We start from the raw sequence: 72,089 nt of genomic DNA on the forward strand, positions 1-72,089 counted from the left end.
TTATCCTGGAAAAAGATACGGTCTGGAATCAGTCAGTGTCACAATCTCCCATTCACCCTTCACACGAAGCAATATTTAGAGCAAGTTTTATGTTATTATGTGCCCGAATGTGATGTGTGAATATGTGACAAAAACTGTCTCCATGGTGTCTGGGTAAGTTGTAGTTCCAGGAAGTCTCCCCGCTTAGCTGTATGTTATTTCTCAACTTGGTTAACCCTGTCCTCAGCAGCCCTATACGCTCTCTGTGGAGCATCATAGTTTCACGTTGGGCTAACACACAGAGGCAGGGTTTACATACACTGGGCTCCAACCATTTCCCTCTGTTAACATCAGCCAGTAAGAAACTGGCAAATCAATGAGAAATGATATGAGATGTTATTTGAAACTCTTTACTTATTTTCGAATTGCTTTCTGTATAATTTCTCTATTCTATCCTTATTCCATTCTATCGTATTCTATTACTGTACGTTCGGCAACACTTTACATTAAGCTTCTAAGTTAACCACCATGTAACTACATAGCAATAGAAAAATAGAATAGAAAATATTTGAGACAGAAAAAACGTTCTAGGTACATAGGAATTGCTATGTAATTAAATGGTCATAAGTGGATATTGGAGATTGCTTTACCAAAAGAAGATCCAAGTTAACATTCCCCTAACCCTGGAAAGCCCAACCATCTCCATGCCAAGTTTCACTTACGTAATAACTTGTGCTGTTACACTGCAGTTCCAAAGTAACTGCTAATTGTTATTTTAAGTATTGTTACATAATGACATGGTAGTTAATGTAACCTTGATGCAAAATGTTGCCATATACTCTATTTTACTGTATAGCGATTTTTGTTAAGTGATAAATGAATAACTAACAAAATGACATTTTTTTATGAGAGCACAAACACTCATACAGCTCTTAAAATTGACATTCACATTGAGACACATTTTCTTTGAGACTTTATTAGTCCTGCATGCACACAATCAATCTTCAAGCGGCAACTGTGAAAGTTGCTATGGTGATATTAATTATGATCATATTTGCTGTTCTGAGAGTATTTGCAATTTGCATGCAATCATGCAAGGAATAGTAACAGCAGTAGTCCTGCCCCTAAAAATGTATCTAATATAATTTACTGTGGGTGTCAAGCCTAAACAGCATGAATACCGTACTAACATCATCAAAATATTACATTCTCTTCTCTGTGTCTAATGTGTCTCTTTCTATACGGCTACAACTGTCACTCTCAGATGATAGTTATGCAATAAATAGAAAAGATCTGGTTAAGAAAAAGCTTCCTCTTTGTAAGTCAAGACCAAAAGAAACATTTCCCTTTGCCTCCTTGAGTCTGTCGCTAGTATACTGTGGACTAAACACAGATAGTTGACTTAGTGCGTTGGTTCAACAGATAGTTCCAATGAGCAGATGGCCATGTCTAAACACAGGCAGTTCTGTGCACTGTCAGATATCGTTGCTTTTACAGAGACACCACCCTACATTTCCCAGGATCCACTGTAGACAGGATTTGTAGATAACGTTATTTCTAATGTTTTACCTTGGAGCTATAGCACTTGACAATGACAACTAACAGGAGTGGTTCATACCTCCTCTGAACAGATATATAGAACCCTTCTTTACGATTTAAGATGGTCAGTTGTCCTGTTCAGCCTTGGCAACATGCCTGCTGCTCAGAGGATGTTAGGGGGTATAGGTGGGAGGAGGAGAGAGTCGGTGGAGGGGTGGTGTGTGAGTGAGGAAGCGTGGTCATAAACAAAGCAGTTTCTTCAGTGAGGTTTAGTTATTAGCTACTGCATCTATTTGAGTGTTCTCCTCAGTGACTTTTCAACGCCTTCTTCTCCTGTTCTACTTTTGCTCTCCCCTGCCTCCCTCTGTCGAAGGTTGGGCTGAACAGCAGGTGATGAAGGGAGGGAAGTGTCAACTGGATATGGGGATTACAATCTGTGGTACTCTGCTGACTTCTACACTAACACTCTACTCTGGCTGGACAACGAACACAAAAAAGACAAGTAAGTGCTTTTCTATCAGAGTAGCTGTATTATATAGTAGCTGTTCACATGATTCAAAAAGGTATCAACAAAGAAACAGTCCCTTATAATAGGACAACAGGAGGAACACCTTGATTCAATGAAACATGACATGAAAATACAATGACTAATAGGTGGAATGGCTCAAACAAATTAATATTAGTAATACTCTATAATAGAGTTCTTTGTGCATTTAATACAAAATTGCTTTGGGTGACCTGTGATTGTATAGACTCTAAATCTTTTGTGGAAGATGACCAAATGAACACGAATGGGTGATTTGTGTTTTACCTTTACCTAATAACTAAATGTAAATGATTTATAATTGATCTAGTCTTCATCTTGCCTGGCTACATGTCTAGACTGGTTGAGAGACCCATCTCCCCAGAGAGCTTCTATCTCTGCCAAATGTCTTACTGGGGCATTATTTATTAAGCTCAAGTCGGTCAAAACAAAAAAACAGCTTGAGTCAAAACAAAAGAACCACACTAAGTCAACCAAGTTTATTAGGGTGAACTTTCATTAAATTGACTTTACATGGCTATTCCCTTTGTGGGGGCTAAACCTGCCCTTTCATCCCCTTCTGATGTCCTGTGCATACATTCTGCATAGGTTATTACCGTGTCTCACTCACATGTAGGTATTAGCTCTGAAAAGATCTTCCTTTCATGTCTGGGACACTTGCTGAAAGGTTTGATAAACCTGATTTTGATTGCAATCATCTGTGAAAAAATTCTGTGAATTGTTTTTTGAATCTGAATTGTTTTATTATATTTTATAATATTGAGCCTATTCATGGGACTATATGTGGTTAATACTGCCATACTGTTGTTTATACGTTATATTATTCACCGTTGTTTAAATATAAAAATAAAGTCAAAGACATTATAATGTGTACTAGGTTTAGAAGTTGTGCTGATTCTTCAATCTCAATCTAAAACCCTCTTCATCTACCATGTTCACCTATTAATATCAATACTGACTGGATAAGGCTGAGCTAAGATTAGCTGAGGCTTTCAAAGCAGCTCTTTAATGCATGTGTTTAAGTGTAGCCTGCATTTTAATGTTCTTGGTTATAGTCTACTCTATCCGACATACAACTATAGAAGTCCAATAATGTTTAGATCAGCTATCATCAAAATTGGAAACAAACTGTACGGTTCACACTTTTCGATATGTTTTCAAAAACCTGTAAGTCTACCCACAAGGTATTCCGGGCCAAAAGTTGGACCGTAAAACTAATCCCTTTTTTCCTGTAATGACTTCTTTCTGTCCTCCTCAGCTCAGGTGTCACATTAATAGCATCACAGGCTGAGGTTTGCTGAATAAAGATGCTCATGGACTGGAGGAGACAAGCCAGCACTGGAATCAGAACGTGTGAAAAACAAACTGCTCAAAAAAAGAAAAAGAAGCACACGCCGTGAAGCACTGACCATATGGTTTGACTCTACACTATGGATTATATATGCACTCGCAGCCTCGCCAGATAAGGCTACATCAAAACATGGAGGGGCCTGTCTTTGTTGTCTGCGTCCTCAGGCATATTCTGACAGGTAAACCTTGATATCAACATGGGTGCAAATATCCCATAGACTTTATTTAAAGAACTGACTGCTGTCAGCAAGCAAACGCAGCATAGATGAGACACCTTTTTGAGACAGAGCACTGGATACTGTCACAATGCCATTACGGAGCAGATATAGGACATATGACCTATAATTCAGGACATCCAAAACTGAGACACAATCAGTATGGAAGTGCAGAGCACCTCTTTGGTTCAGTTAAATGTAAATGGTATGGAACAACTGAACACCTCGTATGACTACAACATAAGCGATGTTAGTGAGAACCCAGAGACCTATCAATACTACGTCATTGGCCTCTTCCTCTCCTGCCTCTACACCATACTCCTGTTTCCGATTGGATTCATCGGGAATATACTTATTCTGGTGGTGAATCTCAACCACAGGGAGAAGATGACCATCCCTGACCTTTATTTTGTCAACCTGGCTGTGGCGGACCTCATTTTGGTAGCCGATTCTCTCATCGAGGTGTTCAATCTGAACGAAAAATACTATGACTATGCTGTCCTCTGCACCTTCATGTCCCTGTTCCTGCAGGTCAACATGTACAGCAGCATCTTCTTTCTGACGTGGATGAGCTTCGACCGCTACGTAGCCCTGGCCAGTTCAATGAGCAGCAGCCCTCTGAGGACCATGCAGCATGCCAAGCTCAGCTGCACCTTCATCTGGATGGCCTCCATCCTAGCCACCCTGCTACCCTTCACCATCGTGCAGACCCAACACAGGGGAGAGGTGCACTTCTGCTTTGCTAACGTCTTTGAGATCCAGTGGCTGGAGGTGACAATCGGCTTCCTGGTGCCCTTCTCCATCATTGGCCTGTGCTACTCTCTGATCGTACGTAAACTCATGAGGGCCCAGAAACACCGGGGCCTGTGGCCACGGAGGCAGAAGGCCCTGCGGATGATTGTTGTCGTGGTTCTGGTGTTCTTCATCTGCTGGCTGCCGGAAAACGTCTTTATTAGCATCCAGTTGCTCCAGGGGACGGCGGACCCTGCCCAGCGCAGTGCCACCACCCTGTGGCATGATTATCCTCTCACAGGCCACATTGTCAACCTGGCAGCTTTTTCCAACAGCTGCCTGAACCCCATCATCTACAGCTTCCTGGGTGAAACCTTTAGGGACAAGCTGCGGCTATTTGTCAAGCAAAAGGCCAGCTGGTCCGTGATCTACCGCTTCTGTCACCACACTCTGGATTTACACATCCCTGTTAGAAGTGAGGTGTCAGAGGTGTGACACCTGGGTCCTGATCATTGGACAGGATTCAGCCCTCATTTCAGTATAGTCACAATATATGTTATGCCTTTAGGAAAACACTGGGCAAACATTCCAGGAAATTTGACGATGATGACTCACAATCTTTTCTTTTATGTATCACCATATCTTGGCAAAAACAAACTCATTCATGTCATGTATCACACAGCTCCTTTTTGTAACATTATTCTCAAAGGAACAAATTAAAGAGTCACATCAAAGGACCAGCAGCTCCGTAAACTGAATGTGGTTATTATACTGCTGCTGTTACGCTCTGCACTGTTCAGGTAAACCAGGGACTGCTTAACAAACCTGTCTGTTGCCTTGTTTTCATGTGTGACAATGACACTGTATTTTACTAGATACATAGTAAATCTTTAGTCTTTGTCCTAACTCCACTTTTATATAATGAAATAAAGCAAAATACTTTTTTTCTAATCAAATAATCTTAATGTAATGACGACAAAGTCTGCTTTATTTGAAACATGATGCCCACTAAGATAAATCCAACCAAAATGTTAAAGAAGGACGCTATCCACATTATTATGAGCCTAGTTGTCAGCTCCGGTTAGGCCAAGGCTGGAGCAAGGAGGCAGGTGTTGCTCCAAAGAGATTAGGCTGTGTAAACACATTATTCAGAACGAAGATGGAGCTGTTGCTCCCATCTCTTATGTTTACTCAGTCCCAGTCATTCACGCTTCTCACACTACTGGACCGCAGTGGCCTAAGTCAGGGTAAAGGGACTTAGAGCAATGGGTTTATTTAGTAAACAGCATTTTTTTGGTAAACTCTTGTGTAAACAACCACATTGTGGAATTCAGTTTTAGTTACAGGTGATATAGCGACTTACAATTAGAGAGAAACATATTATGTAACGACTGTATGAATGATAGCTTATACTAAATCAAAACAAATCAAATTGTATTTGTATAGCCCTTTTTCCAAGTAATGTCACAAAGAGACATATGCCCATAGAACTTCACCTAAGCCAACAAAAATCTGACAGTCATCTGGAGGATATTTCTGAATAATAAAGCTTAAGTACATTAAGTATCAGGTACTGTATTAACCTTTATATCAAACATTACATTTTAGTTTTAGAAGACTAAACTCATTCATGTTTCATTTTTTAAAGATAAACTTACAGCTTATTTTTGTGAATGTGTTCATCTCTAAAAAACAAAGCATCTATTTACTATGCATGTTCTGTAAAAGAAACAACAGGGAAAATAAATGCACTCCAATGCACTGCATTGCAGTATACATGTCGGTGCACTTTTAGAAAATTTGCCAATTGTTTGTTTATGAATCCATTCTGTTAAAATATTTAATCATATCTCCATACTATATAGATGTGCATTCAACCTATATGCTCTTGAATCATCCATCAGGCCACTCATTAAAACACAATGAAGTATTTGTGCCAGCATTTTATGAGCCAATCCTGGTCAATAGCAATGAAAAGATCAAATAGGTTTTTGGCCCTGTGGATCTACTTGTGGAATAAATAAAGGGCAATCTGTCTCTTTGGGACATACAATATCAATATATGACTAATTCACTTTGATAAACAGCAGCAATCTACATATGGATTTTGAAAAAATAGGTGTTACAAACATGCATCTCAGGTTACCAAGCAATACATTTAAACAACACAGGTGGGATACAAACATGTTTCTATAGTGCTAAATGTTGGTTAACAAAAGCACCTGTCGTAAATTCAGTTTACAGCCTCTTTAAGATATTTCTGTTACGCAGTGAATAGACTAAAATTGCCCAGATGCAATTCAGTGAAAACGTTTGCTTTTCAGTGGTACAGTACATCCTCCAATATTTCACAATACAAATCTGATTATACTAAAACAAAAAACACTATTAAGATAGATAAAAGGAAAAAATACAGTGGTACTTTTATCGTATGTTTTGATTGACTGTTATCGTTACAGTACTGTTACTGTAGTAGTAGGCAAGCTATTGCTAAATCCACATCACTATCGGTCTGGTCATGCCAGTGAAAGAAGTTTTATGTATCTAAGTTATATGTGATTTGGGAAATGGGCTGTGTATGGACGGCTCCAGGAGCAGCCGGTGGTGGGGCGCTGGTGTTTCTACGCAGGCCAGCAGCAGGAGATACAGACCTGGCGCAGTCTGGGAAAACAGCAGCCCAAACCGCAAACTGTTTTTCCAGCTGTTACCATCCCAGCAGCCTGGGAAATCAACAGAGCATTGTTTAAATAATTGTTTGTAGGGGGTCTAAGAAAAAGAAGTGCCTCACTGCATATGGTAAATTACCATCAGCATGTTAACTGATTCTATGGGAATGTGTACAAAATACCAACAAGGAACCGCTTCTAAGACTTTCCTAAAGTACAGAACTTGGTTGAGCATATCTTAAGGGTATGTCTTTATAATATTTGGAGAACATCTTGAAATAAAGTGTTGTGAGAACAGCCCGAGGATGTGACTCGAGGAATCAACAGAGGGCACAAGACAGGAAGATGGGCAAGTGATAATGCAATGAAAACTGACAAGTTCATTAATAAACAGAAGCGGCGCCCAGACGGAAGGAACCAAAAGCCCCCCAGTTGAGTCTCTGGGGAAAGCAGAGCAGGGCCCATCCGTCCACATAAAAACACACAGTGTGAGAAGAGGTTGACAGGGCACAGTACTATGTGCAGCTGGGACAAGGGTAAAGGGTTTGATGTGACTGACGTCATTGAAGATTTTTTTATTTTATTTGAATTGCATTCCTTGAAAAACACGAAGACGTTAAACTATTTACGGCAGACTAGGTTGTGAGAATATAGCAACCTATAGGCCTAACTTGCAATGTGTAAAGCAAATGGCATATTACTCCTAAATAAGTGAAAGGTTAGTCCATTTAAGATCATAGCCTAGTCATTTTCATGCTTGACAATACTTTTTAATATGACCAGTTAACCCCTGACAATCTGTGTCAAATGGTATGAAGAAAGTGAAAAGCCGCAAAGAATCAGATAGGTTGCTGCCATGCCAAAGTAATTAAGCCTAGATAGAGCTGGGCTAATGCATAATTGTAAGAGCATACTGTGGGCCTACAAAAGCTGAATAATGGAGGCAACTCATGATTGCATTTGTAAATTAACATTGTTCAAAGGGGCGGGAAAAAGGGGTAAAGAACATAGACGGTTTACCCTTGGTAGCCCCCCAAAAAAGGCAGTGTTCGTACCAGGGGCGATTCTAGGATCAGACCTTTAGGTGGGCTCAGCCCCCAATGAGAATGTGACATGGACTTTTGCCTTGCAAAAGTGTTAAACCCCCTTGCTAATAAATCAATAATTTCACTGGATAACAATTAATACATTCATTTATTATTATGCAAAATATTGAAAGAATGAAAAAACTGAGAAAGTCCCTTTCTTCATGAACTACCAGCATCAAATGAAACGATAATGATGTGCCAACAATAAATAAACATTGTTTTAACACATTAGAGCACTAAAACGTATTCGAGATCATAATAATAAACCATTTTTGAATTGTTTATTATTAATTTTTTAGGGGTGCTGAGATTAAATTTAGATGTGCTTGGTCACCCCTAAAAAGAGTCTAAAATCGCCTCTGGTTCGTACAATTAGTCTAATGAGTGTCTAGTGAGGTGTCATATTTTTTGACGTGTATCTTTGACAGTAGGCAAAGAAAATAACTGACAAAAGAAATGTTTTTCATCAACAAGCTACATTGTTTGAATATACGCAAATCATCATGTCCAAACGCAAACATGCTTTCCCGCGCTTCAATTGGAGAATGCTTTCCTGCCCTCTAGTGGCATTTTTACTACATTACTGAAAGTAAAGTATCAACTTGCAAGCTTATTTGGATTACATAATGTCATGGACTCACATTCAGCACATACATTATCCAAATGTAGCTACTTAATAACTGAAAGCAAGCCTGCTCTGCTGTTTTGAGGCACTTTGAATACAATCAGTCTACAATCTTAACAGAGAAAAGTAATGATGCGCTTTGGACTAAGATAATGAGCCCCTAATACTTAGATGGAGGTTAAATTCAAATAATTATTACATTTACATTTAGCATTTATTAATTACACATAAGGCTATAGTTTAACACAGCTAATAACCAAACAGCATCACAGCAGTTCGAAGACCTGCAGTGCAATTACAGATGGATGTGTAAAATTTCAACTTGTTAATTGCCCTTCTAAAGTAGAGCAATAGAGATGGCTCTGTTATAACCTAATCACTGTTTTCTTGCTAAATAATCACGTTGAGACTCAATGGGAAGTCAGCGGTCGGCCTAAATTGTCTGCACTAATAGTCAGAGAAACAATGTCGCAGCTCGTGGAGTTGCAAGATTGAGCAACGTCAAACGTTTTCAGAGAGGACTGAGGTTTATATATAATTGCCGCTTTATTCGACATGTAGGCTACTGTCATGCGTTTGACATTAAAATGGTGGTGTTTTATTTCAAATAGGGCCTACGTACTGGAATGTATGTTGCCCGCTATCTTCTGATTACCTGGCGAATACTTGGTTTCAAGCAAGTTTTCGCGCATGCGCAATTCATTGTTTTGACTGAAAATGCCGTCGGTTTCGAAAACGGCGGCTAATGCTTCTCCTCAAACCGAGAAACCAACCCACTATACGTAAGTAAAGCAAATATTAAAACGTATAAAACACACATTTTACTAGATACTGGGTCTCATTGACATATAATGTATAGTTTACTGCAGACGTAATAGATTTCCTTCACTCGTGTTTGTGTGTTGGACACGGTGGTTTTCCTTTTGTAAATTCCGAATGCACGCTAGCTGGCGATGTAGCTCGGGCTTCGTATATTTGCTGAAGTAAAACTATTCAATTCAAATGTGTTATACTACATGCAGATAGTTAACAGGTTGGTCTCCTGAGGACCGTGCATATCCAACGCGCGTGTCTCATGTTATTTAAACAAATGGATGCTAACAGTTTACGATAGGCAATTATTTTCTTGTTTTGGACCATTTGGGAACACGCAGTCACAAGACAGTTGTTTGTACCCATCGCGGAACTTGGATCATCATCATCAATGATTGGACCAGCGAATAGTCTGAACCGCAATCTAGTTAGCACTAGCTACTTGCAATTTGTCAGCTACGAATCGATAGCTAGTGCTACATGGCCAGTTTGGAAGTTAATAATTAGAGCTAGCTACCTAATAATTTATCCTAAATATATAGTTGTGTATTTCTACAGCTTTAAGTAGCTAGTGTGGTTTTAGAACATATAGAGCTAGTAATCGAAATAAACTTACGCCAACCAACAACTAGCTAGCAAGTGGCTACATAGTTGTCAGTCAACTTGTGCTCAGTCTGTCTGTTTGTAAACAAATAGTCCCATGTTTGGAGTGGGGAATTGGCTTGACTGTTCTGTACTTAAATAATGCTAATAAACTACACTATCATAACTATTACGACAAAGAACATTCTAATGGTGACAAACTATATGCAACAGTTATCTTCTATAAATCATGCTTTTACGTAATAGACTAGGCTATGAACTGGCTTAACACATGGTTCATATTACGAATGCATGTAGCTAGCTAGTTTTTGTTATGATATTAATCTTGTAAGATAGCTAGAGCTAGCTATATAAAGACTCAGGTAATATATGCAATTAAATAGGTAACGTTAGTTAGTTTAGCTACACTATCGAAAAAACTTTCGTATTTGCTTGCTTGTAGAGCAAGCGAATTATTGGCACTCACTCGGTTAGTCTAGCTCTAAATCACCGAACAATGGCTTATGTCTGTCAGTAATGTTTTCTTATTAGCTAAATAGCTAACTACGTTATACATGTTCACAGTACAGTCGTTATATAGTGCTATTTAAAGATAGTTTCTATCGCAGATCTAGCATCATGTTAATAATAACTTCTCTCTGTATTGCAGGTATTTGAAGGAATTCAGGACCGAACAGTGCCCGCTATTTTTGCAGCACAAGTGCACGCAGCATAGACCATTCACCTGTTTCCATTGGCATTTTCTGAACCAGAGGCGTAGACGACCAATACGGAGAAGAGATGGGACTTTTAACTACAGTCCTGATGTTTATTGCACAAAGTACGACGAGACAACAGGCATTTGCCCAGACGGAGATGAGTAAGTGCATAGTCACTCCAGTGAGTGGATGAATGGTCCTACAATAGCTAACTAGGCTGTACTCTCTGTCATGTGCGACATCCGATTATAAAGCAAAATGTATACATTTGAATAACTTTTTTGAATGATTATTGCTTGTTCACTTGGTCATTGTTGCACAATTTTTCGATGAATTAAGCGTTCTTCGTCAGTGTAGCCAGTTAGCTAAATTAGTTTTTGCCTTTCAACTGTGTGTTGCATCTGGTTACATCTTTGGGTTTGATCTATTGATCTTTAACTCATGCTTGAAGGAAATAAATCGCACACCCCCTGCACGTAGTCATCTCTGGCCAAGGACGCTTGTTTAAAATTCCTTTAGTGTTGGCACATTTGTTAAATCGGTTGAAATCCAACTTATTATGAGTGCTTATTATTGATAATATTTGTTCCTTAACATATGTTCAATACATATTTATAACCCAATGCAATGCATGATTGAGTCCTGATATTATTTTGAGCTATTATATGGGTATAGTTTCACAGAGATCCAGAAAAGGTCTGCAGAATTGGTTTCCCAGACTTATACTTACTGGTATTGCAAGCAGGAGAAACTCATGCTACATAGCCACTGGTTATACTTAATGTCTGTGTTTTATCCAGCACAAAGCATGTATCCTGGCATGTTGTTTTTCATCTATTCACCCTACTTAAGCTTGTTGTGTTCTTGGATTAATCAAATCTGTTTTATATTCGCCCCTTTGTCGTATTATCTGAAGGAAGAGAGATCTTAAACAGCATTTGTCCTCCAAGGGATATTTTTAAACTTGTCTTGCACCTGAATCAAATATATATTCACTCCTTGGAGTGCTATGTACACACAATGTGCACAACTTATTTTAATGAGTCAGGTGGCTGAGCGGTTAGGGTATCGGGCTAGTAATCTGAATGTTGCCAGTTCAATTCCCGGCCGTGTCAAAATTACCTTGTGTCCTTGGGCAAGGCACTTCACCCTACTTGCCTCGGGGGGGAATGTGCCTGTACTTACTGTAAGTCGCTCTGGATAAGAACATCTGCTAAATTACTAAATATATAATATAATATATAAATATAGTGAAAGAGGAACAGATTTTGAGGACTTTGATTGACTGAGATGTTTCTTAAGCAAGACTGTAACATGAATGTATCTTATTACCTACCATGTTTGAAGGAAATGAAGCATGTGACTAGCGACATTCCAATTCACAAAGATCTGACAAGAGTTCCAGATATAGCAGCAATGAAACTGTACTATTGTAGTCACACAGACAAGGATTCTTTGTTCCCGATTTAACTGCTTTTGTTCCAGTAATATGTTCAGTTATGTTATCAAAATTAGGTTTTGCTTTCCTCTGGAGCATGATAAACTACATGACCTGTTCATGATTGAGATTAAGTAGTCCAAATATGTGTTTGTGTCGGCTTTGAATCATTACATTGTTTTTAGTAATGGAATACCATTTCAAAGTGGTAATTTCAAGTAAATGACAATATAGAGATTGTGAATAAAAAGCATTTCTAGTCACTGTTAGACAAAAACATGGAATACTGTGTGTTGAGGATTTTCATTTTCTATTTGCAAGCAAACAGTTATTCTCTCTCTTACCATATCATGATATCACATCAGTTGTCATGGTTACTGTTGCTACCCAGTTATAGAGTGTTTTCTATATCCAAGAAGATTATTGGTAATTTCTTTCATTATGGCATGATTGAGGTATTTAATGTATTTCTGTACAGACTAAAGTGCTGCTTTCCATAAATCAAAGGGTGTCATAGGCTGATTTTTGCATTTTTGGTACTCCCACTTTGGACATTAGTTGCATTTTTGTTGTTGCATTTTTGTTGTTTGCCATTTTCTGCTCTGCATTTTAAACACAGCATTATTTAGTACTGGCATAACAATTCCATTCCATTATGCTATAAATGTTAGTATCACATAAAAAAGACTATGCAGATTAGGTGTTTGTATTTTAAGTACATGTACATTTTGACATGGCCTTGTTTTTGGATGTCCTTGTCTTTCTAGCTGTCCCTACTTACACCGGACCACTGGTGACACAGAGCGCAAGTACCATCTACGCTATTACAAGACTGGCACCTGTATTCATGAAACAGATGCTCGTGGGCACTGCGTGAAAAACGGCTTGCACTGCGCCTTCGCTCATGGGCCACATGATCTCCGGCCCCCTGTTTATGATATCAGGTGAAACGTCACGCATGACCATAATAATTTCTTAGTCTTAAACTCTGAATATGAAACACTCTCTACTTCCAATAACTTTTATCCCGCTTAACTGATTAAGATGAGTGAGCTAGAGTACATTCTATAATACAAAATGTCTATCTGTTGAGGATTTAACAGCAGATGCTAAGTGCACTTATAGAATTCGGTCATAATCAAAGGTTTTGACAACCACACGTCTATCAGTCTCAAATTATTTCATGCTGCTGCTCTTCTATAGTGGTTAAACAGCCATGTCAATTGTTGCCTAGCAACTGTTGAGCAAGAAATGACTACCTAACCAATGCCTGGATATTTAACATTTACTGTTTGGTGTTTTTGTGCTGTTCATGTGTGTGTCTTAGTCTTATTTTTTGTTTTGTTTGTTTTAACAGAGAAATTCAGGCTCAGGAGGCTCTACAGAATGGACAGCTGGGATCTGGGGAAGGCATCCCTGATCTTCAACCAGGTGTACTGGCCAGCCAAGCCATGATAGAGAAAACCCTGACAGAGGACCCCCGGTGGCAAGGTGAGCAGGATACATCCATAGCGACCTCACATCCTGAGCAAACATTACCATTCGATTGTTGGACTGGATGTGAAGCAATTAACAACCAATTGTAATCTGTGCATTCCTTGCAGATACAAACTTTGTTTTGGCAAACTATAAAACAGAGCAGTGTACCAAGCCTCCCAGACTATGCAGACAAGGCTATGCCTGTCCCCACTACCACAACAGTAGAGACAGAAGAAGAAATCCACGAAAGTTTAAATACAGGTGAGATCATCCTATTTAGGCTGCCGACCAAAGTGTCTCAACTTAGATTTATTTCCCCCCCTCATGTGACTCAGATCTGTTATTTTCATGAAAGTGTGAACTAGGGGTGGGCGGTAAACCGATTACATAGTTCTCACCGGTGTGATGTTGCGCCACAATGGATTTTGCAATACTGTCATCCCGTGATAAATCAAAAGTTATGCGGCCAGCATGCTTTTACAGTTTGCTGCATCTTTGTTATTGTTTGTTTGTGCATGCGGGTCATTTCAGGACCATAACCAGTTTGGAATCTGATAAAGGCCAAATGTTCAAAATTATGTGAACGACAAAACAAAAAAGGAATCTGAGCAAGAAATCCAAGTTGAGCAATACGTCTGGATGTAGCATCATAGTATAGTGACAACTGAGGTGGTAAACAAAACAAAAAGCTAATCTTTGTGAATGTTCCTGCAGATCTACTCCATGCCCAAATGTGAAACATGGGGATGAGTGGGGAGAGCCATCAAAGTGTGACAGTGGAGATAGTTGCCAGTACTGTCACTCACGCACAGAACAACAGTTCCACCCAGAGGTAAGTAGGCAGTTAGTTCTCCAGACACATTCACTTCATTCATTCTGAGTGGCAATATTAGGTGATATCGTTAAAAAATATATATAAATAAAGTGTAGGCTAATACACCAAGCCTTGTTACTCTTACTTTAAATCCTATAGATATACAAATCCACCAAATGCAATGACATGAGGCAAACTGGCTATTGTCCCAGGGGACCGTTCTGTGCATTTGCCCACGTAGAAAGTAAGTAAAATCTTTGGCATTCTAAAATCTTTGCTTGCTGATTGAATGTCTGTTGGGGTCTTTGGGCCCTAGACATCTTCAAATGAAACAGGAGAGAAAACGTAATCTGACATAATTCGATTTTAGTTTAACCTTGCGGTAAGGAAAGAAGGAAGCGTTAATATGAAATATAAATGGATCTCTTGTCTTTGTGTTCCTCCAGGAATTCCTTCCACTGAAGAAACCATGAGCTCCTTGCTAACAGCCATGCAATCAGGCTCCCAGTCCAAGCTAAACTCCCAGCAGTATTCTGAGTGTCCAGTCAGCGAGTGGGGCAACAGTGCCAACTCCATTAGCAGCACGACCAGCAACAATGGCCAAGTGGGAAATGTATGTTTCCTGAATACTACCCTCACCCTTCTTCTTTCCTTCTTTCCAGTGCCCAAATTGTATTCCAGTGCCTAATAGATAGTTTTACATGATTTGTGTTCTATTTATTTTTTGTGTTTTGATTGTTTTGCTTATAGACATGTCATCTCATTTTTTATTTAGGGAGAAAAAGTGCAACAAGAGTCTCTTTTAGGACCAAATTCTCAAATTGCTAAATCAACCCGTTCACTTTCTTCACCTAACTGCTCCTAAGCCAATCATTTGAGAGTATATTTGGCTCCAAATTAATCTTAAGACTCTGTGTACTTCTCTCCCTCAGGTTTCATGTTCAAATAGTCCAACTGTAACGCCAAGCTCAGGGAGCAACTGTTCATTATCCCCAATTGGACCCACCGGCAGACCTAAATCCCTAATTAATGGTAGTTTATGTTCAGAGTCCACCACGTCCAGTGTCTCATCTCTGAGGTCTAACTATCCCAAAGCTCCGGGCTTTGAACGTGAGGACCAGGTACAATAAAACTGCTCTCATCGTTTTCTCCATGTGTGAAGACAACTTTTTGCTACACAAAACAAAGGCATAACTATTTGGTTAAAGTTTAAAAAGCTTACTCAAGAATTCCTTTTGTTTTTTTGACTTGATCTCTTCAACATTACTTCATAATCCATATTCTGTGAGGTTGCATGATTTGCAGTTGCGAAATGCCTGATTCTTGATTGAACCCCCTCTTTCTTTGATAGAGCTGCAGACGTTTGACTGATTATTAACAACATTTCCTTCTCCTTTAAGAAACGTCTTTCGTCTCATGACCTGGGGTGTGATGGTCTTGTGTGTTGGTCATGTAAATATGCTGTCTGTTTTCAGATAAGAACCCACAAGGGACAGAACGATCAAAAGTTGATGGACCAAGAAAAACAGGTAATAGCAGCAATCCAACCAGGTTTTAGGGTTGGCCTCAGTTTACATATTCCAACAAATAACTATATATTTATTTATATATATCTTATTTATTTTAGCTTATTATTCAACCTTAAAACTGCCTGGTGGTTTCTGTGTTTCTGAAGCTGTTTCTCACTATGACCTTCTTGACATTTACTTTCCAGACACACAATACTGTATTCTCTGTAGTGAACCCTTTGGCATCTAGTATAACCTCCAGTATAACGTCAAGCTTGGCCTCTAGTATTGGCTCCGATAGCTCCTCACCCACCACCTTATCAACAATGAATGCTAAAGCCACCCCATTTTACCCTGGGAGCAATACAGTGGAATCCGTTATAGGTAAGTTTACCTCTTCAAATAAAGTGATTCAATATGGGTTTTTAAAAACACAAACATGTACACACATTGAATGAACAAAGAGACATCCATTGTGCCCCCTTGTGAACGTTTTGATTGTGACTGTATGTGCACAAGCCTTAAACCTATATCTTCTCTTGTAGGTTCTGCTCTTGATCTCAATTTTAGTGACATCAATGTTGCCTGTCTTGATAAAGACTTAGAGGAGCAAGAAAACAACATTTTCGGATATGCAAGTAAGAATACATACAATGCATACTTTTGTGTCGTCAAATTTGAGATTTGGAACTACCATACCTGACACTGATTTCTTCTCTGTAGATCAACGGTTAATAGGAGGTTCTGCCCCGGTAAACATTCCTGGCTCACTTGCACGGTCCTCGTCACTCAATTCATCTTCGTCACTCTCTGCCTCCCCTCTGAGCTCGCTCTCTCAATCCCTGTCCCTGCTGTCAGGGGTGGCACCCCAGCATCCACAGGCCCTCTTAGCCAAAGCTGAACACGGTCTTTTGGGAACGCCTACGTCCACTTCCCAGAACTCCCTGGGTAAATTTGCAAGTTGATCATTTCGTAGTTGACCATTCACAATACATGTCCCTATTTTCCTTTTTTTTGCGTGAGCATCGACTCACTTTCCTCGTCCTCCCTTTTAGGTTTGAATGGGGGAACGGGCAGCATATGGGACTTTGTGAGTGGCAGCTATTCTCCCAGCCCGTCTCCAGTGTTCAGCAGCCTCACCTCCACGACAGGAAGCTCCAGCAGCACCGATGTGACCCGTCTCCTTCGGGAGCTGGAGGAGGCCAAGAGAAAGATCAAGCAGTGGGAAGATGCCTGGCACCAGGTCAAACAGGTAAGCCATCGTCCCACGCAGCGATCACGACCTCGTCACCCACACATCTGACGCTGCTTTCTCGTCCGTCCGTCCGTCCGTCCCCCCCCGTCCCCCCTCCAGGCATGTGAAGCCTGGCAGAAAGATGCTCACGATGCAAAAGAGCAAGCAAAATCAGCCGAGTCGGAGCGGCAGCTGGCAGAGCAGAAACGAGAGGACACCGAGCGCAAGCTGAAGGAGCTCCAGCGGGACTTTGATGTGTTGTGTCGCTCCCCTGGAACGCCACTACTACGCAGCTATGGAGACCTGGACCAGCTCCCTCTGACAAAGCTTCACTCCATCCAGAGCCAGCTGCGCGCTGATTTAGATCGTATAGATGGGGTAAGAAGAACTAGATCAACTTACAACTTCTAATTGATAGTGTCCGACAAACCCTTTGTCACCTATTAGGCAACCGTTTAAACTACAACATGATCTATCTAGAATTTGTATTTGACCATTTTTGCATGAAGCCAATTTCTTTTCCTTGTCAGTTGTAACTGAAACTCTTTCATCTTTTTCCAATACAGGTAATATATCAGCTTCAGTCAAAGAAATGTATAGTTTGCCAAAAGCATGACCGTTGCATAGTTCTGCAGCCTTGCCAACATTATGTACTTTGTGAGAACTGCGCATCTAATAAAACAGAATGTCCCTACTGTCAGACAAAAATATTGAAGTGGTGATGTACAATTAATCAAGGTACTATTTAAAGAATTAGCCCTTTGAAGAACTACTAATACAAATATACTTGTGTGTGTGTGTATTTATATATTACACACACACACACATGCTTACATTTTCAAAATAGTTTTGTGTTTCAGTATTTCAAACAGTGATTTAACTAATAGTTATATTAAAGCTTATTGAATGATGTTTGACTGACAAGCAAGTCCTTAAATATAATAAGTAATTTTGTAATAAATGAATGACTAACACACATCCCTCATTATATTTCTGGAAATTTGCCCCGATTTGACTGTTCATAACTTGATGCGTCAGTCAAACATCATTATAGCGACCATCTTTGTGAAGATTGATTACTTGTTAAAGCACTTTGTTGAACTGGGAATTTGTTAAAGGGTATTTAGAATTTTGCTTTAAGCTGCTTTGTAGTTTAATGTAATTTTATTTTTTCTTATTAGATGTATATTTTCTCTAAATATACTAATGTATAAAGCTTTTGTGTGTACTGTGAAACATGCTAGAACATTTAGTATTTCCTATTATTAAATCATGGTATAGTTCTATATATCTTGTTAGTTTTCATAGAAAAGTATTTAGTAGTTTCTACTATCATTGTTGAATTTACATTTTCAATCAAATAAGTGCAAACCTTGAATGCATTTTAGACATAACCAGCAGCTGTAATATCAATAAGGCACATACTCAATGTTAGGGTATCAGTTAATCTATCTGTATAGTTGTTAAGAGGGGCACTTGTAGTATGTGCAAAAGCCTGACATGTTTGATTATTTGAGGACTTCTAGCCTCTTAAACATGTGTAGAACATATCTGATACTTGGCCTCTCATTCTCAAGTGCCTTGCCTTAGAGTAAAACGCTGTGCATCTATGTTTAGGATTGATAAGTAGACACACATAGTCTAAGCTCGTCTAAGATGTCTGCAAAATGTCTACTTCATCTTGCATAAACCTAAATATGTATGCCATAGTGTATTTGCCCAAATATTATTTCGAAGCATTTTATAAGTTATAGTATCAAAACATACCTTGTCAGTGCCTGAATGCTGACTTCAAATCACACCTTAAACTTAACCCCATTCCTTGTCTGAATTGGCAATGGTGCTTCTTAGTGTAGCTTCAGAGCCCATCCCAAAACAAACGCTTCTTGAGATCTGAAGGGATGTGACAGTGTTAAGGTGGTAACGGCTCTAACTTGCGCTCTGCTTGGCTGGTTGAAAAGGCCACCACACTGTTAACATTAGTCCTTAAGATCGCCTCAAGCACAAAACAGTTAGGGGTTGATTTGGGAAAAGGAAGAGTACATTTAGTAGTATGCAAATAAAAGGACAAAACAGTTAATGTTCTTGTGCAAAAGACAAGCTCTATTTTACACTTAAGTGCATCACCCTGTAGTGTTTACAAAAATAAAATCAGCGGTGGTGCACCCATTGGTTGCATTTTGAAATATGACAGTGTAATGTGTTTAAGTTAATCTAATTGAAATGACCTTCTACTGTGTAAAAATAAAACAAAAAGTTTTTTTTTTTTCTTGATTTGTATCTTGGTTCTTGTTAGACTAACTTCTTTTTGAGTTATGTAAAGAGAAACCAGGTACAGCTTTTGCAAGGAATTAAGCTAAATTTGATTTGTTAACATGTATGGCGATGAAGCAACTCAAAATTAACTTGTCTTGGTGTCTCTTAGAAATGTAGTCACAGGAAATATTACCTGGTATTAACCCTTGTGTGGTGTTCGGGTCTGTGGGACCCGTTTTCACTTTTTATCAAAAGAAAAATGATACGATAAATTATTTTTTCAAACTCAGACTCATTGGCCTTGGCTCATTTTCCGTGAAGAACATATATCAGAACACATTTTCAATGACCACACACCGTACACCCCCCCTACACATTTATATTACATACAGGATGTTTGGGTCCACTGGACCCAGGGCTAATAAGAGTGTGGAAATTGTAGGTCCTGTGTACCTTCACTCTGTCCTCCTCTTGTCTGGGCCTGCTGTTAGTGTGTGTGTGTGTGTGTGTGTGTGTGTGTGTGTGTGTGAGCCCCTGCCGTTCCCGCACAAGGTTGCAACATTGTTGACAAATTCAAGCACCGCACCTGTCTGCTCTCACATTCCCGCACATTTTACCCTCTGTCTTGCGGGAACCAATATTTATTTGCTCATACTCTATCCCAGCAGCAAATTGGGGGCGGGACAATATAAATATAGCTTTGCCAGTGTGGTTCCTTATCACAACTGATCAAGATGGCGAAAAGATTGTCTGCTCAGAGGGCAATGCAACTGATTTTGGAAGAGAGAGAAGCTTTTGACGATGAAGTACAGGAAGAGATTTCAGAATGTGAGGATCACATTTCTGAAAATTCAGAGTCTGACAGTAACTTTGAAGAAGAGGATGAGATTGATCATCAGCTACTCCAAAAACGAAGACGAGCCACAGGACCAGCCCATCAGCAGCCAGCACAAGGACCAGCCCATCAGCAGCCAGCACAAGGACCAGCCCATGAGCAGCCAGCTCAAGGACCAGCCCATCAGCAGCCAGCTCAAGGACCAGAACAAGATCGTCATCATATAGAAAGGGGAGAAATATGGATGTCAAAAAAATATGAAATTGAATGGTCTTCTTGCCCAAAAAATGAGCCACCCCGCATGGCTGCCAATGTCATAAGGATGCAACCAGGGCCAACACGGATGGCAGTAACTCATGTGCAGGACACCAAGTCTGCTTTTGAGATTTTCATCACAGATTCAATCCAGAAAAGTATTCTGGATTCCACTAATTTGGAAGGAAGGCGTGTGTTTGGAGAAAGGTGGAAGGAGATGGACCAAACCCACTTACATGCCTACTTTGGGGTTCTCATCCTTGCGGGAGTTTTCAAGTCCAAAGGGGAATCCACAGAATCCCTGTGGGATGCAGAAACGGGCAGAGAAATCTTCTGGGCAACAATGTCCCTGGAAAACTTCCACATCATTTCTAGGGTTATCCGGTTTGATAACCGAGATGACAGACCAGCTCGACGGCAGAGAGACAAGCTAGCTGCCATCAGGACAGTGTGGGACAAGTGGGTGCAACGCCTCCCCCTGTTTTACAACCCTGGGCCGAATGTCACCATCGATGAGCAGCTGATGCCATTTAGGGGGCGCTGCCCCTTTAGGCAGTATATACCATCTAAACCTGCAAAATTGCCCCTCACACACACACTCTGCCCCTCATGTGTTGTATAGGCTGGTATGAAAAGACAATGCGTTCAATGGGGCTAATGTGTTGTCTAGACTGACATGGTTACTGTGTGTTCAGCTTGTGTTGTGTAAACTGACCTGAATTGGTTAAATTTCTAATGAAGTTCAAATAGCCTAAATAAAAATCTATAGTTATGAAAAACCTTCCTTCATTTGTAAATTTGTTGATTGTTTTTCCATTCTAATTTTGATTATAACTGATTTTCTTTTTTGTCACATTTTATTAAAAAAACGAGAAGCACTTTAGTTCCTAAATGTGATCTAACAAAGGTAAATGGCAACTATTAACACTATATGCTGTTTATATTGCTTTTGATTGAGATGAAGTAAACATCTGTTGAGTATTTTAACTTAAAATTGTTTGATTGTGTTGAATTAAAAACCCCAAAATGCAGCGGGTCCAGCAGACCCACGAACACTGGCTGAGTAACTAAAATATGAACACCACACAAGGGTTAAGTAAAGACTGCTGGCAAAAATATATCGCATGTTTTATAGTATGTGCTTTGTTAACCAGCTATGGATCTAGATTTCACTGCCAGAATATTTGTATTGACTCATTCTAGCATATTACTGGGTTGATCCTTCACTTCTGCAAGCTCTGCTGCTGCTGGTAAAAAATGTATTAATGTAGTTTCTGTAATACATTTAGATGTTTGAATGTGATTGTGCATAAACAGTTCCGATTACAGACATGAAAGCATCAATCTTCTGTAGACATATTTGTGGGAGGAAAAAAAAATGTTTTGACTGACATTTTGGTACTTTTATAAATCTGTTAGAATAATTATATGGACCTGCTGTAGAATTTCCCAATTCTTGCATTAGTTCTGACAATTCTGTTGATGTTATTAGTCTGCAGTATTTTGTGCATTCTAAACATTACACCAACTTCAGTATCAGTAACATTTTGATTTCTTGTTTAAAGCCAACTAAAGGTATGATGTCATGTTATCCTCTCTAAAATGAACCAAAGTGGTGTTGTACCTTCTTCCTGTAGAAATTATCATGGCATGTTTTAAACATTGCATACAGCATGACATCTCTTCACAAGTAAATAACAGAAAAATCTATGCCATTTGCTTTTGTTGACAATTGATGCACTCGAGTCCCATTTTGTAGTTCAACCAAAGACCTCTACTGTTCATAGTTGTTCTTTTCTTTTTTTGTATTTTTATAACTATTTGCATTCTAGCATTTAGCAGCTAAATAAATTAAACACAATCTGACAGATACCAAACATTGTACCCTATAGATTGCCATTGTCACATGGCTTCTTTTTTTTTATTAGTGGGGTACACAATTTTTTTATTCTGAAATGTTCATAGGCAGCATCCTAACTTGAGATTCATATGTGTAACACAGAAATCATTTGATGTCAAAATGAGACCTGTTATAAAATTGTCTTGGGTGCACTGATCTCAAGTTAGAAGGAATTGGAATTGTCTGTTGTCTACAGTGAAGGAATGTCAAAAGTGAATGGCATTTGTGTTAACATTATGAAGTTGCCATATATATTATTTTCTGAATTATGTTTATTTTTTGTACGTCAAGTTCACTTACAGAAAAAGTCAATTAATCAGAGCTGAATATGGATGGTTGTGCACTATGTGTATGCTTTCAAAAGTACACCTAAACTGTAAGGTGCTTTCCTTGTTTAATTACATGTCTTTGCTTAGTGTTTATATTTTTTCACATTTTTTTTGTTATTGGATAAAGTCGGTCAACATTTTGTGTCCTTATTGATTATATAATTAATTGTTAAGTAAATAATTACCGACAGGTGAAATAACAGGAAACAAATTGCAATGTTTCCCTTTAAATAATTTCCATAGAGATGTTAATTTAACATGAAAACCCTGAAATATTGAATGTACCGTTCTAAATTAGATGTACACTAGGTCACTGGAATAATATGGAGCAGTTAATCCATAATGATGTAGCATCTAGTTTTGTGAATTGATATACAATGAAATAAATTTATAAGATTTAAACAAGTTTTGTATTTGTCAGTGTAATGAGTGTGGGGGCTATAGAAGAATCAAGGTGTTCATTCCTAATATTCTTTTTGAACGAACTGCCTTTGATAGATGTATTAAACTTCAATGGACAAACATTTGTATTGCATCTGAGAAACTGTATAAATATTTTTGGGACACCATGATCATATATCTTTATTCTCCCAAAAGATATATCTGTTTTTTGATTTTTGCCAGTTTAAGTCTTTAATTTAACTTTGTCTATTCCTTGGAGTTTCTCACATTAGCGTCAGAAAGTAATAGATGATTTATAAGAATTAAGTAGAATGTGTAAATTGCATAATATTTTTCCTTTAGTGTATGAGACACTTGTTTTACACTACACCAAGTTATGCAGAAGATAAAAAAATTCATAAACTTTTTATCATCTTTTGGTCATGGAATGTGCACATTAAGATAGGCGAGCTTGGGCGGAGTTCAATTGAATTTTGTTTTATTCATGCACCACACATTTAGTTATATAAACAGTTAATACAATGTGTGTGTAGCAGTGTAGTGCAAGGCAACTTTCACATATTTGGTCTGTTAGTGATTTCAGCAATTGAGATTTGTCATTACTGTGGTACAATAGCATGATGACTATCTGGAGACAGGACATCAAATAGGTAGCACAGCAGATGTTCAGCCTAAAGCCAAAACAAAGATAACATGTATAACGTGTAGCCAGTGGGGGGAGGGAGGGAGGGAGGGGGGGGGGGGGGGGGGTTGTTAGACATTAATACAAGAAGTATGCATTAAATGCTTGAATACTATATCAAGGTTAAGTATGTTTTGTAAAATCTTACCTCTTTTTCAGTGCAGGGGTAAATTATCCCTTTTCCCACTTTTTCTAGGTCAGACCTCTCCCTGTAACTTCTAAAGTAAATGCTGGTTTAGTAAATGTAAAATGTACAGCATCAACAAGGCAGTGGGAAACCAGTGGGAAAACATTCAGGTTTAAACAGGTCGGCATGAACAGCATGATTGTCTTACCTTTCAAGTAAGGAGTCAAAACAGGTCACAACATTGTCTCTCTGAAGAGCCACAACAAGACAGGGGCCCTCTGGAAGATGAGGAGTCTAGAGGATACACCAGAGACCAGGCATTAACACGCCACCAACATCTGACCTGAATGTCCATTCAGGGCATATACACAGTAACAATCACACCCCACCCCATACACAGTAATATCCCTCCCGGTATCACAGAGCCACGCTCACCTTCCCACCCAGTGTTTTACTGATGTGCTGCCGCTGGGCCTCATCCAGCACACTCATTCTTCCAGCCACAAGGTGGCAGCCTGCCTTAAGCAGGCTCTCCAGTAGGTCCAGTTGGAGGGGCACTCGGCTAACTTGCAGAACATTAAAAGGCACGAGCAGACAGGTGGTCTGGCACAGGGCACTGCGTACTAAGGACCCTAGCACAAACAAACAAACAACAGGACGATTTCAGCCTAGCTAACAAAGTTCAACTGCAGCTGAAACAACATCCAACGTAGCAAAACACTTGGTCAACACCTGGTCGGGAGTAATCACAGTGTAGTAGGATCATAGCATAAGCTGTATGATCAGTTTGGTTCTTTAAAAAAAAAAGTGGGTCTAAAATATATAATCTCAGACTGAGCAAGATTAATTGATTGGTATCTCCAGGTTTCCGAACCTCCATTTTTTCCTGACTCCATTAGGAGTGTGAGTGATGCCTTCTCCTTGGCCATAGAAGCCAGAGCATAGCTCTGCTCACGGATCACACAGGCCACAGAGTCGGAGTGTACGCAGGGTATCTGAAAACACACAATAGGTTTTCACACTGGGTACGACACGTCAGGCAAACCGCATGGCTACCCGTGTGAAGAGTACCTGCTCCCGTCTCATCGTCTCAGTTTCTGTGCAGCACATCCCTTCTGGAAACATCCTTTTCACATCCTGAACAGCTTTCCGATATGTAGCTGACCCTACAATAGTGAAAATATTCATGACTCACATTCATGTTCTAAACAAAATAGTCCCAGTCTGAGCTTGGTTGTTGATGCTATTGATTGGTCTCTGTTGACTTGAAGGGTGGCCTAGCTTGGGGGAAAGGTTACTGACCATAGATGCCACTGTGAGGATTATCCGTGCCATAGTACGCCCTCCACAGGAACTGGTCCTGAGCACGGGCCTGGGTCTGGTCTTCTGGTCCTAGCAAGTCCAGAAGTCTTTTCACAGCATTCTCTCTCTGAAGACTGAGAGCCAGCGAGGGGCCAGAGCACAGGTGCTGCACCTGGGCCTCTACATCACAAGGGTTCTATACAAAACAAAGAATAAACCTAATGGGCTAATGCAGGAGACAAAATAAAAAGGCAAGATATTTTGTCATGTATGGATCACACAGACTGTAGAAACGAATATTGACAATACAAGTACACAAACATGTCCCGTGAAATCAAAAAAATTTCCTTTGCTACAGGTCAGTCCAAGGATTACCTTGTTTGCATGCAGCAGGGACTTTGCTGTGGATGTGTCTAGCACAACCATGCGCAGGCCCACTACGGTGAACCCATTCTGCTGCACTTTTCGAAGGATTTTACCCAGAACATGGCTCCAGGCTCCAGGCTTGAAGAGACACATAGTGACAAGTTGCTGGGGACCTAAGAACATGTTCAACAATGAGATCTCAACCTTTCAACAATGTCTCCAAATTGGTCTTCCACCTCATCAGAACTCACCATTTGCCATGCTACTGAGAAGTGACACACTCTTGGAACCTGAAATAAATAACAATATTGTTGTTTTGATGTGAGACAAAACTCCAAGTGTGGTATGCTATCATGCACAGCTGGCTGTCCTCAACCAACCGCGAGAAGAGTACAGCCAAAAAACAATCAATCCCAAAGGTGCAAAGAGTACAGATCGAGTAAAAGTATTACGACTTCTGGTGGATTGTATTATAGCAAAGGAACTAGGTGTAAAAATTGTTGCAAACGTTAGTTAAAAGTAATAGATTCTTTATAGAATTGGAACAACTTGTATTCCATTTTCTTCCCTTTGTTTCCTGAATAACACAATGTCATCTGTCAACAAATGTTCTAAAATTAAAAAAAGATTTCTTTAGTGTTGTGCACAGAACACTATCCAATCACTATTCTTTCAGCTCTTTCTCACCAAACTTAGAGGTGGTACATACCAGGTGCGTTGATGCAAGGTGGTGGCAGGAATTTCAGTAATTGGCGCACACTGTTATCTTGAGATAAAAGAACAATACTTAGTATCTACCTAAATCAGTTGGTTCTATGGCTTAAATACTTCGTCCTGGCCAATACATGTATGCAAAGTTTGTCTCGCACAATTCATTAACTCAATCCAATAGGTCCATTGTAAAGCCTTAAGAATGTGGGCATTGGCATGGTGCAATCTTGACAAAGTATTTACACTCAAGATACTTGGGAGCAATAGTGAACTAGTTAAAGGTCTACACTGCCTGAGGTTTTACCTGGGATGATCTCGCCCTCGAAAAAGAAGAGGAGAGCCTGTCTGTATGCTAGCTCAGGAGTGGAGGACACCAGCACATTCAGGCTCAGAGGGTCATCGCTTGGGAGGAGCCTGCGTAGTGTAGCATAAGCGTTCACTCTCCTCAGGACACACACCAGGGCAGGAGATGATGCCAGGCCTGCCAGGCTGCTCTGCCACAGCTGGTCTCCTACTTCGAAAGGGCTAACTTCTCGGGCCTGCTGCCGGGATAGCGTAGGTAACCACTTCAGTGCGAGAAGCTCAAAACCACCCTCCTCGGCATTGCCTTGAGAAAAACAAGGGACAAGGTCACTGACAGTATCAGTGTGATAAACAATAACAATTCAAATATTTTCAAAGAATTCAAATGCGATTATCAAGCTTTATATATATATGGGAATGTGTTAGATAAGAACCTGTTGGATTCTGTCTCAGGGCTCTTTGTAGGATGCTCAGCCCCTGGCTCATATCCGTGCCAGACAAGGTTAGAACCACAACCTGCTCGACGTCAGAGCTGGATGGAGGACAATGACTGGACAGCAACACACGGCACGGTTCCGGCACTTCCCACATACTCCCTCCTGAAAGCAGAGCGTCACCAGGAAACAGGAAAATGGAGACAGGCGGGTGGATAGGGCTAGGGACTGCAAGGGCTCTTGACTCACCAACGCTGTCGAGCAGGCTCTCAGCGTAGGGTAGGATGTGGAAGAAACGGCCGGGGCCCACTTTTATATCGTCAGACAGCCTGGAGAGGGTGCATCCCATCACCCCCTGCTCCTCAAATCCCTTCACTAGGGCTGGAAAAAGAAAAACATCAAGAATGTCAGCACACACAAGATACACCGACACACAAACACAGAATCAATGAATATTAGAAGCTGCTGCGATTTGAAAAGAGAAACGAACATGACATATTCATTTCCTAATCTATCTTCAGCACATGAGCGCTATACCTGCAGGCAGGCTTGCACAGTGCCGTAGAGCATTCTCCCTCCTCAGCAGAAGGACGAGGCAGTGAGAGGACAGCTCCACGTGATCCTCATCCAAGAACACAGCAGGGGGCCTGCAGAACATGGACACCTTGGGAAACACACGCAGAGGCCTCAGGACATGGGGGCAAAGAGCAAATGATAAATGAACACTTCAGGAAATAGCATAGCAGTGTAATCTTTGGGATAAGTCTGTGTTTACCTGCTGTCTAGTGAGTCTCAGTGCCTGTGCTTGTTTGTTGGAGAGCTGCACCCTCTTGAGCCCTTTCAGACTGAAGCCTCTGCGCTCACACACAGACAGCACCTGGCTGTAGCAGCATGGAGCGACTACGGGGCTCACGATCAGGAACACATCCGCTGCGTGGGAGATGGAGACACAATCACATGCTGGCTGAGACACGCAATTGACATTTAGAACATTTCAAGACGAAATAAGAATGTAAAACCAACATAGGGGCTTGTTTGTTTGGCTTTATGTTGAGTTACCTGTCACTGTGGCACACAGGTTGGCAGATGTCCTGGTTAGACACCATGAGGGGGTGGCTTTCTCGACATCACTACAGTCAACGCAGAATTTTGGAGGAGGGTGATGTCAGGATAGATTCTATGTTGTCCTATTTTTTCAGCAAAAAAATTGTATTTTTGTATATATATATTCTTGTACACACATGTCACCCAGAGTTATTGCCTGATCTTGTGTTGATGAGGCTTCTGTGGGTGCTCTCTCTGCAAACCACACACACAGTTCCCTCTGCACCCGACTGGCCATGTGAGGGGAGTAGAACAAGGGCTGGTCTTTGCAGCTGCCGTGAAGAGCATTGATTGACACTGGGTCTGTCTTCCTGGCCAGCGAGGGGTCTGCAGGGCCTGTGACATCCTGCCACACAGCACGGGCATGAGGCCCACGGAGAGCCAGGGCGAGGACGGGCTGATTGGTCCCATCGTGGTCTTGACCACATGGTTTACACCCTGCAGAGAAACAGGGAAAAGTCTTCACTGGTGTTACATTCTGGCCCACTTATGCTGCTCGACTAGCCCTTAGTTAGATATCAGTCATACCAGCACTGTTTGTCAGAAGCTCAGTAGAGGGGTAGAGGAGGCGAAGACCACACACATCAAGGCCTGAGTTGAAGATGAGCTGAAGGGTGTGATGAGTTGCTAGGGGTTGCAGGATCAAAGTTTTGTATCCCAAGGCAAAGACTACCTACAGGGAGGAGAAATACAGAAATGTCAACGCAATACCCTTATAAAAGACTCAAAACATGCAGCCATGATCATAGAAAAATGACATACAGCAGATGTTTTGTGACGAATAATATAATATCTTGGCCGGCTTTAAAAATATGTTGAACTGCTATGATGAGAGCGCAGTCAAGGAGGAAGACTCACCTCTGTGTGTAACTGTTGAGTGCACATGGTCTCTACCCTTTGGCAGCTAGGGTCCTGATTCTCCAGGGTCTGCCAGTAGAAGCCTGGACTCAAACCAAAGGCACTATCCACAGCCTGGGATGGGGCACACAAGTTCCCACCATAGTGAGCAAGGCCTTCACACAATGGTCTGTTTAGTATGTGATAAATCATCTTCGAATCACAGGTTGTTCGTTCCACCCACCTCTTGGTCTGAGCTGACAGAGACAAAGCAGCTTAGGCAGGCCGAGGGAACATGGCTGACCGGAAGGCTGGCCTGTGGCTCCAACAAGGTACTGAGCTGCGGCAACCAATTGGCAGCCACGGTGAGAGGCGTCTGGGAAAGGAACTTGCAGACTCGATGGTGGAATGCACTTCTGCCCTTGTTCACAGCCCTTTTCTATGTAAGCAGAAACACTGGATCATTTCAGGTGTTCAAATTCTCAGGGCAGAAGATGGTGTGAGACTTTTGGTATTTTTAGCTCACCTTGGATTTGGAGCAGAGCAAAGTGTTTTGTTCGTGTGAGACAGCTAAGATGTGAAGAGCCAGTCCATTCTCTCTCCACAGCTGCTGAAGTCCTGCAACCCAGAATGGAGCTTCGATGCCAGCCTTGTCCTTACATCTAGGCCCTGGTCCAACCTACCACACAGCGCATAGCCCTCCGTAAGTAAGGAATGAAATGTCACAAACAGAAAAACTACCCATCTAACTGGATTAACAATAATACAAAAAATTGAAATTTACCAAGGACAAAAACCAAGAGACCAGAGTATTGTATATGTGGGATTTAGTTGTGGATGACTCTACTGTTTGTGCTTTTCCATGACTGTTGCCGGCCACAATGCCTATGCTGGAGAGGCAAACAGTCAGTAGTAGGCTCTCATTTTTTATAATATCTGTGGGCAAGGTCTTGACTGACTGTAGGTAAGAAGCCTCCTGGAGAAAGAAAAATAAAAAAGTTCGATGCATACATTTATCAGATCATTTCAGGAGAAACCAGAACACAAACATGGTTGTCATTTTTCAAGATTAACTTACAGAGTCATAAAGAACATCTGTCTTATCGGCAGCTGGCTCTGTGTCATTGACAGATCTCCTCGGTTTGTGGCATTCAATTTTCTTCTGGAGCTGATGACGCTGTCTGTGCTGCAATTTCTGCTTCAACTGCTCTTTCCGTTGCTGGTCACTGGCACACAAAATAAAAGCATTCAAGCACTGTTAATCATCAAGGTTGATGTTAATACTTTGTTGATCATGAAGATGATGATTTAATGAAAGGTTGATTTTACTTTTGAGGTTTTGGCTGTTTAGTGGTTGATGTCTGCTGAGCAGTGGGTGCTCTCGCAATTAGCGGTCTGTTTTTGTCACCCTGTATTGCTGGGGATTGGCTGTTCACATTTGGCAGTAAAACGTTTGGAGGAGCTTTGAGCCTTGGCACATTTTCACAACAGCTCTCACATCCAATGGATCCTCCTGTATCCTCTACCGGTGCTGAGCGTTTTCTGTCTGATTCAATTATTTGTCTATTTGCCTCTCGTACTCGTTGGAGTAACATACTCTTTCCAGTTCTTTCCCTGGGAGGAGATGGAATGGAAAAGAGGCAAATAGCAATGTGGGAGTCATAGACGATCCTTTGATCGATGTAAAGCACATAATATTTACCTTCTCTCACTGATGGATCCGGAAAGCCTGTTATTGAGGGCTTTCTCTTCAGGCGATTTTGTGTTATTTAAGATTGGAATGGTAGGTTTACTGAAATTTGATGTTCTTGTTGTCTTCAAGGCAGATACGGGACAACAACGCAAGTCAATATATACAGTTGGTGATTCCTGGCGGCTGAATTGCAGCTCTGCTGCCATCGTTTGAGATGATTTTCTCTGTCCAACCTTCTGACTGTACCATGCAAAAGCAAAGATGTGGTACTGTTACTACAATAGTCTACAAATGTACTTAAAAAAAATAAAAAGGAAATACATGTAACACTATTACATTGATTTATCTCTCATTACCTGAAATCAGTGGGATTCTGGGAAATATTTAATTGAGGCACAGAAACCTTTTTCATCATTACTGTTTTTTCTTTTACTTCTATTTCTTCATGTAACTGTTTCTTACAGAAATCATCCAATCTTTCCATAATGCTCTCCTGAGAAGTGTGTGTGAGTGTCCCTTCAGTGTTATCACCTGTGACAAAATGGAGAATGGCATTTTATTGATTATACAGGATCATCCCCCCTGCTTCTGATTAAAGCCTTGATGATGAATGGCATCCGAAAGACTAAATAGTAATTACATAGAAAATACAAAACCAAAAGCACTACTTTTTATTGACTTAGCATAAATACATTTTTATTATTAATTAATCCCAAACCACCTGCTGTGTGAAGTCACCTGCTGTTATATGATCACCTGACATACTGCCTTGAATGAAGAATTCGTCCTTTTGAAGAGTCTGGAGGACCTGATCCAGATCCCATTGTTCCAGTGGCTGTTAAAATCACAGCATTTCTTTGCTCAACAACATGATATAACATTATAAAAGCATTTTGTCAGTCAAAAGGGTTGTACTCTCTTTCATTGACTCATTTTATGTAGGCCAGTCTGAAAAGCTAAAACTCACCATTAAAGAAAGAATGGGAAAACCGTCATCAGTTTTACTATTTTCCAGACAATTATCAGAATTGGTTGCTTTTCTCCCCAATGTTGGCAAAGTACCAACTGTTTCTAATGTGACTGGTCCAGTGATGTATGCATTTGTTGTATGCTTTTTGTTCAAACATGTATAGTCTTGGTGTTCTTTCATCTCCATTGTAGAATAACAAGACCATAGTCTGTCTGTCTGAGACGATTTAATAGCGTAATCGATGTGAAATCCAGGTTTCTCAATACCAGGGTTGCTTGTGGGCTGCATTGTTCCCTCTTGGGTTGAATTTGTAGCTTCACGAGCTCCAAGAGTTTCATTCGTAGGCTCTACCTGATCACACAAGGTGTTCTCCGTCCGATACTGTGACACCTCCTAATGAAACCCACACACAATTTACAGTTAATCTGCCATGAACTGTTCTCTACTGTCTATCACTATTCAGTGAAGGTGAGTTTGCTCAGCGTACCTCTAAAACGTCACTGTCTTCCCATGACGCTGAAAGGAACTCCTCCAAGTCCTCTGTGTTTTGAGGGAGAAGTGCTGTGGGTCTGCGAAATATGGCTGTGTCTTCTCCGTTCTCAGACTGCAATAATGAAGAATAGTAAACAACGAGAAGTGTGCACTCTAACGTTTGCGAAAGTATTGTAGTGTGCGCCATAACTACAGTAACATATGGTACTAGTTAGCTACACCGTGTACTAGCTCTAGTTGTAGGCTATACTGTACAGTAGCTACTGACTGTGGCTAACGAACTTACTTCACTTATTGACGAAGTGTCTGAATCGATGGATGGAATCCCCGATCTGATACTTTCAAGCAGTGAGTTCCAATGTGAATGATTCAAATCCATATTGACAAAAGAGTCATATATTCTTCACTAAAGAAACAACTAGTACTATACATGACATGAAAAATGTGCGTAAGGTAGCTTGCTAGTTAGCTAATCTGGCAGAAATGCTGATCGGTTGCTATGACAACTGTCAAGACAACACAGGAAACATTTGAGTGGCGGCCCGCGCCAAGACTGACAAAGTAGAGTCCCTGTGGAGCTATTCTGTATTGGTAGACCATTGCATTACTTCATTGAGTTCTCTTATGTAAACTAAATTAATTAGACATTATACTCCCGCGGTGAGAACTCAAGGGACCTAGTTCCCCTTTTTATGGCCACCACCTCAAACTTTAGTTTCAGAAGAATTTAGCTGCAATGGTTTCTTCACTAATGAGGTAGGCATAGTCATTTGAAAGAGTTAATAAATCAACCACTATTAAATCCTAAAAGAACCATGACCTGAATGCTCCAATACATTTCTGGGAACTGGTATTGTTTACCTGGTAGGCAACTATATTTGGTGAAAATCTCATGAGAACACGATACTCTCTTACGACTTAATATTTGTTTAGAGGGAAAACAAACAGGATTTTCAGTGTTTGTTCAGTAAGAGTTTAACAGACGAATTCACAGGAAGACTCTGCTCTGAATGCACATTTAGAAAATAATTTGGGCTATTTGCTCAAATAGACAAACTGGGCTATTCTAGGTTAATTCTAGGTTAATTAAACACAAATCAATCACTTCTTAAAACCTTTTTAATTTGTCATTTGTTGGCTGCATTTCAAAGAAAAAATACACGAAAGCAATCAAGATAGGCCACTCAAAATATAAGATACATTTTCATTTTTTACATTAGGCTACAGTACAAATGTTTGCATGGATAGGATCAGCAATAGCATTAGCCAGTTAGACAAATTAAACAATTGTTTTATCTTGTCTGGTGTTCTCTATTTTCTATCATTCCCATATCCTTCACTCAGCAGTTGAGGAAGTGTCCATTGGTGATATCTCGAAGATCTTGGCCAACAAGGTGGGCAGGGCTGCTGCAAGTTATGTTGTTGTAGATGGTTACAACAGTGTGGGGCTCTTCCCCCTCGGCCAGAGTATCCACTTGCCGAGGCACCACCTGTGGCTTCCTTAAGCTGTAGGATCTGAGGGGAAAAGCACTGCAGTCACACCTCCATTGGTTACCTGAGAGCCAGAGTTGGTCCAGGGTGTCTGGAATATCTTTTGGGAGGCTACTGAGATCATTATCTTTCAGGTTAAGATAACGCAGCCTAGGTAGGAGCTGCATCGTGCCATTTTGCAGAAACTCTAGTTTGTTGGCAGAGAGGTCCAGCCATGAGAGATGCTGCAGCGGAAGCAAAGCCTCAGAGGGGAGCAAACGGAACACATTGCTTGACAACAGCAAATAGTCCAGGTTCTTGAGGCCATAAAAGGTGTGAGAGGTGAGTGATTCAAGCTTGTTGAACCTCAGGTCTAGCTGTTGAAGGCCAACGAGGTCCACGAATGTCTGACGTTCCACCACAGAGATGTTGTTGTGGTGGAGGAAGAGCCGTCTCAGACCAGAGAGACCAATGAAAGCTTGGGTTGTGACCTTTGTAAGACAGCCTCTATCCAAGTGAAGACTGTGGAGTTTTGACAGGCCCTTAAACACCTGATCTGGAAGACTATGAAAACAGCTACCGGACAAGTTAATCACAGCAACATGGGAGAGGCCTGTAAATGTGCCAACCCGTGCCTCCTGCACCTGATTGTGCTCTAACTCTAGAACCTCCAGATGACCAAGCCCCTCAAAAATCCTCTCTCCTAATGCACGGATTCGATTGTAACTCAGACGCAGCTCCTCAAGGTACTGCAGATCACGGAAGGTTCTGGGCCGAAGAGCAGTGATGGAGTTGTTGGAAATCCTCAGCACATGTAGACTGTGAAGACCAAGGAAAGTCTCATCATGAAGCGTTGTTAGTTTGTTATTTGTGAGGTCCAACCATCTGAGAGACTTCATACCCATAAAGGCTCTGGGCACCACAGTGACAATCTGATTCTGGGCCAGGTAAAGTTTTTGTAGCTTTGGTAGCTTCAAGAACACATTGGCTTTAATGACCTTCAGGTAATTTCCAGTGAGGTCCAACTCCTTCAGTTCTGTTAGACCTTGAAAGAGCTGTGGTTGCAAATAGGCAAGTCTATTCCCAGACAATACCAACTCCCGTAGACCATGCAAGTCATGGAAAACAGTCTCAGGAAGGACTGCTAATGAGTTCCACCCTAAGTTGAGAAGCCACATATGGGAGAGGCCAGCAAACAGCTTTTCTTCAATGCGAGAGAGTTGGTTGTTATGGAGACTAAGCGAGGCAAGATTTGGTGTGTTTTGAAAAATAGTCCCTGGTAATGAGCGGAGGCGATTGCGCTCAAGGTGGATGTGAGCCAGTGACTTAAGCCCTCTGAAGACCTGTAGGTCAAGTGTCACCAACTGACCGCTTTGAAGATTCAGAAAAATTAAGTTGCTGAGATCCTTAAAAGAGGCTGCAGGGAGAGAGGTGAACAGGTTTCCATCCAGCCAGAGCGAGCGAGTGGAGTCAGGCACATCAGAAGGAGCCTGCGTGAAGTTTTGTGCACTGCAGTAGACAGTGAGCTCCAGACTGTAGTCATCAAGCTGACAAGTGCAGGACTTGGAACAAGGTATTGGCTCCTCTGAGGGTTTCTCTTCACCCATGTCAGGATCTGGCAACACCCTGGATGTTCCCAGTACCCAGAGCACCAGCAGAACAGTTGTGTGCATACCTGCTGAGGAAGAGAGTAAACAGGCTAAGCTATAAGATCGAACATTTACATTTGCAGACCCCTTATGTAAACGTACGGCAGTACTCTACCGTTAGATGTAGAAGGGGTTTCAATCAGTTTCCTTACCTTAGAATACAGTTGTCCAGAAGTGTAGGATAGGCAGTGCTCTACTGAATGAACAACCTTGATGTGTGTATGTAGAAAGGCAAACCTCCCAGCCCCTTTTGCACAAGCCAGGCCCACCCCATTTGCATATTTAACCTCTGAATCTCCCAAAGTTTCTGATGATTTGTTTCATTTGGGGCTAAACCTGAGTTGGAGTGATTTGTCTTCTGTGAAGAAACAGAAAAAAGCAAAGGGTTGATCATGGTTTTGATTCCATGCTATGAAGTTTTGCAAGTCTATGCATATACTTTTTTGTATCTCTCTCTTTTTTCCACACTATACACTAAGGGCTAACATCATAGTATATTTCTATATGGCCTTTGCTGTTTACAAAAGCCAGAGTCCTGTCTCTGCGTACATTTACTGTGGATTCTGACTGATACAGAATGCCAAAGAGATAAGATGAACCCAGTGTCCTAGACCTGTTGATTGCAGAAATGTTTATAGACATAATAATTGTTTTCTCTTTACACATTGTTGAAGGTTTATTTAGTCCTTAATTCTTTCTTTTTTTATGTGATTGAATGTCACCAAAGTTGTGTAATAATGGTGGAGTTCCTAGTTGACAAATGAGGCTTCTCACTTATCTCACTGTTGATTTAGGTCAAATATAGAGGTGTATTTTGGTATGCCATGTCAACAAAAAGGCAAGGATTTCAAACATTAAGCTTTCTGCCCTCTCTTTCTCTGTATTTCACTCCTCTGGACTACTCAGAACAGGAGAAAATCCAGGATGGTTTTATGGACGTGACCATGCAGCTCAGTTTTAGTGATCATGCTCACTTCAGATATGATGTTGTTTCTGCAGCACTGTACAAGACACTGCACATAAATCAAAATGTTGTGAGACTGTAGTTGGGGATTTTAGATATGATTGCACTGTAAGATTATAATTATTGGTCACCATACATTAATCAGCTCGCTACTGTAATTGAGATGTTATTGGTGCTTTATCCTTAATTTGACTTACATTGTAGTTGCACTGTAGTAATATTGTGGCATAATAACAGTGTTCTATTATACTGTAGTAGTTTGATAGCTGCACCTGTTAGCTGAGTGTGGTTACTTTGCAATGTTGCTATATCCTACAGACTGTTCCTTGACTCTGACCACCAAAATAGTGTAGAACTTTGCACTTCAGATACTTGATCTTCTACTGTACTTTCTACAAGCATTATTTGTATGTAGATATGGATACAGATGGAAGGTAAATGAATACAATTCAAATGTAGGCCTACATGCGCTAAGAGGAGGCAAGAGGTTGACATCCTATACTCGTATATATATTTCTTTTGCCACTAGAGAGCAATGTTGTTCTGATAACTTAAACAGCACGCACAAAAACATATCCCTAAAGGAAACAATCTTTTTTATGGATTGTCATTGTGAATATCATTTGGATGGCACACTCGTTTGAAATGTATATATATTGTTCAATAGTCATCCATGATTGTCATGAATCTGCGCCGAACTGATTGAGTTTAAATCACTAGAAATAAATAACACTGAAGTTAATGAAAATACATTGAAAATAAATATAACACTGTTTTTATTTTGATCACAAAATAAGATGACATGTACAAAAACTGTACATGGAGCAATATCCACACCAGCCAATATGGGGCCTAGATCATTAACAATTTCCTCTTCCCAACCACCACTCCAACTGTCTTATTCCCCTGTCCTCAACCAGACACAGGATATACAGGTTTTGTCAGTTGCAGCAGGGCTTACCGTGAGTATAGGAGCCTACATAGTGAGTGACAGAGCCAGCTGCTGTGGTAGTGAACTTGTGCTTGGTCTATGCTGCCAGTGCTTATAGGAGGTATAAACTCCTAGCATAACTGTGAAAATCTTTGTGCTTCCTCAGCAGTGATGAACATGCCTGAAGGGCATGATGTCAGTCTGTGTTGGAGCAGTGAATGCTGATAGCTGTTGCAGATCATCCTAGCCCCATTGGCATTACTGCTACTGTTCCTGCCCATGAGTGTCAGGGAGTGGCCTGAGAGTAGATGCAAGGGAATCCCAGTAGAAATTCCCTTTGGGATTTTACAGTCCCCTCTGAAATCACATCTGAAATGTGTCAGTTCATTCATGTACCTCAATGAATAACACTAATGAGCCTGTGATAACATCAAACCCAAGAAATGACCTGAAAGAATGACCTGACTACTGAAAAAGTAAAGAGGTTTCTTTTTGTTCTCCTTATACAGGTGTATCAAAACAAGTGATTAGGTTCGATGAGTTAAACGAAGGTAATTGTAAAAAGTTTCTTTCAGTATTAAAATGAAATTAATCAATGAATAGAATGGACTGATATGAAAAGAACATATACAATGGACTGATATGAAAAGAACATATAGATTTATCACATAACCTTTTCACTGTAGGCTTTTAGATATTGCTTTTTATTTTATTATTTAAAAATGATGCAAATAATCTCTGGGTCATGAATTACACATTCAGGTATTGAGATAATCTGCCTTTGGAGATAATTAGAAGTAGAGGTTTTCTTCACTTAAGATATGATAAGATTATTCATTTCAGTATAAATCAGTTTACATCTGATACTCCATATATGAAAATGTTCTACAATCTGTATGTATGAGCTATGTATTACAATTAATAATGACAAGTTTGCCTTGCTTTGAGTCATGGTCTTTGGGAGTTGTGTGGATGCTAATCGAAGTGAGGAGGAGACCATGTTGTATTTATTTTATTTTATTTCCATTATACAGCCTCTGTTGGCAACATACATAACATAGGCAAAACACTAAGCATAACACAAAAACACACATTGCATTGTGGCATAGGTATTGTTCCCTTTTTGATGTAAAGTTATTTCTTGTATTACATTTCTCCATTATGGTGCTGTAATCTTCCAAGTTACACTCTACATACTGAGCAGCCCTGAACACAGTCTCTAGTAATGTTCTGATACAACAACAACATTCCAGTTTAGCAGTAGTTGGCACAGACCCTCTGTCTGTGTGTTGCTTGTTGAAGCTTCAAAGATCGACAATGCACGCTTCAGCAAAGGATGTTTCGCTAGCATGATATCAATCTGTGATTGAACCCTGGTCGACCCTTCCAACAGCCTGTAAAGATGTCCTCTGCATGTATAATCTCAAAATTATAGTTTCACGGCTTTCCAGGGCCTGACAGGGCCACATGCAAAACAACAGAGTTGGTGCAGTGTGCCTTGGGGTATAGAGGCTGTCAGACCCTCCTTTAGATCTAATTTGTTACATTATCTGCTATAAACATGGGGAAACGGTATAACAGTTGTTCACAGCCCAGGGGACATAGACATCAGAGCCTTAGGGACAGCCTCTCTGTTCCACATCAGCTGCAACAAAGATGCCCACAACTTAGAACTACAAGGACTTTCCCTGAGGACAAAGCAGAAGGCACCATGGTTGGATTTCACAGTTATTTAACCCTGTAATTTCATACTCGTAATGAAGCCTATGTGGCTTCACCAACAGCGAAGACGGTTCAAAAAAGACTTGATGCAGAAATGCAACAACTGTATTTCTGTAATAAACAGAAGAGGGATTTAATGTGTCTCATCAGATGCATTTATCCAAAGCAACGTGTAGGGGGGGGGGGGGGGGGGAGATTTTAAACCAGCAAGATCTGCAGGCAAATGTACCACTGAACTATACCCACCTCCAGAAGGTCCAGCAACAACACCAGAAAGAGAAGGTGCTGAGTGTGCTTTCCTGGTGTATGTGCTGGATCATACCGTATGAAACCCTGGAAAACTGAACTAAGTGGATTACAGTCAACAAAACCATCTGCTGGTCAAAACCCATTGGGCATTCAATCCCTCCTGCGATGCAATGGGTATTTCAGTGGAACTATCAAAGTAAAGGTGCTCACCAATGGACATAGGGATTTACAAACTTATTTTACACATGGCCTGTGGCCTTTTGTAGAGTTGAGAAGTCCTGAACCCCCCATATTCTACACCGCCTCAGTCCCTCTGACAACCAAAGACCCCCACCCACCCCTGCAGCACTGTCACCCTGCTATTTATAGCCCCCCTCAACCCCCGAGCATCCAGCCCCGAGAGCTCAAGGAAGAGAGAGACATGCGTTGGCTTTGTCTGGACATCTGGAAGGCACCGGAACTCAGCCGTTGTGCCTCTTTTGGTGGTGATCATTGTGACCAAAGCCTATCACCACAGCTGATGACCCAATTAAGCCCCCTGGATCTGCCAATTAGCTGTGGGGGAGGCAGTGCAGCCATCTCCTCCTGTTCAGACCCATGGAGAGAGGGTGTGGATGGATGCCATTTGTAGCGTGGCAAAGTAAAAATAACTTCTCATTAACTCATTCTCATCTCTACAGTAAGTTGCCTGTGTGCCATTACTTATCATGCTGAATGCATGTGACAATGCTTTGACAGAGAGAGAAGTCTATTTCCTTTTTTTCCTATTGCTCTTTGGCCAGTCTGTGATTACAGTAGTATGATCAAGTTAATCAAAAAGAGTAGATGATGGAATAATGAAAAACTTAGTTAACACTTAATGTGTATTCAAACACTTGGAAGAAACTGTAAACCCCCACTTTGTCTTTGCAGGATGAGTCACCTGCAAATGTACTTTCTTTCACATCAAAGGAAGGAAATTAAATCAAGATAAAATCGGTGTTGAAATTACTTTAAACTTAGAAATTATATGGGGTTAAAGGAACAACTTTACTGATACGTGACAGTCTGGATGCAGGGCGGTGCAGAAAAAAAAGGTGTTTCGTGAAATTGTATTTGGTCACACCTTGAAGATTCCCATGGAGGAGGTTGTCCCCTCTTTAGAGAAAGATTTTTTGCATAGTAATTTCAGACTTCATCTCTCTGAGAGTACATTATCACAGCCAGTTAAATGATCTTTTGGGATTTTCCATCAACCTGGATAAGAGAGGAGAGAGGTTGTTATAATAAAAAGGGGACCTTATACATAAAACATTGTCAGTGCCCTATATTTAGATTCAAATGGAATGGAATGAAATAGGATGGATGGAATCCATTTCAATTCAGCCATAGGTCTTATTCAAATTAGGTCTCTAGCTTTCTGGAAAGCTAAAAATGTTGGATTAATATTTGGTCTTTTAGTAAAACATTCAGGGGGCCCAGACATTGCCCAATAGTATTTCACGCACACTTGTGTATGAACACACTGTTTGTTTAGTGTCAATAGGTTAGGGCACACATGAGATACGATATGAGATGAGACATGATCTGATGTATCATATGCATGTATCGAAATATATCAAAACATACTCGCCTCAGGTATGGGAAAAGGGACATTTGCTTAGTCACACCGGTCAACCTCACTAATGTGGGAGAGATCTCACACTGGGGAATGATGTCTGAATAGGTCATATCATAGGCTAGGAATTATTCAGATACTGCCCTCATGCAATTCTGAGTGGCAGGCAGCACAGAAGAACAGTGCCGTGAGAACACCAGAGGAATGAAAATGCCAGAGGAAGACCATAGCAAAATTCATTTTCCGTTGTCATTACAGACCTTCATTGAGACGAACAGTAATTTAACCAGTGAAGTCTGCCATAAGGAGAAGAATAACATGGGGGCTCCGAGTGACTCAGGACTGTGTCCTTTGTATAATAGTCTGGTAGTGCGGCTGTTCGGAGCATAATGAGAGGGGAGGAGATTACAGGATGATGGAGGTTCAAATGTAGCCTAAACAGCCTCGAACATTGTTACCCTTAACTGCTGACGGCATGGAGAAGAGACTGCTGCTAATTTATTTTACTGTCTACAGATTGCTGCAGGACGACATTTACAGAAGCATTGATCTGACAAGTCATCCAAAGACTAGATCCCAAGAAAGCCTTCTTGAGTGTTTCTTTGATTATTCTTCAACTACATTTCCTAATATAAAACATTTCATATTTCTGTTCAGCCCATTTTGAGCACGTTACAGCTGGCTTTGTTCATTGGCAGGTGCTATTTACAGAAAGTATTGTAAAAACGTTGATTTTGTGCAGTAATGTTTTGCATGGCCAACACAGTTTACCCTGGTAACATGGGAGTCAGGGATTGTGGTGGACGGTGTACCAGGCATTAAGTCCAGTCTGGCAGTGAGTGTACGGTGGGGAGACTGGGAGGCATAGGTGACGCGAGAAGAGCAGTTGACAGCCCAGAACACAGCAGCAATATGGGCCACTTTGTCCTGCGGGAGACGCTCTTGCTCAGCATCCACTCTTTGATCTCTTGGCTGTTAGCATCCAGGTCCTCCCAAAGCCCAAGCATGGAGTAATAATGAATATTCCATCTGGAAGCAGGGTGATGTGTGTCATGGCTTGTCTGATCGTACACACTCCTCCATGTACACATGATATTACCAGTCTCACCCCAGTAGACCTGAGAGTGCACATATGTGTGGAGTGAAGGGTACTTATAGATGTTTACAGTTTCAATGCTGCATATGAAACACAAACACACATGGGAACGTGGATTCAAGTGAGGCATGTAATTTCTATCCTCCAACACAAATTTATTTTGGTCAGCAATTTTTTTTCATGAGAGGCAGACATGTTGTAGAAGGGCTTGACTGAAAGCAGCTTATCAAAATCGACATGCTTGTGTTTGAGGTGATATGGAGCTTTTGAGAGGGTTTCTGTGAGTCCTGTAATTGTGCGCACTGACAATGTCCCCTTAGCTCCAAAGGATAGCCCTCTAGAATCCAAATGAACACTGGACCTGATGTGGCCTGTTGTTGGCCACGAGAATGAATGAGAAGGCTGGCCTGCTTGAAATAGGATAAATATTCAGGCTCACCGCTGTGCAAGGAAAGGGATGCACTTGAATGAGCTGGATGGGTTGTAATTAATTCCACGTTGAGTGGAAAATGATTTACTTTGTTAGCCTGTTTATCAAATCCACTGGTTTTCTCCCTGCAGCAAAATCCATTTTACTTGTTGCCCAGGTGATGAATAAGATTACTTGATCTTTTTTTCTTAAGAATATCTGGAATGGTCAGATTTTTGTGATGTGTCTATGTTTAGTTTGTGTCTTAGTATTGAACTACTATAACGAGACTAAACACACACACAGTAAACACTAAGTTATCTCTTAAATGTATATCATTTACAGTAGTTTATCAACAGACTGCGATTACAACCCCAGAATTGAGTTTTCCCATTCCAAATCAACTAGACAGTCTCACACACCCTCTCTAATTTCAAGACAACCTTCTCCCCACACTCCCAATTATGTCTATCATAAGACAAGTCACCTCTGCATGTTACTCTTTCTGCTTAGAAGGCACTTTCCCTTCCCAAGAAGCCCAGCTCAGCAGAAGCCAGGAAGGCGAGAGCTCCACAGAGACTGAAGAGGCTGTCAGAGAAGCTGCTGGGGGAGAGGGGGAGATGAAACAGGAAAGAACTCAGCACATTAGCTGTTGATTCAATTTTCATGCATTGTTATTCACTGCTTATATTTTTACCAGATTATGGAGATACACTATGATGGTTCTACTTTTCGGTCATCCCCTTTCAGACAGGCGTACAGAACAGTAAAGGATTCAAAGCTTATTTGAAGACTTATCAGATTCTGTGATATTGGCAATAATGGTGTCTCATTATTATTCTTTGTAGGCATGTTCAATCATTTATGTTCATTTCACCCCCAATGACAGTTTAAGAAAGTATGAATCTGATGCACCAGCTAATGCATTTCATATATATGAGTGCACTTTTCAGTATTGTCAGTTGTGGTTTTGATGAAATATTTACATTAATTTAAGTATTTATGTGATTCTGTTTGCGAGACTAATGAAAATAACTAATGCTAGTATTGGAAGAAACAGTTTTTTTTATCCGAACCAGCATACCAGTGTAATCCCTCTGTGTGGGTCGTGAGGTATGGGACTACATTAGAGAATGACAATAATTGCTCCTTTCTTTATGTCCCAGTTTAGCTCAGCTGTGTATCTGCCGAAGAGGAACATTACCACCCCCTTGTTGCTAAATTTAAGTGGCATATAACTAGAGCTGAAGATGGTTGAGTAAATGGATCCTTTGCTATATTCTATCACCAGTATTCAAAAAGGTTCTGTTAAGGTGGGTCATTATATGAGAGAGAGAGAGAGAGAGAGAGAGAGAGAGAGAGAGAGAGAGAGAGAGAGAGAGAGAGAGAGAGAGAGAAAAAGAACCCCATTAGTTGTTATATAGATGACAATATGCCTCACAACATGTCCAAAAACATATGTGGGATAGCTGCAAGTTTTACAAATACACACACATTTCTTGATTATCTGCAAATGTTGATGGGTTATTGACAATGCTTATGATTGCAGCTGTGTAATTAACTGTATTAATTTCGATAAAGACCATCAAGATGCTAACCACCAGAGGATGATAGACTACATGTGTTGTATCATCATGAGAAGAGCCAAACACAGGTTCAACATGAAGATGGCACTTTATTTTTAAGGGCAGACTACAAAAAATGAAACTCAGGCATGTTCCTCCTTCAAACTTCCACAGTCCAACAAAAATCTACAAAAAGTTAAACACAAACGACTTCCCCTTCAACGGCGTCCTTCACTCACCAAACAGGGCTTAGTATTCAAACTGCTGCTCTCTGGTCCAATCTACCCAGCCATGTGCCCTCTGTGTCTCTGTTTTTTTTCTCCCTTCCTCTTTCCCCTCCCCCCCATGTCTAGTCCTAACTTTATTAGGTGGCTTACATATCTACACCTGTCCAATTGGTGAGGGATTCTGGGAGATGTAGTGTGGGCCGCCGGAGCCATTTTGGGGTGTTGCCACCTCTAACATCCCAATGTAACATCCCTCCACTACCTGTCCCCTTGTGATCTCACAGTGTATTTTCTATTCTCAGAGAATGTGTTAGTGGCTGCTAGCCTAAATACCTGCTGTACACACCACATGTCAAAACAAATGAGATGAGAGTCAGAGCAACAAACCCGATCAACAACCTCGCTTGAATTAACCTCATTCATGATGATGATTATTTAACAGTTTTGCTTTGGCATTTTTTCAATGTCAAAACACAATAATTGAATTGATGGATAGTACAAGATGGCGCATTTTCATATATCCACTCTGTTCCAGATGATTGTTTGGACATAGTCTACCTGTGCTAAGCATTGGATCTTGGCCTACAGACCTTGGTATCCTACATGAAGTACTGTGTCATGATTGCAGCTGTCACTGTCTGACAAAGTAGTTTGCTGAGACTTCCCATTGTCTCTCTCTGTGTTTTATCTCTCTGCTTATTGGATGAGCTACGAGAATGAGGAGAACCAGGTGGGGGGATTTTGTTTAACGAATGGTTATGAGCACCTGCTTTTTAGTCCTGAGTCAGGACAGTGTGGGTGAGAACACATTCTTGGTGTTGGCGCTGTCATGTTTCTTAAACATGATAGATTATCATCCCTAAATGATCTGTCACTACTGACCTGCAAGGGGAGCTGAGACCAAATCTCTTACAGTCCAAGTCATCCCATTCACTTTTGAATTCATTGCATGTTGCAGTAAATGAATTTCAGTAGGTGTTCATCGATGCAGATTGAAGACTCTTTTTCCAACAAATTATAGGAGGCTGGAAATACAATTGAGAAAACAATAAGGGAGTAACAATGCTTACTGCAAAGGTAATGCCTTTCAAAGTAGGAGTTTAAAGACACCACCATTCAACATTTCAATCACAGCCACCTTTCTCAAATGTCACCATGGTGTCAGAAACCACAAAAAATGTCTCAGGTGATTCATACTCTGGATTGAAATGACCTGGGACTAGTTGTCTAGGTTACAGTCATACGTTTTTGCTACCCAGCATGGTAATAATGGCAGTAATGGGGTCTGTCTGTGTTTAATAGTTTTCTGATTAAATCAGGAGATAGGGGGTGACTTTTCATTTTACACATTTGTACAATATTATCATTCTAAATGATGCATTAACATCCATTTCTCCGAATAACATTATTCCACCATTTGGAAACAACATGAACGGTTGCCCAGGGGGATGTTGGCCCCTGTCATCGTTCCTCTGTGACACCACTCTCTCCAAAGTGTTCATATTGTGTTCAATGTTGACACTTTTGTTGATTTTTTTGCCTAATGGTTTTGACTTCATGGTGAAGATGATTGTTGACAGCGTTTCAAGGTTGTGTACGTGTTCAACTGATATAGAGTACAAATGTGAATCTATTTATGTAGATTAAGACTACAAATAGAACATCATTTGCATCTGAAAGTGAGATTATCTGTCACTTAGATTACCTTTCATTTCAGATGTTTTAACCTAGCCTCTTTTTTGATATGACTTCTTGGTGCAGACAGTCGGAGAGTATTTTGGAGCATCCCAGGGGACATCACCTGGATCTAGCTGTTTGTCAGGGACATGGAAGGAGAGAACAGCGATACATCAGACAGGAATGCATCTTTGAATTTGAATGGTAAAGGAAGCTCTGATCCCACTGGATACGTATGAAAACAGCATCTTCTCTCTGTTCCTCTCTCTTCCTCTCTGCGCATCCCACACCTCTTCACCATCTCCGCTGTTAAGTCAGGGCAGTGAGTCCAGCTGCAGGAGCTACGCTCCGTAATGTTGACATGAAATTCTCTAAGTGTTCATTTATGGCTCTCTTTATGTCTGTTTTTTTTTTTTTTCCTGATGTAACAAATCAACTAATCTCTCAATAAAAAGTAGGAAGCCATAGTTTACCAAGCCGTTTTTTAATTTACATTTGTAATTTGTTTTCCTCCCTAGGGGGATACACTGCTTAAGTATTCTTGGTGGCAGGAGAATATCATTGTGTGCGTCAATGTGTGAGGTAAGCAGATATTGTCAGCATGCCATTAAGAAGGGTGTGGAGACACACGAGGCGTGATATGTCACCCACAGAGCAGCCTGTAACAGCAGATGTCCACTTACTGTGCATTTGCTCCTGACAAACAAATAGTCATCAGCTCTATCAATGACTTGGGCCTGAAGCATGTGTTGATTGATGTGGATTGTGGAGCAATTGTAATTTCTTTCCCACACTTGTAGGTTGATTGCAGAGTTTGCAATAATTATTTGGTTTGCATGTCTGTTTTGGTAAAAGTCAGTCACCAACAAGTACACTATCACAAGCATCAGGAAATGCAATTATTGTAATTCATAATTAAATTTAATCCAATCATAAAGTAATAAGATTAAAAGAAACAGGTGAGGAAATGACTCAGCAGAGGTATAATTATGCTGCACATAAATATTGCTTCTCTGAGTGTGGATTTTGCTTTTGTAGATCACACATTGTAGCGAGCAAGAGGAGAGTTGCTGACAACAGCTTGATGCTACCGTATCACAGCCTATCTCTCTCAAAGGAGTAATCCCGTGTAATGAGCGGTGAGGGTTTTGTTCCCAATGCAGTTTCCAAGCTCCAGTACTTTAGTGGAACCAGTACCCACTCAGTACATGTGGCTGTGAGTGTGAGTCATGGGACCTTAGCCATTCTTCACTTAGGGGAGCCACTGGTCAGGGTCACCTCCCTCCCTTTGCCTTCATCCCTGATGGATGTCCTAATGTATGCATGGGCCGTGAGCAGAGATGGGCAGTATTTCAATTACTTGTATTTGAAATACACATTTCAAGACTTTGGAGTATTTTGTCATTTGTATTTGATAAAAAATCTAATGTAATTTGTTACAAAATACTTTAGAGTGGAGTCATTTTGTATTTAAAATACTCGAAATACTTTCTCGATAAATCAAAAAACAGTTCACGAGTTCAGTCTTCAGATCAAAGCTGAGTTAGAGACCCGTTTTCTGGAGGACACCAGAAAAGACCTGCTTTCTCTTCAGCAGTACCCACTTATCAAGCTCCTTTTTGTTCGATTTAACACAACCCTCCCCTCTTCAGCTCCGGTTGAGAGACTCTTCTCGTTTTCAGGAATAATATTCAATCCGCACAGGAGGCGGTTAACCCCAGAAATATTGGAAAAGTGTGTGAGGGAGAGTCTGTGTGACTCGTCAGGTGGAGGGTCCTCTCCCCAGGTGCAGTAGTGGACTTTATCAAGGACTTATGCAACACTGCTATTGTGTTAGCATCCCTGTGGAGGGGCAGGTAGTGTGGATTACACACACACATTCCCCTATGCCTATGGGAAAACACACATGGATTTGTCAAATCGTCACAAAAGCTTGAGAGAGAATTTTGAATTTTCAACAACTATTTATTATAAGCTTTAAAAAATCACACAAGAACATTATCAGATCATTTTGAGACAATATTGAATGAATAAATATATCAACGTTTGTACGTTTATGGGCGTTTAAGTCCCAATAATAAATAAAAAATATATATACATAAATTATGTGTATGTATTGATTATGTAACATAATCAATCAAGTTGTTGTCTTTTAATAGCTTGGCTTAGTTACACTGACATTCTGTGACTGTTCTTTCTTTTTGTGGGGTTCACCAGAGCTTTGTGTACATTATATAGCCCAAACCTGAATGCTCTGCTATACCAAATTGTTAGAAAACGGAAAATCCAGAAAAAGTGTTTCCTATATTACCCACTCCCAATCAAGAGGTTTATGGCAGGCTGAAAGCAAACAACCATTTTGCACGGTGCCATTCTGATTGAGGACAGAGGAGGTTTTCCTGGCTGCCAATTGTATGAACCTTAGCAGTGGATGGAGTCTGTAATCTACAGAGGGATGTGCGAGGAAAAGGTTTTTAGATGCAGTCAGAACATCGCTCTTGGACGTGTTTTTTCCAAAGTTCTAGAATGTGAGGAATGCACGCCAGCTCTGGTGGGAGATGCCCATGGCAACGTATGGTGACATCTCTGTGTGCCAGCCGGGCAGCAGGTGTCATGACTCAGAGTGTGAGCCAAGCCATGCCCCTTCCACTAAGCACCCATCTGCTGGGGGATGAGCACATAGAAACAGGGTTAAACATGCGCATGACTACGTGGGGCATCATATTCATCGTGTGCAGTCAGACCTACAAGATAGCTCTGAAAACAGAGATCGTACAAGTGTATGTAATTGAACTCTGACAATACATGAGCAACAGCATGTCCTTAAAACTGTCCCAATAGGAGTTCTGGACCCACTAAAATACTGTATGTGTTTTCTGAACCCCTGAGCTATTGAAGGAAACAACATATGAATGTTCATTTGTGGTTAAGAGACAGCATTTGCCGTGGCACATTGAAAAGCTCTTTAATTAAGCGACACCTTTGTGTGATACTAAAATAATAATTTTCAGAAGCCTTGGGGATATTGTAATTTAAAGTTTTGTTCCCATTCAGTGTCAGGTATTTGTCTATCATCAGGAACACGATAATCAGCCTCAAAGCATTTTCCATTCAAATTTGTGTGTGGGGAACTGTGTGTAAAGATTATTGCTTAAGGTTGTAGGTGTGAGAATAACTGAAGGGCTCAGAGTTTTTTTCAGAGAACTTGTAGAGTTTTGTATTGAGCAAGACATCGATTTGTGGATAATGCTTTTAATGCAGTCCGTTTGATGGTGTTTGAGAGTTTTTTAGTTTCTCAATAGTCCTTTGTTTTCTTAAAATGGATGGATTTTTTTTACTAACATGTCAATGTGTCTAAAATGTTATGAGCATCATAGACGTAATTATTAATGGCTTTAATCAGTTGTTTAGTCGCTGTTGTTTGCTCTAGTGTGAGTGGCTGCAATGATTCATAGGAGGAAAATAACAGATGTTGTGGGATTCAGTCAAGGAATCATCCGCCTGTCCGCCTAAAATAACCCTCCAATGGGCAGCTGTGAGGTGCGCCTCCTTGCTCAGGTATAAATCCCTTTACGCTATCCGTGCAACTGTCAAAATCCGTTTTACAAGGCAGACACTGTGTATGCTTGCGTGTGTAAGCAGTTGTGCATCTGTGTGTGTGTGTACTTTACGTGCTGCTGTTTCTGTGGGTGGGAAGGCGGAGGACTGTGTGGAGCAGTCTCATGTCTCAGCGTGTATTGTACGTGAGAGCAAAAAAAAACACAAAAAGATCACAGGTCAAGCTGGAATCACATGTTCCTACAGGGATTCTCAGGGCAACGTCTGCTCATTATCAATGTATAGGACTTTAATCTGCTTTCAGATGGTTACCAGACTCTAGGGACCCCACGTCCACCCCCTCTACCCTTTTTATTCGTCTTTGATCAAATTCTAGCCAGGCAAACTGTTCCAGGGTTTCAGTGCGTAGCTAACGAAAATGTCTTCGTTTCTCACTTTGAAAAAATGAATAATTAGAAGACAACGTAACTCTGTGTCGTGCTCACCTGAGGCCACGCAGACATACATGTGGATGCTCCCTCCTTCACTTAAAAGTGCATTCTTAAAAACAAGTGTACTGTACGTATGACAGCCCAAGGGTCTTCACTGAGGAGAAAGGGAGTACTGTACTTCCTGAGTTTTGAACACGCCCTGTACAGAGCATTCAACAAGGATTCCCTAGATATTCAAGAGCATTAATGCAGCTCTTCAAAGACTTGTGCTGTTGGTTGTTTTGGATTTCTGTTTGGGCTCAGGGACAGGAAGCAGAGAAACGATTGTCTGTGGTGTGGATGGGAGCTCAGACAGTGCATCCCTGAGAAAAAAGGGAAGTGATGCGCTGACACATGCTGTGCTAATTTAGTTTTTTTTTATCCGTCTCTCTCTGTGGTCTCACAAGTGGGAGTGTGAAAGCCACCTTACAGTATATAGCCTCTGCCAAGCTATGAGGTTCTGTGAGATTGACACTGTCGCACAGTCTGACGCCAAGGGGTATTTTTGCAAATAGCAGGAATTAGGACACTTTTCAATTTGTCTTGCCAATCACGTATTCCAACGAACATATTTTGTCTATAGCACAACTTCTTCCAAACCCACACAGTTTATATTGGAGCAGTTCAAGAAACACCCAGAACCCAACATGTCTCACCAACATGATTAGAAATAAAGGGTTACCTGTCCTGTTTCTGATTAGGAGGGTTGTAAGGCTGGGTGTCACTCTGCCCCCACCTCTCATTATACTAAAATCTGCTGGACAGAGTCCAGTTGCTGGAGTTGATGGATGGAGTCTCGACTTGATTGGTCTCACACCTCATTGTGTAACTTACTGTCTCATTGCTAGTCATATGTTGATAAGTAAGGGTCAAGATGTGGTGTGGTTGTTCTACAGATAATAGTTTGGTATAAAGGGAATTGTGCCCTGGCTTCTCCAACTCCTTATCCTTGCTCACTTCTTACCAATTCTTAGTCTTTCTCTGATTTACAACAATCAAGGTAAAGTAGGTAAGATTTAAAACCTTCACTTTGTAACATGTTTGCCTAGTAATTGATTTCACGCATTTGCAATGTTATTAAATATCTATTTAATTTAACCTTACTTTGACCATTCTTGCTCTGATTTAACCCATAGACTCAAATGACTGCAATTCCATTGGTATTGGCATTATTGGTTACTGTCAATACACTGTTCCGTTGAGTCTGATGGGCTTCATTCATAGCAGCTGTCCAGCCCACCTCTTAATGACTGATGTTCACAGATTCCTGTCCTTAAGCGTATGGAAACCTGGTGTCACTCAGAGTCACGCAGCTCTTTTGAATACACAGTGTGACACACGCAAAACGCTCGGGCATCCAAGTTTGAATCCGAAGGGTCGAAGTCCTCTCGTTAGACCTGCATCAGGACGACCTCTGTGGTTTGTTTTTATCTTCAGTTTAAACAATTCAAATCAATGCTTTGCAATCACCCATTCTGAGTGGATTTGTCTGTTGTTCATTCAGTGGTACAATTCCACTGATTCCTGAACATTCTTAAAAGTTATGTAACTTATCACTACCTTGAGATTCTTGAGATTCCTATTCCCCACATACATTATTTAGTCACAATAGAGGAAAGTCAGGAATGTGGTAGATGTGGTTGATGTTTCATTGTTTACATTTTGTAGTCATACTGTAGTGCAGACACATTGTACCTAGTAATTGTGAGCCCCATATGGCTCCTTTGGCTTTCTTTTTTTTTTTTGCCCAACTGTCATCCACATTTCCACACCACACTCTTTGTTGTTCCAGAAATAACCCTGCTGTGAACTATGTCATTTCCTTTTCTTACTTTGACACACTTGTATCGACTTTTATTAACAAGTGTGTTCCTGTGCAGAGGGGGGTTTGCCTTTGTGTTGCCCCTGTCTATTTTGAACCTGTTGGGAAAAGACAAGCAGTAAAAGGAGAGTAAATGACTCAATGAAAGTGGCTGTATTTTTGGAGTGGTAGGTATCAGGTAGCTTGAAGGAAGGAAGTGGTGGTAGGGGACTATTTTGCACCAGCGCAGCATGAAGGCCTTGTAGTCTGGGCTAGGTAATTTTTCAGAACAATCAAACCTCTCAGATATTCTCAAATACCAGACTGAGGTTGTTAATCAGAACCATGGAGTCTCTGTTCTGCAGAGATCTCTCCTTGCTTCCCTCTGGTTCTGTTCAATGGGGATATCAATGGCCCTGTCCTGAAAATGAAGGGGTCATGAGGATCAAACTGTGGTATTTGTGAAGGTAGGGATCTTTCCCTGCTTATTGCCCAGAAATTGTTGATGCCTTCCCACACTTTGTTATCTCTACCTCTTCTCTTTTCCATGCTCTAATCTAATTTGCCCTGGGCTCTTTTTACCATCAGTGATGTTGAAATGCATAGGGGAGAGAACCTGTAAAAACGATTCACCTTCAAAGACAGCTTTTTAGAGCATGAAAGTGCTGAAGCAATAATATGGCTGTGGGAGAAATGGTGTGTATGCGGGCATTTGAGTGCATGTGTGTGTGTGTGTGTGTGTGTGTGTGTGTGTGTGGGTGTGTAAGTGTGTGTGTATTTGTCCAGAACAGGCCTAAGGGTTTGATGCCACCTGACTTGAGTCTGAACTCTCAGACCATTCATGTGGCTGTTGCAACTGACACATTCGTTTTCACATCATGTGCCAACCACTTCCAGTCCAATCATGTGGTTGCAAGATGATTTAATATGAGCAGTCAGGAAATTCTTCAGTCAGTAGCAGGCATTGACCATTCATATTAGATAGAAAAGTGTGAAGCTAAACTGTTAAGTGTTTACTTTTGGCTTGGCTGCTAATACGAGACAATTGGCTGGTTTTGTTACAGCAGGAGATTCCTTCTCTGTGTTTACAGAAGTGTGAACATCTTTTTAGAAGTGTGTGAGGACCATGGTGCATGTACTGTAGGTTTACAGTGGGCGGTACGTGTGAGCAGTGTCCTATATAAAGCTCTTTTGGGCTTCACAGATTCATGGGTGTTCTTAACTAGCTGGTGAGTCAGCTCTCTTCCAGGCTTCCACATGATGCAACCGTTCAACACCATCTACGATTCGAATGTGTCTATTTGTGATCAGTATAGCTCCCCGCTGCTTACAAGGATGATTATATTGACTGAGGAGGAGAGGGCTTACCTACACATCAAGCACCGGATTAAATGGTTGCATGGCTCTTGTTGTTCTTGGCATAGGGCCACAGTCAGTCTTTGTGGTGAGTTTTTAGTTATCAACAGTAAGGATTAGCTTGATGCAGGTTTATTTTAGAAGCACCTAATATGTATGTGGCCTGAGTCTTAGACATAGCATACTTTGGGTGCAGAAGTTGCTGAAAGTAATGACTTTGACATGCAAATGCTTTCAAACATAAAAGCCCTCAGGGCTTGGAAAGAGGAGCATAACGGAGAGAAAAGTGGCTGTGAAGCTCAAACACCTTCAACGCAGCTCGGCTGACGACAACAGGTTTCCAACTGATAATGGTTGGGTCTGTAGAGAGTAGCTGTCATGTCACTTTTAATTCTGCTCTCATTCTCTCCCTCCCTTTCTCCTTTTTCAAAGCTCATGATTGCCATATCATGGAGATAGATCTGACAGCCTTTCCTCAGACAATCTGAAGTCAAGAACGGCACCCCTTTTGCCGTTTGCTCTCGCTTATTTTTGTTCTCTCTGAGGAAATGCATTGCCTTTCCGCTAATCATGTATGTGCAGCAACACAATGCACAGGCAGCTCTTAGTTATTTACATTTTATGTCAGTGTACTTCACATTCAGCTTTACAGTTCAGAAGTTTACTTTCTAGTACTATATAATCTTGTTGTTATTTTGTGTTTGAAAGGGTTTTATTCTTAAAAGTTGCTACATGGCGACTGTGTGTTTCCCATAGGTTTTAGCATAACTCATATCACACAGTGTCTCAGCTGTTTGACAGGACACTGCTGCTCTGGTTGGTTAGATGAAACTAGAACCAGGATGCCATCGATCCTTGGCCTGCACTCGACTCATTGACATTCCACAGCCACAGCAATTACACACTGAGGACCATATTCATGATCGTTTCAAATGTTGGTCCAGACATATCCTGATTATGAATCAAATATTGATTGTGTCACCATACAAAAGTCAGCAGGTCTTTTTTTGTCCTTTGCATTTCTGAGATAGCCAAGAAAATTGCACCTCTTATAAAGGTTGAATCCACAGCACATAGCCGTGGCATTGTTGATCATACAGGTGTAGGATCCCAGAGTCCCTTTGCGAAAATAATCCCAACAGTCATACTTTACATTAGAAAATTAGTCATGGATTCTCTCATCTGTTTTGTGGTCCAGCTGTGAAATCCCTGTGACAGCAGCAGGAGGTAGATGAAACTGAAAAACGATCCCACTCAGATGGACCAACCCCCCCCTCTCTTCAGTCACTTTTAATTTCTGTTATATCTGATGTTTTGTATATAAACAGATTAGCAATAATGACAAACAAGTAAAAAACAACAAATATTTCATGATAAAACTAGTTCTCATCTAGTGAAGTAGGTTGCATGCGATGCTTATGCTCCGGTTGTTAAATACACCATGGGTTTCGATCAAATGAGGATTAACTTCCCACAGTCTAGAATAACTTCCCATAAAGTCTAATCATTGATCATGTCCCAGGGTTTGTGTCAGAGCAGCCAGAGATTAGACTGTGAGCAGACTGATACAAATTTAGTGTATCTAGTGTATTCAGGGTCCATAAGTTGTTGAGCAGTGTTGGAAGTGAGTGAACAAAAGAGTAGTTGTCAGGTGGTAAAGATTAATGGTAAAGTCATCGAAATAGGTGGTTGGTGACTTGTTTCTGAAGCAGCAGAACATCATTATGGCCTGTTTTGATAGGCTAGATGAGCACCAATAGGATTAAGTTTCTAACAACGTGGAGTGTTTCTCCACGGTTTTGTTACATTTCTGGGGCCATGTATAATATCTAAGGTCTGCGTTTTAACCAGTACATTTGTACACCTTAAATGACAGATATAAATTAAGCAACATCTAAATGTGTACCACTTACCCTAAATAGGTTTTCATTAAATAGTTTGTAGAATATAGGCCAACAAGAAAGCAACAGTACTTCATAATAGTGCTGGCTAACAGATATTAATTTTCATTCTCTTGCTCAAAGATGACTTTTTTGAGTCCTCCATATCAGCTATGTTTTCCAAGAATCCAGGGCATCTTTCCTCTGTCAATGCAGTGTCAGTTCCCTGCTTGGTTTTATCCAGGTCAGTTGTGTATCCCCTATCCATTTCACTCAAAGTGCACAGTGAACTCTATCTGATGGAAAAGGACAGTCCTATTTAGTCTACTAACTATAGGGGAAAAGCAATATTTGGATATCTGGATAGCTGAACAGTGACATTGTATTATTTGTCCACATGGCAATCTAAATGTTGTTGTTAATGTACAATACTGTATGCATTCTAAACAATTCATCATTGGGTTTTCAAGTAAATCTACCATAGTGAGAAGCTGTGACATACATATATTTGAAATTTAAATTGTAAAGACTAAATTCTCCACAATTGAATTTCAGGTATTGCAAAGGATATTAGAGTCTGCAGCTATATTACCAATATATTTGTTATGATTTATATTACTGATCTACTAAAGTTTCAAAACAGGAAAAACTATCCACTGAACCTTATTTTACTGGGAAAAACAACTAATTGCGTTTTCAGTGCATTTTTGCGGTGAATAAACAGATAAAATGCGTGGTAAGGAGAGGTGACGAAAGAGACTGTGTTATTGCGTTATAGCCTTGGGGTTCAGTTAGGAGAGAAGAGAATCAATGTCAGTAGAAACCTAGGTCAATAAGAAAATAATGATGTGCCATAGGAACGGAAACTGTATCTGTGAAAAGTTCTCTCTCTTGGACAGATATTTTGGCATCCAGTTACAGGAGTGGTTTTGGGACAATCATTGTGTCCTCTATCTTTGATGTTTTTGTCTGAGGATCTCTCCTGACAGGTCAAGCTCAAATGTTTGCCAGATATCTGGCCGAGCTGTACTACAATAAAGGTCACCAATCCAAAATCCTTCCCAGAGTTGACAATCAATGTACTTTTCTCTCATCTCAATATAGCATTGGTGTGAAGACCCCTGCTGGGCCCCTGCCTGCTTCTCATCCATCTTTGAATTATATTTCTTTTTTCACAGAACTGCACCGCATGAAAATATCAATTCTGACAATCCCTAGGCATAATTAATGTCCATCCGCTCTAAAGGAAGAAACGTTGGACTTTTAACACACAAGAGACATCACCTTCTGTCGGCAGTTGCCCATTCAGCCATAAAAACACGGACTCTCGTCTTTACCTTTTATCCAAGCCTTTCTTTGGCAAAGCTGTCATCATCCCAAACCACACCTTTGGAACATTATGCACACAATGAATAATTTAGCTCTCCTGCATGTTGCGCCAAGCAGGACATTCTGCAATCTAATGCATACGCAATGTAATCTCAAACCTAAGGCAAGCAGACTGCATGAAGGTTGATAAGTAAACACTCTTTTACACTCTTGTGTGAACCAAATTGTAGAGTGTGCCCTGTTGGCCTGTCATCTTGATATTAACTCTTCCTTCCATGAATGAAATAGGAGAATCACTGTTAATCCTTTTCCAACAAGAATAACACGATAGTACTGTACATCCATTGTAGTCAACCGCTGCGCTAATTACATTTACATTTAGCAGACGCTCTTATCCAAAGCGACTTACAGTAAGTACAGGGACATTCCCCCCGAGGCAAGTAGGGTGAAGTGCCTTGCCCAAGGACACAATGTCCTTTCGCACGGCCGGGAATCGAACTGGCAACCTTCAGATTACTAGCCCGATTCCCTAATTGCTCAGCCACCTGACTCCCTAGATAGTTGTTAACTGTTAGTTGTTAATGGGATTTCAGTCTGCATCATATTTGCACCAATAATATAATCATATCTCTCCTAATCATCCCATTATCATGCCATGTTTTGTGTTGCACATGTCTGATGTGTCTCATATGTTGAAAATGTCTGGTGTGTGTGTGCAAACTTTTATACACTGGTGTCAGAAACTACAAGTACAAGTATGTGTGTGCAGCATGGGTAGAGAGGGGGATTATGTGTTTCCGCTGTATGCCAGGGAGCTTAATAAGCTTTGCAGTAGCAAAGGCTGGACTGCAGTTTGTGAAATAGACTTGTTAGCAGCAATGAGGAGGGCATGGGAAAGGTAATTCAATCTCACACAGAGTTTAAAAGCAAGCCTATTACACCAGGCCTTGCTCCTGGCACTGTGGAAATGACTGGGACACTACCTATGGCCTGTTCACTCTGTACCAGGTGAAAGACCTCCAGGAAATCAAAGAGCTGTGCTTTGAGTGATCTTTTTTTTGTACGATGGCAGTCTTTTGAACAAGGCAGTAGATTACGTCCTTATCATCAAGCAGTCCCACTCAGTTTTAGGTCAATCTCAAGGATACAGGCAAGACAAAATGGTTTTAGGTTAGGCATTTTTTGACCTAGTTCTACCTATTTCTAGGCAAGACGCAGATGAATACTTTGCCTGTTTTTGGGTTACATTTGGGTCCAGCTCAGGAGCTTTCTAATGATACTACCTCACTAAGACCCTCTGGCTCTTAGTTAGGTATCATAAAACAACACCATACCTTAAGACAATCTGAGTGTCCCTTCTACAGAGTAAACAACACCACAGAGCCTCAGTTTCTTACATTCGACTGTCTATAACAAAGGAACTTAATTTTCACTGCTTAACCCTTGTGTTATCTTCGGGTCATTCTGACCCATCAGTCATTGTGACCCACCGTCGTATTGCAACAAATTTACCTCATACAAAAACAAAGTTTCTTTTAACCGTTGGGCTGTCGCAAACCCCCCACATTGCAAAGGTAAAAAAAAATGTTTTTATTTGTTTTTGTATTGGGTAAAACTGGGTAAACACAACGATGGTTCGTTATGAACCTTTGGGTCATGTGACCCGAAGGCAGCACGAGGGTTAAAGAAACATAGATATTGTAACTGTCAAATGCCATTACATTACTGTAGTGGCCTAAATCACTTTTTCTGTATCACTTACAAAACTATATCTATTTCTACAGAGGGTTTTTCAACTGGATGCAATGGAAAGATCCCACGAATACATGTACATGGATGAAGCTGGGTTTAATCTCACCAAAAGGAAAAGGAGAAGCTTTTAGTTTCTTTTAACTTGTCTTGTTCTGTGTTTTTCTGTCTGTAACTCTGTTTTTTTTATGCTGCTGCCTGTCTTGGCCAGGTCTCCCTCGAAAAAGAGATTTTAATCTCAATGGGACTTCCTGGTTAAATAAAGGTTAAATAAATAAAAATAAAATAAAAGGAGAGGCCGTAATGTGATTGGCCATCGGGCCATTGTTGGTGTTCCCAGGCAGCATGGTGGCAATGTAACATTATATGCTGCCATCAGAAATCATGGGGTTGTCCACCATCATGCCAACCTGGGGCCCTACAACACTCACCAGCTCCTCATTTTCCTCAATCACATGCGAGATGCTCTGTTAGGGCAGCAGGATGAGCATCCCATCTATGTTGTTGTTTGGGGCAATGTGAGTTTTCACAGAGCCCTCCAGGTTAGAGAGTGGTTCAATATGAACCAAGGTTTTATCAATCTTTGCCTTCCACCGTACTCCCCTTTCCTAAACCCCATTGAGGAATTCTTATCCTCATGGCGGTGGAAGATATATGAATGCCAACCTTACACCAGGGTAAATCTCCTGCAAGCCATGGGACTTGCCTGTGGTGACATAGGTGTGGAGGCATGCAAAGCCTGGATACGGCATGCCAGGGTTTTTTTCCCCGTTGCCTGGACAGACAAAATGTGGCCTGTGATGTGGATGAAGTCCTGTGGCCTGACCCAGTACGGAGACATGATGCTGTGGCTGAGTAATGCACTTATTTGTATATTTTTGTACTTTATTTTTACATGGCCTTACTGTACACAAGTGGCAAACGCATAAGATTTCTGTTTTGTCTTTTTGTACAAGTGCTAAATTCACAGTTTTTTTTTTGTTTTGCAACAAGCATTTAGCCTACAGTGAACAATAAACATTTATTTCTCCAGCTTCATGTCAAGGACACGGACAAGAGCAGGCTGCAGCGTATCATCCGCACTGCTGAGAAGGCGATTGGCTGCAATCTGCCTACCCTCGAGGACCTGCACACCTCGAGGACCCTGAGGCGAGCGAGGAAGATTGTGGCCGACTCCTCCAACCCTGGACACTCCCTGTTCCAGTCACTCCCCTCCGGCAGAAGGCTGTGGCCCATCAGGACCAATACCTCACGCCACAAAAACAGTTTCTTCCCTTCCGCTGTTGGCCTCTTCAACAAGGCCAAGGGACCACACTGACTCTAATGACTTCCTGCTTAAAACACACTGCTTTTTGCACTGCATTACAAAATTGTATCTTGTACATTTGTATTTTTTGTAATATTTGTATTTTTGTATTTTTATATTGTAAATTACGGCAATTTATATTTTATTTTATTGTATATTTTATTTAATTCTAATTCCACTTAGTACTGCTAGTTTATGTACCCTTAGTATAGATAGACCACATATTTACATTTTAGGTCCCTATATGTTTATTGTATGCACCTTCCTGCCAAGGCAAATTCCTTGTCTGTGTAAACTTTCATGGCGAATAAATCTGATTCTTATTCTGATGTCCTGCGCATTGTGTTTTCTATTTTTCTGAGTAGTGTTTAGTGACTGTTCAGTAGTGTTTTTAATTTTGATTGACTCGGGGCACGATATGACAACATAGTTCAGTTTTGAGCACAGATTGAACTGTTTTGAGGTGAAAGTTTGGTTTTGCAAGAAGAGTCTGAGGTTTTGTGAATGTAGCTTGAAAATTGGGTTTTGTATTCACAGTTTAGAGAAAAGGAGAGCAGCTTTCAAGAAATGTGTCTTAGCAATCGACAAAAACTGTAGTATTGTATACTGTAGTAGCCTACAGTGCATTGTAGGCTGTATACTGTACAACGAACACATTGTATGGCCCTGAACACTGTACTTTCCATTTGTTACAGTAACAGTACTGACTGCTCAATAGATTTTGACTGGTTGCAGGTTCATATCAACAAAGAACAAGAGTGAGTTGTGAGTAATGAGATGCAGGGTACAGTACTGTATAGGGGTATGAGGAGGAGAAAGAACAAGAAAAATTGCAAAGAGCAAAGCAGAGTAGTAATTTCTGATCAATTTTGAGCTACTATGATAGAACATGTTTTCGTTCATCAAAAGACAATGACGGATAAATATGAAATTTGTTTTGAGATTCCGTAAAAATTTGAAAAATGTTTTGAACATTGTGTTTTCAATTTGTGTATTGTTTACTGACTGCTTGATAGTGTATATCATTTGATCACTTTGTTTATGATTTGAGAGCAGTGTTTGATTTTGAGCACAGTTAAATCTGTTTTGAGGCGAAAGTTTCATTTTGCAAGAGGATTCAGAGGTTTTGTAAATAATGCTTGAAGATTAGGTTTTGTGTTTACAGTTTTGAGAAAATGGGTGACTGTTTCAAGAAATGTGTTTTAGCAATTGTGAAAAACTGTTATCAAGATACTGTAGGCCCTAATTATACTAGTTGCACACACATTTACATTTACTTTGAGGCAATCATGTTTGAGTGAGTCAGAGTCTAAAAGCTTATTTGCACAGTTGCCACAGTTGGTGTTCTCAAATGTGCTGTCAATAGAATCCATTAAATTAGCTATGGCATGTTGATCTCCCATGGAAAACGAATTTGACAGGCCCCAATGTTTTTTTTAAATTGAAAACTGGCAGTCAGTAATGATAGTCTTCAGGCCTCAACTTGACTCCTGATTACCGGTACATTCTTTGCAACATGCAGTTGGCATGCAGTTGAGGATGTGACAGGGCGACACTTGATTGCTCCTGTTAAGTCTACCCAACCGGCAGCTTAACTTGGAAATTTATTTTTCACTTTTCTCGGCGACGAACATAGTATAGATAATAATACGAATGAGTTTTGCAAATAGATATTGTTTTCGAAAATTAACCAATGCGCCCTCGAGCTTGCGAGACAAGATGTAATTTAGTTTCTCAATTGTTTACACGCAATTTTGAAAAACTGTTTCTTTTTTTCAAAATATAATCACAATTAATCAAACACCACACTCAATTTGAATAATTCCTAGATTGTTTGCAAAATGACACTTCAGTCAAAACATATACACATATTTGTGAAAATGCTATTAGTTTTCATTTAACCAACACAGTCCTCAATGATCAGACACTATTGCAGCCAGTTTCACACTGCTGTGATAAATAAAACGAATTTTAGGAAATAGCATGTGCTAGATTTTTGGCCAGACATTGTTATGTAAGGGATAATTCAGAATGTAATTTTAATTTTTTTTAAGTGACAAACCCACAACATTCTTCATGATTAGTTTGGGATAGGTAGAATGTACATAAATAGGCCTACTATAAACTTACCAAGCACTGCACAACACTGATGCTGCAGACTGAATATTTAAAGTATTTATTTCAATACTTACAGTATTTCTTACTATAATCAGTTACAGTAATCAACAATGAAATCAATGAAACAAATAAAATCTGTAGACAAATAAAAATTACTGCCTGAAGTACATACTTTGACTCTGAAGAAAAACTACTGTAAAAGCAACAAGAATACTGTAACTATTCATCATCTCTCCGTCTGGCTGGATCAGGCCATAAGATTTCATCCACATCACAGGCTGTGTGTTCATTGGCAAGGCACCGTTGGAAGAATCGCCTCGTGTGACGAATCCATTACATTACATTTACATTTAGTCATTTAGCAGACGCTCTTATCCAGAGCGACTTACAGTAAGTACAGGGACATTCCACCGAGGCAAGTAGGGTGAAGTGCCTTGCCCAAGGACACAACGTCAGTTGGCATGACCGGGAATCGAACTGGCAACCTTCGGATTACTAGCCCGCTTCCCTAACCACTCAGCCACCTGACTCCACCCCTGCACAGAAGCTGCTTCGATATGATCACAGGCCTGCTCCATGGCCTTAATGAGGGGCAAACGGTCATAGGGCCGCAGGTCATATACCTTCCACCGCCATGCTGAAAAAAACTATTCTATTGGATTCAGGAAGGGGGAGTATGGGGGAAGGTATAAGACTTCAAATTCATGGTGCTCATGGAACCAATTCTGGACCAGAGCAGCCCTATGGAATGAGACATTATCCCAAACGACAATGTACCGCATCTGGCCCACTTGGTTTAATGCTGTGACATTCTCATGCAATCTGTCAAGAAATGCAAGTATTAGATTTGCATTATAGGGTCCCAGATTTGCATGGTGGTGGAGGACCCCATTTTGTGTAATAGCAGCGCAAAGGGTGATGTTACCCCCTCGCTGCCATGCGAGGGGGTAACATCATGTCCAATTACATTTCTCCCTCTTCTTCTTGTTTTCGCAAGGTTAAATATCTGCAGGTTAAATCCAGCCTCATCGGATGAGGCTGGATTTAACCTGCAGATATTTAACCTAAATATATACACACATGTTGAATTTCTGCAGCTTCCATTTGCAAGACTCTCTGAAACACAGTAAAAGACAATAGGATGCTGTTCAATATCTATTGCACAGTATTTTTTTGTGCCAGAACATTATGAGCAGTGCACAATACCGCACCATAGTAAGATGAATAATACATACCCACGTATTCATTGCGCAGATGTTTCACTCTCTCTGAATTTCTGTCAAATGGTACTCGATACAGTTGCTTCATGTATATTAGATTTTTCTTGAGGATTCGACCTAATGTTGACAGAGAGACTCGTTGGATGTTATTGAAAATATGGTCATCATTGATGATATTGGCTTGGATTTCTCGCAGTCTGATACAATTATTGGTCAAAACCATGTTCACAATGGCAGGCTCTTGTGCACGAGTGAACATAGAGCCCCTTCAAGTGGTGACACCTGTGCTTTAATTGTGTTTGACTTTTGTCACCTGTGCTCACCATTATGCAGCACGGGTGCATCACAATGAAAATGTGTTGGCAAGTTGTGTCTAAACAGGTGAAAAGTGCTTATGGTTTTGCCAAATGAGTGATTGATTCAATCAGTGGGTTCAGGCAACTGAGCATTTGGTTCAGACAATAGGCTTTAGTGTTTTAGCAATTGAGAAAAACTGTAAAAGGGACAAAAATCAAAGGAGTAAACATGTGATCAATGTGCTTCTTCTGCTCTTTTGGCAGGGACAGGCCAGAGCACTTCGTTGACATCACAAGCAATATATTTTTTGCAACCTGTTTGCTCTCTGAACTGGCTTATATTGGTTGTGTCACATCATTTGAAACAAGTGAAATCAATTTTGAGTGGTTGTGTTTAGTCAATGATACGTTTTCTCTATTTGTATTTGGTTGTTGCCATTTGTGTTTACCAGTATGGATGACTTGTGCATTAGAGTGCAGAATGGGTTTTGAGAATGAGAATGTGTTTAGAGTTTTGCTGAAAAGCCTAAGTGAGATCTGCAAATTGTGTTTTACTATGTGAAATGGTTTAAGGTATTGACAACAGACTGCACAATTAGCTACATGAATTCAGGCAACTGAGAACTTTGTTCAGCCAATGGGTTTTAGTGTTTTAACAATTGAGATGCTGCATTTGAACAGGGGCCATGGTAAATGAATTAAATGTGTATAGTAGCTTCATCCTGGAGAGAGAGAGAGAGAGAGAGAGAGAGAGAGAGAGAGAGAGAGAGAGAGAGAGAGAGAGAGAGAGAGAGAGAGAGAGAGAGAGAGAGAGAGAGAGAGAGAGAGAGAGAGAGAGAGAGAGAGAGAGAGAGAGAGAGAGAGAGAGAGGGAAGAGACACATCTCTTCAAATGAAACAATCATTTTGTTCTGCTGCCCTTGTTGCCAAGCCCCAGGCTATCTGCCAGCCTGTAGCTCTAAAATGTGAAGACTAATATTGGTGAGAAAGGCAAAAGCAGGAATGGGGGAGGGTTGGACGTAATAGTGAATGATCTGATCTGACTCTCAATTCCTGTCATTGAGTTGGGGATATCAAGCCATAAGAAATGGTCCTTGCTCCCAGGAGTGGGGAGGAGGATTCATCGCAAATGCTGATATAGTATGTTCACTATCAGACAGAATAACAGAGATTGCAATACAAAAATGAGGATTTATATTATTCTGGGACTACATTCCTATTCATTTTTTGCTGAACACCAAATATGTTTTCATCCCTCGAAGAAGCCTGCTGAAATCCTTTGTCAATTCTCTGGGTGAATGGTAGTGTCCTGCATCACCATTTTATTGTTTGTGTTCAAACTGGAACTCTGTCACCTTTTATTCTCAGAAACGATGCTGCTCTCTTCCAATAGAAAAGAATCCCAGCAGTATTTCTTCAAACCAGACATGTACAACCAGAAAATAAGAGAGTAGCTTTACAACCTCGGAACATTGTAAACAATTCTTGGATCTTAAGATTGAACTCTGTGTATGTGCAAGAATAGCTGTGGAGCAAAGCGGAAAAAACATCTACCAGTCTACACTAGTTTCTAGTATTCACCTGCACAGAGCAGCTCCAATATCATTGTCAAATAAACAAACATTATGACTGCACAAAATGTACAGGTAAGAAAACTGAGAGCAAACAGATTCGCCTCTGAGAGCAAACAGATTTTCATGACCTGAAGGAACTCGACCATTTCAAATATTAATCACCTGGACCTTAATTATTTAAAACCATTCTCAACAGAATAGAACATTTTGCAAGAAATGACCACCGTCTGGTGTACATGTGGGCCTTCAGGTCAAAAGGAGTGGTTTCTCAACGGCCCATTATAACATAGAAAATGTGTTTCAGTCATCAATTGTAGACTTCTGTAACTGATCTTCTGAAGAGCAACAGGATATGGTAGGCAAACTGTGCACAGTAGCTCAGCTGAGGCTCTATAAACACTGGTCATGGACCTACTGTCTGAATGTGAATCCATAGAGCCCTTCGTCATCTTTGGATGAAAGCATGTGACATTGTTTAAACGCTGTAAGTAAAGTTTATTTGTATAGCACCTCTCACAGATAAAAATCACAAAGTGCTTCACAACAAAATGCAATATAACACTACAAATAAAGAATACAGGAACATTTTAAATATAAAAAACATGACAGACAACCATAAAAACCCCTCAACCAACTAAAAGCCTGCTTGAATAGCAAAGTCTTGAGTTGCTTTTTAAAAGCTTTGACAGAACTTGCACACCATAGAAAGGGAGGCAAGGCATTCCACAACCTAGGGGCCACTGCTCGGAATGATCGATCCCCTCTAGTTTTAAAATGGGTACAGGGAACCACTAAAAGCTTCTGACCCAATGACCTCAAATTACGGGTGGGGGTATGAAGTTGTATTAAATCAGAAATGTAGGGAGGAACTTCACCATGCAGGGCTCTGAAAGTGAGGACCAGGATTTTTAATTGAATTCTGTACTGGACTGGTAACCAGTGAAGTGATGCTAAAACAGGTGTCATGTGTGCTCTTTTGTTAATGTGCGTTAAAAGCCTCTGAACGGCCTGGAGACGGTCGAGCTCCTTCTTGTTCAAACAGGTAAAAAGACTATTACAATAATCTAACGAGAAGAAATAAAAGCATGAATGATCATCTCCAATTCACCCTTTGACACTACTGTTCTTTCGTTTAAACGCTGTGAGTAATCGCCCCATTTGGTGTCCAGAGAGGAACAATTCCATCATTTCAACCTCCCCATGTTTTTTGTTTCAGTGCTGTGACATTTCAAGGGAAATGACAAAGCTGTTCCTCAGCTCCCCAATAAAAGCTAGTTTAGGATCCTTCTTGAGCGTTGGCTTGCACTAGTGATCTGTGTCTTCAACCACCATGACACAGATAGTACCCCCAAGGTCTGCAGGCTTTGTTGTAGCACACGGGGAGGAAGGGCTCGTTAAAGCTGAATAGAAATGCTTACATTGTGAGAGGAACAAATCCATTCTACAAAAGTTTAGAGAACTATGAAACCCAACAACTGAATCCCTCGATCTCTTCACGGTCTATATCTGTATAGGAGGAGTCTAGAGAATGTGCTCTTCTTTGTGATTTTACACTTACATCTCTACACACACCCAAGACAAGCCCTAGAACACAGACAAACACATAAGCACACTCACGCACACTCACACACACACACACACACACACACTAGAGATGGAGAGATGAATTATTAAGAAGGCCTACAGTGGTTTTGCTGCAGGAGAAGTCATCGTGGTAGAGAAGACTGGGCCCTGTCTCTGCATTTCAAAAGGCCAACTGCAGCCCTGCTCCTCAGGAGAGATGCCACAAATCCCCCCACAGCTTTGGGGCTCCCGGCCTCACATTGAAACTCTAATGAGGGTGGTTTACTGTGCCTCAGTGATGCTCACTGCTGACAATGACTCATTGGTCAGCAGACTTTGCCTGCCTGCTGTCTCAGCTCACTGTCCCTTCACTGAACTAGTAAGAAAAGATGTAATTATCGGATCTTTAGCTCACGAGAATGTAATGTTGTGGCGATAATTAAATGCATGATAATAGTGCATTATTATAATGTTACAGTATGGCACTTCTGTCTTCGTATTCCCCTGGCATTCAAGATAATCGCACCACTTGAGACTAAACCTCATGCATGGAGCACATCTTCATCCCAGTGGAAGCATCCTTCATCAATTAATTGACCAGAAAGGGAAATTACAACCTTACGATAGCAAGGTAAAATGTAACAGAGAAGCTTCCCCAATAGTTGAATCACAGTGTATACAAATGCATTAGTAAATTCAATTTCTTCTGACTGCTGACATGTACTCTTCAGTTGATGTCCTTTAAATGCTCTACTTTAGCATTGTTTTATGGGCCAGAGGTCAGAGGCTCAAGACTTGTCCTAAAAAAACACCTAATCTGTAATGTAGGTCAGCGTCTGTCTGCTGAAGTGACTTTGGAGAAGAGTGTCCCAGATCCAGGAAGAGGGTGATAGGGGGAAGAAACCACTCAGCCAGGTACTCACAGTTTCAGGTACTTTTGACAAAGCAAAGGTGATAAGCCACTGAATGAGAGAAATTGAAGCTACTCTCCAAAAAAGACCCTCCAACAAGTGTAATAACCCAAAGAAATGAAACCTCAAGCTCACTATCCCAGTCCCAGTCTCTTAAATCATTACCTATTAGAAATTACTAAATATTTCATAATATTAATTTCTATATAAATATATAATATAACAAAAAACACACACAAAAAAATTCTAAATGGCACGAAAAATGTAGGATGAAGTAATTGTGTCCACATCTTTAAGCCGACAAAGTCTTTTTATATTGATATTGCTTTGTATTGAAAAGGAAGCTGTGTTACCCTCCAGGCCATGATTTACACAGAAAGGATTAAGTGTATTTTCCCATTCTGCTCTAGCTAAATAAATGGGTTGGCAATCCTGACACTCCTTCATACAATACATGCTCTCAGAATGGGAAAAAAGGCCATGACTGTGAAAACAAGATATTGGAACACAGACAGGCTGATGGTGTTTGATGATGGTTTAGAATCTGTGCTTAAAAGCAGGATGATTTTTAATTAGATTTGTCAGTCGTTTCAACCAATTGTTTAAAAAACAATTGGTTGCATCTTGTCTGGGTGTTTACCTTGGCTGTAGACTTTCTAAAGTATTCCAATGAAGCTGTCATTAGACTAATTATAAGTCCAATACACAGTATGCACAGCGTGTGAGCCACTGTTTATTACATAATTACAGTTATATGTAGAATGAAATGATTTGGTGTCTTTGTCATGATTATGAACATGATTATTTATTACCATGGCACCATGTTTCCACACTTTGCAATGAACAGTGACATTAGTGTTCTCACTTTGACAAGAGTTAACGACTATTTCATTTACCCCCAGTGGATTCCATATTTCACCTTTTGGCCCCCTGCCATCTCACTTGCACTGTCACATTCTCTATGTGCTAGGGCCAACCATATGGCCACTGCAGGTCACAGTTTCTATCTCAAACACCTGTTCTGCATTTGTCTCTCTGACACAATCCTAACACGATAAATCCTCACTACATTCAGTACCAAACCCATTCACAGAAGAGAAGGAATGTCATAACCGGTGCTGTCTACAATAAAGCTCTGAGGCTGCATTACCATGTAGTGTAAACTGTTGATATAAAGTATAGCGTGTCCATGAAGTCAGTTCAAGATTTGCATGGATAAACACCTTTCTATCTCAAACACCTGTTTGGAAGGCCTCCGTACTGCCAGTTCCCTTTGTAAGGTTCCTCCCTGTTCAGAGCTTCTGTATATGTGTTGCCAAGCCTCCAAAAGAGCGAGAGACTTAGACCAGCTACAGCCTGATTGGGAACTTAATCATGTCTGTTGATGGCTGGTGGTGGGAACCAAAGCCCCACTAGAGGAAAAAGTCAGGAAATAAAATGGCCATTCTAGACTGATGGCCTAGATAGCTAATGTATTCTAAGTGCTTTGTAAAATTCCTGCTTATTGTAAAAAGTCAATAGGGGATTTGTGAGATATGTAGGCTATGTCACTCATGCTGATAGTCTAGAATTTGACAAATTAGGCTGACCTAGATGTAAAAAAATGTGTTTTTCACCTTGCGGTTGGTCTGACATGACATCCTATTCGTAAAACAATTTTCTTCTTCTTTGTAAATAGAAGTAGTACTAATGGAAGGGACTTTTACTGTCTCCAAGGGGATATTGCAGCATTACAACACTCCAGATAACTTTTTTCATTCAATATAAAATATGGTTCAAAATTATAGAAAAAATTAAAATGAACAGGTTGCTCAAATTTAAATGAAAAAGTTACCCATACAATGAGCAAGGTGAAATCCATCATAACTGTGACCCCATAAACACTGACAACTGAAAATACAGTTGACATACCCAAGCCACTGAGCATTGGATTCAGATTTTTCTGAAGACAGAGGGATGCACTGCAACAAAAGCCAAAGGAGGGTTTAGGGGTAGAACTTCTGGCAGTTTGGGACTCAATAAATCCTCAGTAATGCTGTAGGGTGCAGCCAACTTCCTTGCCATCCTTTTCATCTGAGTGCAGAAGGGAGGCTGGCCAGCTGGGGAACACTGGAGCAAGGGCAGCCTTGTACAAGGCTCTCTTCCTTCCAAGGACAATATCAAATTGAAGTTATCAATCTGGACAGATTTAGGTAAACTGTCTTCATCGCTGTTTTTGGAGTACTGCATGTACCATAGATCAGTCACACAGGAGGCTTGGTAGAGGGGCTGCTGGGATGGAGGACAGGAGGCCGAGAGGGATCCTTCTCCTGTCATGCTGTGTGGACTGGCCTAAAAAGAACCGCTCCACCTCCTCCAGCCTGCACAAACTTTCAAACATTGACATTGAAACCCTACTTATCTATCTGTCTCTCTGTCCCTCTCTCTCTCTCTCTCTCTCTCTCTCTCTCTCTCTCTCTCTCTCTCTCTCTCTCGTATCTGTGTGTTTAAGATAGAAAAAAAGAGCTAAAGAAATGGGAGAGGAAGGGGTATCCTTCATTCCAGAGCAACTTTTTTCTATATAACCAAAGCCTTGGAGCTCGAGGAGAAAGTCCCAGTGAAGCTTTTACATTTTTCTCCACCCGTGCCAAAAATGTGTCATGTGTTTTCCTCTCTTCTCTGGAGAGAGGATATAGTAAAAAAATATGTCAAATGTTAGGAAATAGACAAATGATTGAATAAGAATCTAGCTGGTGAGGTAGGGACTGAGCATATGGGCACAGATTGGCAGGGCAATTCAATATCTCAGTTTAATGTGAAAACAGTATTCCCATAAAGGGTAGTGAAAGCATTGGGGAGTGGAAGTGAACTTTTCTTGACAGTGAAGGGCATTTTGAAGAAACCACATGGGTACAAAAAGAAAATGGCACAGAGCTTAAGTCTTCATTTAATCAGCAAGATGACCTTTGCTTGGACTGTGAAGGGCTTTCATGACAGAGAAAAAAAACTTTGCTCTCTAAATACCCTTGAAAACATTATCTGACCATTCAACTCACCCATGTCAACAGGTTAATATGATTATTTCGCCTCTTTCTCATTTGTGTACAGGTGTAAATTATAATAACGGGCTGGGACCTTACTGTATACATGTGTAAATCCACATAGGCTTGTCCGCTCCAAGCATCCTGCAGCTCACTGTTGTGTGAGGTACTCTGCAGTTGTAGCCTGTTTTTGTGTTATCATTTTTTGCTCCCTTTTCGTCAAAAGTGACCTTGGACTCAAAATGTCTCCCTGTCTGGGTAAAGATGAACAGGCTACAGTTTGATTGAGATTTTTACCTCCTCTCAATTGTTTAATTAGGTCTGTGATTCAAGGACAATGGGTTGTACTGTCCCGTTTAAGTGCTTTTGATAACTCTTCTAGAGTGCAAACAGGTCCTAATCCTTATCTGTCTGTTCGTAAAGGGATTTGACCCTCTGAGAGCCTTTGCTGAGAGTGGTGATTACACTGCTATGAAGATCATCATGGAAGAACAGATCGTTAACCAACGAGGCCATCTCCATCTCCAAAGGACAAAGCAAGACTTCTCTCCCTGCCTCAAGCCTCTTTGATTTTCCGAGCCTTTGTCCATGTGCTATGATGGGACAATCTGAAGGGCTGTGTAGTCATAATCCCTCTGTGCTTCCTCAAAGATCCCTGCAGATTGTGGACCAGGCTGCTGTGCTATCTTTTGTGCTGCTACAATAAGCTGGGATGTGTCTCTGTGCACTGGGTTGGGGATTTGAAGAATTCAGAGCCTTGGCAGCATCTCCTGGCCCTACCGGTGTTTATATCATGTCAGTTGCTCTCTCTTCCAGTGCATACGTCAACAGCCATCCACTTGACTGGTCACAGCATGGCCATCTGATGTCTCCTATGTTGTCTGACTTCCAATGCTAAGCTCTGCGTCGACCAAGGAGAAGAAGCCGAGAACCTTTACCATACACAGGAATAGAGAGGAACCTTGACAGTGATATTTGCTTCAATCCTCTGTTGCAGTTGATCGCGATACGGTTTAACATCAGAACATGGGAGTTGAAATTTTGAAGTGCATCTTCGCTGCATGCAGCTATGATAACGTTGTTACCAAGGCAACCTTTAATCCATAAACTCCACTACAGTATCCAAGTGGTACAATTTTCCTTTCTCCCCCTCGGCTCTTCTCCCAGACATCAAGGATGTATGTTAATAAAACAGCTTCTGTGGATATCTGGATAGGGATGGGGCTTTCTCTTAACCTTTTTCTTTTTACTCGCAAAATGTACATTTCTTGACATCATCCTATAGATCTACATTTTATAACAGATACCATGTCTGTAAAAAAAAAAGTATATTCGGATCAGTTTTTTAATAACTGGCAACATGAATACAAACGTTTAGGATTAAAATGATTTCAACATTTCAAAATATAAAGTAGCAAGAAGTTAATTCCCTCTGCTAATACACTGTGCATGTTTGAACTTGAGAGAGAAGCAGAGCCCTAGACAGCACCTCTGGAATTTGGAACCACTGCTCTGGTACTTCTAAAAACTACAGCTAGTAACAGTGAAGGTTTTGTTATTTTTTCACATTGTATTCAACTGTTGAAGTTGCAGTAATAATTCTGGTTGTACAGTATCTTTTACCATTAACTTGTTACATAGCTATGACATGTCTGACAAGATGTAATCAGACTTGGTGTAATTTATTGCAGCATGGTGCTGCCTAAACAACAATTGTGGACTATTCCATAGGGGCTAAAAAGCACAAAATACCAAAATGTTGTGGTTCCACGTGGGAAAACCATTTAACCTTATCTAGCACATGTGCATGTGTGTTCAATCAGAGACACATTTTGAGAGCTTATCAGGTCAAGACTGAACCTCAACCGAGCTTAGATGTAGCAGATGATAGCAGCTGTATCTGGATCTGTCCTGGTCTGCCCTGTCCACCTCAATGCGATCACTCCTCCTTCGCCTCTACAGCTGAATGATAGGATTGTGCCTCGCTGGCCTCCCTTTCAGATCTCGAGCCAGCAAATCAGTTCACACAGCTTTAGCCTGGAACTGGGATCCTCTCTAAA

The 72,089-nt window shown here is 40.7% G+C and overlaps 4 protein-coding genes across 5 annotated transcripts; 2 read left to right on the plus strand and 2 right to left on the minus strand.

Moving 5' to 3' along the window:
* The first annotated feature begins 3,729 nt into the window (after positions 1-3,729).
* gper1 (G protein-coupled estrogen receptor 1) lies at positions 3,730-5,264 on the plus strand. Its single transcript, XM_067233337.1, has one exon. It carries the CDS (start codon positions 3,790-3,792, stop codon positions 4,852-4,854), a length of 1,065 nt encoding a protein of 354 aa, XP_067089438.1. The 5' UTR covers positions 3,730-3,789; the 3' UTR covers positions 4,855-5,264.
* Positions 5,265-9,455: 4,191 nt separating this feature from the next.
* On the plus strand, positions 9,456-19,870 carry unkl (unk like zinc finger). 2 transcript variants are annotated; one of them, XM_067233635.1, is made up of 16 exons: positions 9,456-9,520; positions 10,804-11,013; positions 13,058-13,234; positions 13,648-13,781; positions 13,895-14,030; positions 14,484-14,601; positions 14,743-14,827; positions 15,030-15,196; positions 15,516-15,704; positions 16,059-16,112; positions 16,298-16,475; positions 16,637-16,729; positions 16,815-17,039; positions 17,147-17,343; positions 17,446-17,703; positions 17,892-19,870. In XM_067233635.1, the coding sequence occupies exons 1-16, from the start codon at positions 9,456-9,458 to the stop codon at positions 18,045-18,047; spliced, it is 2,442 nt and encodes an 813-aa protein (XP_067089736.1). In that variant the 3' UTR covers positions 18,048-19,870. The 2 variants fall into 2 exon arrangements, with proteins under 2 accessions (XP_067089736.1, XP_067089737.1); XM_067233636.1 differs by lacking the exon at positions 15,516-15,704.
* Positions 19,871-23,871: 4,001 nt separating this feature from the next.
* LOC136941244 (dynein axonemal assembly factor 8) lies at positions 23,872-32,702 on the minus strand. Its single transcript, XM_067233694.1, has 30 exons — positions 32,610-32,702; positions 32,319-32,435; positions 31,829-32,224; positions 31,618-31,696; positions 31,218-31,392; positions 30,871-31,101; positions 30,498-30,782; positions 30,247-30,394; positions 29,953-30,144; positions 29,695-29,847; positions 29,413-29,607; positions 29,190-29,303; positions 28,860-29,004; positions 28,469-28,769; positions 28,287-28,357; positions 28,003-28,157; positions 27,765-27,891; positions 27,477-27,608; positions 27,228-27,392; positions 26,795-27,097; positions 26,489-26,545; positions 26,031-26,069; positions 25,789-25,952; positions 25,414-25,609; positions 25,183-25,277; positions 24,986-25,106; positions 24,547-24,743; positions 24,320-24,405; positions 24,133-24,202; positions 23,872-23,973 (listed from the first exon to the last, which is right to left on the minus strand). The coding sequence occupies exons 1-30, from the start codon at positions 32,700-32,702 to the stop codon at positions 23,902-23,904; spliced, it is 4,674 nt and encodes a 1,557-aa protein (XP_067089795.1). The 3' UTR covers positions 23,872-23,901.
* A 742-nt stretch (positions 32,703-33,444) lies between these two features.
* Positions 33,445-35,466, minus strand: igfals (insulin-like growth factor binding protein, acid labile subunit). Its single transcript, XM_067233373.1, has one exon. The coding sequence runs from the start codon at positions 35,464-35,466 to the stop codon at positions 33,664-33,666; it is 1,803 nt and encodes a 600-aa protein (XP_067089474.1). The 3' UTR covers positions 33,445-33,663.
* Positions 35,467-72,089: the final 36,623 nt, after the last annotated feature.

Source organism: Osmerus mordax, chromosome 3 (assembly GCF_038355195.1).
Source record: "Osmerus mordax isolate fOsmMor3 chromosome 3, fOsmMor3.pri, whole genome shotgun sequence".
Classification (NCBI taxonomy): Eukaryota; Metazoa; Chordata; class Actinopteri; order Osmeriformes; family Osmeridae; genus Osmerus; species Osmerus mordax.

What these genes read in the sequence shown, in the direction of transcription:
- gper1 (XM_067233337.1), top strand. Translation starts at nt 3,790, where the DNA reads ATGGAAGTGCAGAGCACCTCTTTGGTTCAGTTAAATGTAAATGGTATG.
- unkl (XM_067233635.1), top strand. Translation starts at nt 9,456, where the DNA reads ATGCCGTCGGTTTCGAAAACGGCGGCTAATGCTTCTCCTCAAACCGAG. An exon ending in TGCATTTGCCCACGTAGAAA is followed by an intron (nt 14,828 to 15,029) that starts GTAAGTAAAATC and finishes GTGTTCCTCCAG; the next exon opens with GAATTCCTTCCACTGAAGAA. An exon ending in ACAATGGCCAAGTGGGAAAT is followed by an intron (nt 15,197 to 15,515) that starts GTATGTTTCCTG and finishes TCTCTCCCTCAG; the next exon opens with GTTTCATGTTCAAATAGTCC.
- LOC136941244 (XM_067233694.1), bottom strand. Translation starts at nt 32,702, where the DNA reads ATGGATTTGAATCATTCACATTGGAACTCACTGCTTGAAAGTATCAGA. An exon ending in TGAGACTCACTAGACAGCAG is followed by an intron (nt 27,892 to 28,002) that starts GTAAACACAGAC and finishes GTGTTTCCCAAG; the next exon opens with GTGTCCATGTTCTGCAGGCC. An exon ending in ACCTTGCATCAACGCACCTG is followed by an intron (nt 26,070 to 26,488) that starts GTATGTACCACC and finishes TATTTATTTCAG; the next exon opens with GTTCCAAGAGTGTGTCACTT.
- igfals (XM_067233373.1), bottom strand. Translation starts at nt 35,466, where the DNA reads ATGCACACAACTGTTCTGCTGGTGCTCTGGGTACTGGGAACATCCAGG.